Here is a 72,089-nt window from a genome sequence, read left to right as displayed (position 1 = left end):
TTTTAGTTTTTTTTTTTCTCCTTGAATAATGAATCTAGATTCAGTGTGAACAGTGTTTTCTTAATGCTGCTTTTGTGACAAGTATGGGTTTAAACTGAGGTTTTCTTCAGAGCTGCCTTGATTTTCATGAGTCTGTCTCTTTCGTTGTCTCGATCTGGTGATTAAACTTTCAGAATATAAGCTGATACTTCATGGCATTTTGACTCCATCTGACACAGCTGGCTTATGGCTGTATGAGATTCTGTGGTGTCATCCATTACAATGCACTCATTTTCCAACCTCTGTTTTTTCTGGAGAATCAACTGAGATTGACAAAGGCCCACACAAAACTCTCCATAACTATTTGGCAAGACATGAACATGTACTGTCTTTCCAGTAGACAGCTTCTGTTCCACCATCATAATTTACTATTAGATGTTCATTGTCAATTTCATAGTTTTGCTGCTCATAAATCAAAAACTGCTACACCCCTTCCATGGTGATTCATAACAAGCACAGCCGTACTGTGTTATCCCTTTATTTGTTGCTTCCAGATAAAGCATGTCAGAACAATACTTTTCGCATTGCTCTCTCTGCCAAGGTAAGTTGAAAACAATGATCAGGGGCTGGTGACAACAAATCCCAAGGGCTTTTATCCAAAGTGACTTGCAAATGAGGAACATCTCAGGCAATTTGTCATTTTCAAAACTTCTAAATTATATTTTATCTGAAATGTGTCTATCAGATGTAGATCTTGTTGAGGACCTGAAGGTGGAGACAGCAGCTCAACTTTGCAACGATTTGTCTTGTGATTTGCATTGCAGATTATTTCCCCACAGCAGCTTGCAATCATTTGTTACCAAAACAACTTACAAAAATTTTATATTAAAATGTATATGACATTCTGCGCCTTCTATAAAGTGAGTTGACACGAAGGTTTTTAAGATTCCATAGATGTTTTGGGATCAGTTGAAGAACAATTAACAATGAGTCTATCAAACAATTTTATAAAGGTTTTGTTTAGACAGACAGATAAATAGAATGATAGAATAGACAGACAGCTAGAGATAGACAGACAGACAGACAGACAGACAGACATATAGAATGATATACAGATGATATAACAGATAGAATGATAGAATAGATATAGACAGACAGACAGATGGAATAGATAGATAGAGAGACAGACAGACAGATAGATAGATAGATAGAGATAGACAGAGACAGATAGAATAGATAGAGACAGACAGACAGACATATAGAATGATATACAGATGATATAATAGATAGAATGATAGAACAGATAGAGACAGACAGACAGACAGATAGATAGATAGATAGAATAGATAGAGATAGACAGACAGACAGATAGATAGAGATAGACAGAGACAGATAGAATAGATAGAGACAGACAGACAGACATATAGAATGATATACAGATGATATAATAGATAGAATGATAGAATAGAGATAGACAGATAGATAGATAGACAGATAGAATGATATACAGATGATATAATAGATAGAATGATAGAACAGATAGAGACAGACAGACAGACAGATAGATAGATAGATAGAATAGATAGAGATAGACAGACAGACAGATAGATAGAGATAGACAGAGACAGATAGAATAGATAGAGACAGACAGACAGACATATAGAATGATATACAGATGATATAATAGATAGAATGATAGAATAGAGATAGACAGATAGATAGATAGACAGATAGAATGATATACAGATGATATAATAGATAGAATGATAGAACAGACAGACAGACAGATAGATAGATAGAATAGATAGACAGATAGAATGATATACAGATGATAGAATAAATAGAATGATAGAATAGATATAGACAGACAGATAGAATTGATAGATTGATAGATACAATGATAGAACAGATGATAGATAGATTGATAGATACAATGATAGAACAGATGATAGATAGATTGATAGATACAATGATAGAACAGATGATAGATTTTATTATTTTGATGAAAAGCTCTTAATTTCTTCTAAATCTGTTTGTTAGGTCGGTGAATTGAGCTTTTGTGACCTGTACAGACTGATTCAAAACCACAAGACCTGGTGTCACATTTCACAAGTCTGATTCAGTTGAAGTGGGAGGTTTCTGTTCACATGAAGCAGGTCTACAGCAGCTGCTGTGTACATGCATTCACACACACTGGAACAATACACACACACCATTCTCACACACATTTCAACACATATAATGGCTTTTGGATTATGGGGGAAATAAATCAGTTATTGTATTCCCAGTAAGCAGCATTACAAAACCTAGAAACGGAATAGCACAATATTCCAACAATGTGTCATAAATCATCACATTAGCGCTGTCTGCAATGGGCTGTTTGTTATTCCACAAACAATTTGTTCAGTTGGGTTTGGAGGGATGATAAACACTTGGCACTGATGATAAACTGGTTTCACCAGTTAGTTTATAGTATGGCAAACATTATTTTACTGGATAAATATTTATACACTGCCATTAAAAGTGTCTTCTTGAAAATAATATTTTAGAAATATGTGGTTAGTGACAATACCATTTATGCTAAAATGTATGTAATGTATTATTAGTATTTCTACCCCTGTGCTGGGCTCATTTTTCATCCCACTCCACCCCGACGGATCATTTTGCACTTTAATGAACCATTTTTTGTGAAGTTTTACAAGTGTACTCAAAAATAACTCTTTGTCCAAACTTGATTCAATCATGGACAGTGGGTCCACATGTTTAAAATTAGTTTTCTTAAATTAAAATAGCCATGTAATTTCAACTTATATACTTCAGGTAAAGGGAACCTAACTGAATCTAGTAAACCCAACAAAATGTACTGTGTCAAAATAACTCAAATTAAGCTCTTTTAGTTAAATGCTAGCTTGCTAAATACATCCTGATGTAGAGCATTACTGAGTGCAACTTGGTCACTATTCTACGGTTAGCAAAGCAATTGCTGAATGGGCAAGGCAATTTATAAAATATTCTAAATGTACTGCTCCTCAACCTAGGCTCAAACTCCACTCTTCACCATGATGGTAACCCACAAAACTACAACATAACAGACGTTATTCTAAATATCAACATAATAAAACATTTACCACAAACAAGTCTCCCCATTTATATTCATCTTGCTGACATACAAATAAAATAACTCTTGAGTCCCATGCAAAACATGCTGGGAAATAGAAATCCTCTGCCCAGTTTCAGCTAACCAGAATAATAATTATAATGTTGTCCCAATGCACAAGGATTAAGTTAAGCTCACAATACACTCTTATAGTTGAATCAGCTAAGTTAATTTAAGTTCCATTGGTTACATGAATATTTTGAGTAATATGAACATTGGAGGATTGAGTAAAACTGACAATAGTGAATATTTTTTTCCAAACTTAACTTTTCTCTTGATTATGGCTTTGCTTAATGTGTCAGATCGTGAATTCATTATCGTGAATCGAACCAAAATACATTATAATGAAATACGAGAAATAGAATTTATCTTTTTTTATCTGATTTATCTCTTAATGGAAGAAATAATTGAAGATTAATTGATTAAGAAATAATTCATTAGTTGCAACCCTGTATAATATAATATAATATAATATAATATAATATGGTTGGTCGTTTGCATATTTTTATTTTATATATATATATATATATATTTTTTTTTTTTTTTTTTTTTTTTTTTTTTAAATAAAAATAAACCTTGGGCTGTGTTTTGAAATTTTGTTATTTTCTAGCAACAAATATTAAATTAAAATGAAATATTTTAATACACATTTAAATTAAAGTTAATATAAAAAACACTGTAGAATGGGTAACCAGAGTTTAATTTAAATGAATCTATCCCTCAGTATGTGCTTGCTTTGGGACCAAATATTAGTTTGCAGTTATTGATTTTAAATTTCCCTTAAATTAAATAATTAATCATTTCTTTGCCCCTTTATTCTAAAATAACTTTGGTAACAGGGTTAAATGGTTGAGCTTGATGAATACAGTAAACATTACAATTTGAATACAAATTGAGAAAATGGAAAGAGATTATTAACAGACATAAATAATGGTGAAATTAGCTACTGTACATGCTATATTAATTTCATACTAGTTTATATTTCATAGTTCTATAGTTCTCTGCTTTTATTGCTTTAAAAAAAGGAATAGGACACAAGTTAGTTTTCTATTCGTGGAAAGGTTTTATTAAAGCACCAAACATTCTCCTGCAGGTCCAGTATCTGTGTGTTTGTGAAGTTTATCAGATGTTTCTGTGTTTGAGATCATAAACACACAACGGATGATAACGTCAGCTGCAAGTCGTGTGAAGTGGTGTATATGTTTGTAGAATCTGAGCTTTCCGGGCGATTGTAAGACACCTGGGATTGAATGCCTGAATGTATGTAGAAAAGATGTGTGGAGTGGGCCGGCGGTTCGAGTTTCCTTCTATCAGGCAGCTGTGTTTCCTGAAAGCCTCTCAGGAGAGTTCGAGCTGCAGCGTCTGTGGTGGTCAGAACTTCAATGGCAAATAATCAGCAGAACATTTCCTGCACCTGCGTTTTCTGGAAATGTTATTATATGTCATTTGTGTTTCTAAAACATCCTGTATTTGCAGCCCATGTCGCTCAGAGACTGGATTCCAGTTCTAAAATCTACTGACAGCAACCTACTGTTTTACAAAATTACGTTTATGTGGCTTGTTGTACGTATCGTGGCAGTTTCCTGGTGAAATGAACACTCGAGTTGCTTCAACAACAAAGGTCGATTCAAAGGCAGATTATCACTTCATAAACGCTTACTTTTCACCCTGTTCCTCACACAATGCTATCTTATGACATCTTAACATTTTTACTATAGCGCACGACTTCATTGAACTTTTGCGTTACATATACAACTACATTTACAAGCTTGTTTGAGTGTGATCAAATTGCACGGTAGCTCAACTGGTTGAGCATTGAACTTGTGATGCAACAGACCAGGGTACGAGTCCTGAAGAGCTCGTGAGTCGACAAATGAGCCGAAAATGTCATAGAAGCACCACAAAATGACTCTGTAGCGTTTTTCATCTCACATTTGCTTTTTCTGACAGTATCGGTTAGGTTTAGGTTTAAGGTTTAGGGTAGGGACTTTGGTTTTGTTAACTTGATAGAGCATTAACCTTAACGTAATCTGTTTGGGAGAACATTTAACTCTCTTTTAGCACCACACAGTGGACATTTCACCTCGGAATTGCTGCGATACGTATAATGAACCACGTAATGTCATTTTTTGCAAAAATGACGCCACAGTCTCGTTATTTTTATGAGATCAGGCTGCCCGACAACCTTTGAATGAATAATAATAAACAATTTCTGTTTTCAATTTTTTTGTGAAATTTCTGTAAATGTGTCAAATTTTACACAAATTTAATTTCAGATAAATTTGTTGTCATTAAATTGTATTATGAATAATATATATATATATATCGCCATTTTATCGGTCAATCTGCTCTAAATATCGGTCATCGAAAAAGCCATATTGGTCGACCTCGACATGAAACTTTATTGTGCTGAGCTCAGGATCCGTTCATGTACAGGTGTGTTTGTGTGTGTGTGTGTGTGTGAGAGACAACTCACTGAAGCATGGTAAATACACACATCTACAGAAAGAGTCAGTATGTGAAAGCATGAATCATTCATGGTTTAAACAGACTCCTCTGGTGTAGATCTCACCTCATGTCCTTCACCGGTGATTTGAGTACTGATTTAAAAACGTTACACACTGCTCTTAAATAACATAACACTTTCTCGTGTGTCCCATGTTAGTCAGTAACACAGATCAGGTACTGTGGTTTATGTGTATAATGATGTTTTCTGTGTGTGAGTCCAGTCCTGCATGAAGCTGGTGGATGGCTGTTGTGTATGAATGATTCAAAGGACTCAAAGCACTTACAGCGGAAAAATGGAGCAGTTTGCTCCATTTCATCAAATTCAGCTGCTCTTGAAAGCCCTGGACTCTTTTGAACAGTGTTCGGAGGGGGATACCTTTGTGTTTTCTCAAGAATCATGTGGGCAGTTCAAACGAGTCTCAAACTGTGTTGGGAATGGACCAGGCGAGTCCGGTCTGGAATGTCAGATCTCAGGGCCTCTCCCTCTGAACTACCTCTTTTGTGCGCTAAACTGTTGTCGTCTTGTATCAGATTTGACCATGCTCTTAAATATTTCAGAATGACCATTTGCTTTCTGAAAATATCCTCTTGGAAAGTGGACTGAGTTCTCTCCTAAACTCATGGTCTGTTCGTCAGAATATCGCAGAACTCAATGAAATCTCTCATAGTTGCATTATTTTTCTTTAACCGTTGCGTCGTTCTCATGTGGCTTTTCCTGCGTGCCATTAACATCTGGCTCACTGGAGATACAGAAAGAAAAACACAAGTGTCATATTACTCCAAAAAATGTAGTTTAAGTTGATTTATTTCAAGTGAAAACAGCAGACTTTTCAGCATTTTGCTCTGAGAGTTGTTACAGAGCGTTCCTGTACCCTAGGATTGGCCACATAAAGGTGACTCACCGACAAAGGACATCTCCTATCAGACGTTCTTGCATCGGCTGCAATATGTTTACCTTCATCTGTGGCACGACTGGAAGTGCGTTGCGTCAGCAGTGTGGGAGACCCAGGTTCAGATTCCGTGTTGAAACCAAGAAGTAGTCATGTTTGCATATTCAGTGATGAGCACGATTTGGAGGATGCATTTTTCCATCTATCATTACATTTTTACTCCACTGACGGTTACGTTTAGGTTTGGGGTTCAGTTTTTAAACATGCATTCCTCTTCACTGTATTACATCCTGTAAAGCTGAAAACAACTCACTTTTGGCACCCCTCTGTAGACATTTCACCCAGTAAATGGAGCTCAAACGTGCCCATATGCCCAACAACACTTGCCGCTTTGACCACTGGGGCAGTGTTTCGTATTTTGGTAAGCACAGACCGATTTCATCTTAAGAAAAGTCACAAACAAAAATGCTGCATCACCGTACAGTCTAGGGTTGTACATTGAACCGGTGAGATGTAGACGAAAGATAACTTGGCACAATTGATAAACTTAGTGTACACTAAAAGATTGCATTCTCCAGGTATTTTATAACTTTTTTACAAGTAGATATTGAGGTTTTATTACATGACTCAGTTTATGACGTATGCCAATTGGATCTACACAACTATTTGAACTTAAAGGAGAACAAATATATTAGTGCAGCATAAAAATAACTTTGTTACATGTAGATATTGCCTGTTCCCAAGTGGTAGACATAGCATCTGTTATTTTAACATTTATGGATTGGCTCCATTCAGTTCCATTGTAAGTTTCTCTGTAACCCAAATTTTGCTTTTCTTTTAAATAAATGAGGGATGATCATGATTAATTTTATATGAGAACTTAAATCATATGTCTCCCTTATTTCACAATTTTGTAACATCAGGAGATACAAATGCACTTCCTACATTGTAAATTCCAATATTCTTCTCAATGAGCCACCGGCATTTTGTAAATACGCATTTCATTTGTTTTAAGCATACAGAGAAAGATGTAAACTCACGGTTTGACACGGCTGAAGAACATCCGTCGCAGTAGCAGAGCGATGGTGGTCAGGACCATGATGGTGGTGCACATGACTGCCGTTATAGTGTGAAACAGGACACGACAACAATACCCAAGACATTATTTACAAGCAGACCAAGTCAACTGAACTGGGGTCACACACACTTTCTCTCCTGCACGTGAATGAGATTATCTGGATTAAAGATAATCTCAGTCAGCCTGTGCCTTGCTACTAATTTCTCAGATTCTAATAGTGAGTGTGAAGTTTTTATTATGTTACTGGAAAACAAGATCTTGACCTTAAAAAACTGCTCATTTATCAAACTGAGACACAAACATTGTACAAATTCTGTCACTTTATTCTCCAGTTTAATTCTCCAGAGTCACTCTGGCTGGCAGGATGCTGATAGATCATATGATCATGGCTAATTATCTGTCTGTATAAGAGGAATGTGATAAGCAATGCATGTTTCTGTTATTTGTTTATTTGTTGTGTTGCTAACAGTGAGGGGGAGACAATATAAACCCTGATATAAACCACAGACTAACCTTTAAATCCATGTTAAACATGAGATCCTGAAGTTTGCAGGGCAGAAAAATCACAATTGAGATGTTTTTAATTTCTTAATTGTTTCTCCTGATATTAAATAGAGAGCAAACATAGACTTTAGCTGAAGTCTCCTGCTTCTCGGTAGTTTCTCCTGAGAAAAAGGGTTCAGTAATCTCACGTGTCTCCTTGAGAGTTTGTCTCAGATTTGCAAAGAAGAGCAGATCTTACTCATTTTGTGTCTCGTTTTTCTCTCCCAATTATCTGAGATAAAGTGGATATGAAATGTTCTTCTGGGCAGATTCTGTACATATGTCATAATGTAAGAGTTTTTCTGACTGACAGCTGATGCATTCCAGGAGTTCTGGTGTTGTGGTTGCAGCTCTGTTTGTTTGAGAGAAGAATAATCCCTCAATCCTCTGTTTTGCTGAGTCAGACGAAGTAATCTGTGGTCTAATCTCTGCATGAAAACACGCAAGAATATTCTGGGACATATAGATAATTTCAAGTTTGAAAGAAGCTTTATTGGCATGATAAGCGATTTGCATTGTCTAAACAGTAATAAACCTTACACATATCTTCACATTTACACAAGGTATCAGGGTTAAGTTATTATGAATATCCGCCAGGTCAATACTATATACTGTACATCAATGCATAAGTCAAAAGTTTGAACACACTTTATAGACTGAATTGGTTTCATGCTCTTAAAGACCATTTGAACGAGTCTGTTTTACCAAATTTGTGACGGATACTCTTAGGGATGCACTGACGTGGAATTTTTTGGCTGATACGATAACTGATAATTCTCAGTTAATTGTAAATGATAATTAATAATTCACATCTTCATGTGACTGATATAATAATTGATAATTCACAGCTCATTGTGGTTGGTACAATAACCGATAATTCTCAGCTTATTGTGGCCGATACTGATAACCATTAATTCACAGTCATTGTGGCCGATACAATAACCGATAATTCTCAGCTTATTGTGGCCGATACGATAACCGATAATTCACAACTCTTTGTGGCTGATACAATAACCAGTAATTCACAGTCATTGTGACTGATACAATAACCAGTAATTCACAGCTCTTTGTGGCTGATATAATAACCAATAATGCACAGTCATTGTGGCTGATACAATAACCGATAATTCACAGCTCATTGTGGCTGATACGATAACAGATAATTCACAGATTATTGTGACTGAAACAATAACCGATAATTCACAGCTCATTGTGGCCGATACGATAACCAATAATTCACAGGTCATTGTGGCCGATACGATAACAGATAATTCACAGCTCTTTGTGGCCGATACAATAACTGATAATTCACAGCTTATTGTGGCTGATACAATAACCAATAATTCACAGCTTATTGTGTCTGATACGATAACCGATAATTCACAGCTTATTGTGGCGATACGATAACCGATAATTCACAGCGTATTGTGGCCGATACAATAACCGATAATTCACTTCTTATTTTTGCCGATACAATAACCGATAATTCACAGGTCATTGTGGTCGATACAATAACCGATAATTCACAGGTCATTGTGGCTGATACGATAACCAATAATTCACAGCTCTTTGTGGCTGATACAATAACCAGTAATTCACAGTCATTGTGACTGATACAATAACAAGTAATTCACAGTCATTGTGACTGATACAATAACCAGTAATTCACAGCTCTTTGTGGCTGATATAATAACCGATAATTCACAGCTCTTTGTGGCTGATATAATAACCGATAATTCACAGCTCTTTGTGGCTGATATAATAACCGATAATTCACAGCTCTTTGTGACTGATACAATAACCGATAATTCACAGCTCTTTGTGGCTAATACAATAACCAGTAATTCACAGTCATTGTGACTGATACAATAACAAGTAATTCACAGTCATTGTGACTGATACAATAACCAGTAATTCACAGCTCTTTGTGGCTGATATAATAACCGATAATTCACAGCTCTTTGTGGCTGATATAATAACCGATAATTCACAGCTCTTTGTGGCTGATATAATAACCGATAATTCACAGCTCTTTGTGACTGATACAATAACCGATAATTCACAGCTCTTTGTGGCTAATACAATAACCGATAATTCACAGCTCTTTGTGGCTGATATAATAACCGATAATTCACAGCTCTTTGTGGCTGATATAATAACCGATAATTCAGTCATTGTGGCTGATACAATAACCGATAATTCACAGCTCTTTGTGGCTAATACAATAACCGATAATTCACAGCTCTTTGTGGCTGATATAATAACCGATAATTCACAGCTCTTTGTGGCCGATACGATAACCGATAATTCACAGCTCTTTGTGGCTAATACAATAACCGATAATTCACAGCTCTTTGTGGCTGATATAATAACCGATAATTCACAGCTCTTTGTGGCTGATATAATAACCGATAATTCACAGTCATTGTGGCTGATACAATAACCGATAATTCACAGCTCTTTGTGGCTAATACAATAACTGATAATTCACAGCTCTTTGTGACTGAAACAATAACTGATAATACACAGCTCTTTGTGGCCGATACGATAACCGATAATTCACAGCTCTTTGTGGCCGATACAATAACTGATAATTCACAGGTTATTGTGGCTGATACAATAACCAATAATTCACAGTTTATTGTGTCTGATACGATAACCGATAATTCACAGCTTATTATGGCGATACGATAACCGATAATTCACAGCTTATTGTGGCCGATACAATAACCGATAATTCACTTCTTATTGTGGCCGATACAATAACCGATAATTCACAGGTCATTGTGGCCGATACAATAACCGATAATTCACAGCTCTTTGTGGCCGATACAATAACCGATAATTCACAGCTTATTGTGGCTGATACAATAACCGATAATTCACAGCTCTTTGTGGATGATACAATAACCGATAATTCACAGGTCTTTGTGGCTGATACAATAACCGATAATTCACAGTCATTGTGGCTGATACAATAACCGATATTTCTCAGCTTATTGTGGCGATACGATAACCGATAATTCACAGCTTATTGTGTCCGATACGATAACCGATAATTCACAGCTTATTGTGGCCAATACAATAACCGATAATTCACAGCTCTTTGTGGCTGATATAATAACCGATAATTCACAGTCATTGTGGCTGATACAATAACCGATAATTCACAGCTCTTTGTGGCTGATATAATAACCGATAATTCACAGTCATTGTGGCTGATACAATAACCGATAATTCACAGCTCTTTGTGACTGATACAATAACCGATAATTCACAGCTCTTTGTGGCTGATATAATAACCGATAATTCACAGCTCTTTGTGACTGATACAATAACCGATAATTCACAGCTCTTTGTGGCTGATATAATAACCGATAATTCACAGCTCTTTGTGACTGATACAATAACCGATAATTCACAGCTCTTTGTGGCTGATACAATAACTGATAATTCACAGCTCTTTGTGACTGATACAATAACCGATAATTCACAGCTCTTTGTGACTGATACAATAACCGATAATTCACAGCTCTTTGTGGCTGATATAATAACCGATAATTCACAGCTCTTTGTGGCTGATATGATAACCGATAATTCACAGCTCTTTGTGGCTGATATAATAACCGATAATTCACAGCTCTTTTTGGCTGATATAATAACCGATAATTCACAGTCATTGTGGCTGATACAATAACTGATAATACACAGCTCTTTGTGGATGATACAATAACCGATAATTCAAAGCTCTTTGTGGCTGATACAATAACCGATAATTCACAGCTCTTTGTGACTGATACAATAACCGATAATTCACAGCTCATTGTGACTGAAACAATAACCGATAATTCACAGCTCTTTGTGACTGATACAGTAACCAATAATTCATAGATTATTGTGACTGAAGCAATAACCGATAATTCACAGCTTATTGTGGCCGATACGATAACCGATAATTCACAGCTCTTTGTGGCCGATACAATAACTGATAATTCACAGGTTATTGTGGCTGATACAATAACTGATAATTCACAGGTTATTGTGGCTGATACAATAACCGATAATTCACAGGTCATTGTGGCCGATACAATAACTGATAATTCACAGGTTATTGTGGCTGATACAATAACTGATAATTCACAGTTTATTGTGTCTGATACGATAACCGATAATTCACAGCTTATTGTGGGGATACGATAACCGATAATTCACAGCTTATTGTGGCCGATACAATAACCGATAATTCACTTCTTATTGTGGCCGATACAATAACCGATAATTCACAGGTCATTGTGGCCGTTACAATAACCGATAATTCACAGCTTATTGTGGCTGATACAATAACCGATAATTCACAGCTCTTTGTGGATGATACAATAACCGATAATTCACAGCTCTTTGTGGCTGATACAATAACCGATAATTCACAGCTTATTGTGGCGATACGATAACCGATAATTCACAGCTTATTGTGGCCGATACAATAACCGATAATTCACAGGTTATTGTGGCTGATACAATAACCGATAATTCACAGGTCATTGTGGCCGATACAATAACCGATAATTCACAGGTCATTGTGGCCGATACAATAACCGATAATTCACAGGTCATTGTGGCCGATACAATAACCGATAATTCACAGGTCATTGTGGCTGATATAATAACCGATAATTCACAGGTCATTGTGACTGATACGATAACCGATAATTCACAGCTCATTGTGGCCGATACGATAACCGATAATTCACAGCTCACTGTAGCTGATACAGTTACAGTACAATAACCAATATTGTGGACGATACAGATAATTCACAGCTCATTGTGGCTGATACAATAACCAATAATTCACAGCTCATTGTGACCAATAAAATAATTAACAGGTCATTGTGACCAATACCATTAACTGATAATTTGCCTTTTAACCCTTTAAACTTGAACTCCTATTCATTCAGAACAAATCACTCAAAAGAAAATAGGTGTCATTTAAAAGTTTGGAATCAGAACTTTACAATCTGACCAACTCTTTACTGCAAAGGTTTAAGGAAAGTACTGTGAACCAAATGTGTGTCTTACAGCAGATGATCCCGAATAAAACAAGCCCAAACACAAATAACGACATGCCATATTTCACATTCTCTTTGTTTCACAAAGTAGCTAAAAAGTGAACAAACGGCAATGATCGCCCATACGTAGTATACATCTGTATATGTTAGCGATGCAACGATGTGTCAGCCACCGATATTTATTGGACAATTATTGACCAAATTAAAACCATCAGCATACCAGTCATAAGCAAAAAAACACTGATATGAAAAACAGATGTTTTTATTTTATTTTATTTTTTTATTTTTTATAATTTGCTATTGACACACTTTGTAAAAACTCTGAATCCAAATGAACAATACAGAAATAATAATAGCCACAGAATGTAGAAAAGTTGGCACTTCTAAGAATGTGTCATATTTAAATTTTAATTCTTTCTCATTATCACATTAATGCAGATAAAACGACATTACGGATGTGACAATAGTAAAAGCGCCACAGGATAACCATCCAAAACACATTGAAACCAGCAGACTTTGACTTCTGAGACATCAGTATTATATCTATTAAGGAAGTGCTGTTATGACAGAGTGAGTGTATTGTACATTATATAATTCTCAGACAATTTCTGGAAAAGGCAAATCGTTAACATAAGGTGCAAATAAAGTGTCCTTTGATCCTTACTTTGCAACCATGAAATATGGCTGGGGTGGAAATGTTTTAGAAATGGTGCACACCCCATGTGAGGAGGATAAATAACAATTCCTCAAAAATCCATTATATCGCTATAATACAGTTAAACAGAGATAAATGATCAATTTAAAAGTCTTTTTATTTTTCAGTGGAATGGTTGACATTTCCGTGGCATTACCCAACATATGCATTATATGAATTTGTAATGTTCAATCAAAATGTAAAATGTGTTCTTTCGTCTTGAACTGCAAAAAACAGGAAATGTAAAAATGTTTTAGAAGTACAAAACCTTTTTTCACATCAATCCTCAAGTCTAGTATATTTTTTATATTAAAATTGATATAGGACAAAATTTCATATCAGTGCATCCCTAATATCATGAAAACTAAACAGAATATGGGAGATGGCATATCATTACTTACAGCAGATGATCCCGATTAAAACAAGCCTCAAAACAATGTAAAGTTGTGCATAGATGTTAAATTAATCCTCACACACTAATGTGAAATGATAACTCGGCTCTAAAAAATGTATGTGCGAATCACACACACAAGAAATTATTGAGAAAATTCAGGAATTCTGGAAAATATATTGGGTATATATTTTAGTCTGTTCCACTTCATCTGCTGTAGCTGTAGGTGGTCTGACCTGTCTGTGTCTGTCTGACTGTATCTCTTAAGTCTTACTTTGGTCACAGTTCTCAAATTCTTCTCGAGCTGCAGGCCGTTTTTACATCTGCTTCGTGCGCATCTGTGTAAACACACTCCCAGCTCTGCTATCAGGTTGGATGATATTTCTCATGTTGAGTTCCCTTGATTTGATCCAGACTGACATTCCTGATCACTGCTTTATCTTGAAACACTGGCATGCATGGTATAATGCTGTTCTTGATAATGAAGTTTTCATAATTCTTAAGTTAATTTGTATGAGGTCAGTGGTTGAATACGTCACTGATAGCACCAGCAGACTGTTGTTCTTCTGGTATGCTTTAGATTATCACACACATACAGTACTACAGGTGAATACCCTGACAAATGTGGCAGAATTTAATATAGATTTATTCAAACACTGTACCTACATAGTTTCCATACCATGGTAACACAAGAACATGCTCTCCCATTCCCCTTCTATGCAACGCCTGACTTGTCATCCTTTAATCATGAGGAACGACATTTTCACAGATTTTTTTGAGGGTGATACCTCAAGAAGTTGGTTGAGAAAATGTCAAGAGTACATGTCTGCAAATTCTAGGCAAAGGGTGACTACTTTGAAGATGCTAAAATATAACACAGTTTTGATTTATTTTGGATTTTGTTTAGTCACAACATAATTCCCATATTTCCATTTCTATTATTCCATAGTTGTGATGACTATTATTATTCTGAAATGTGAAAAAAGAAAAAAAAATTAAGAATGAGTAAGTGACCTTAAACTTTTGAACGGTAGTGTGTGTATATATATATATGCCGATATCGGTGCCGATAGTTGCTTTTTGGAATTATTGGTTATCAGCAAAAATCGATTCCAGTAGTTGTGCTAGTTTTTTTTTTTCCTCATCAACAAACCTCATCATGTGAAATATACTGTATATATACATATACAGGTGCATCTCAATAAATTAGAATGTCGTGGAAAAGTTCATTTATTTCAGTAATTCAACTCAAATTGTGAAACTCGTGTATTAAATAAATTCAATGCACACAGACTGAAGTAGTTTAAGTCTTTGGTTCTTTTAATTGTGATGATTTTGGCTCACATTTAACAAAAACCCACCAATTCACTATCTCAAAAAATTAGAATACATCATAAGACCAATAAAAAAACATTTTTAGTGAATTGTTGGCCTTCTGGAAAGTATGTTAATTTACTGTATATGTACTCACTACTTGGTAGGGGCTCCTTTTGCTTTAATTACTGCCTCAATTCGGCGTGGCATGGAGGTGATCAGTTTGTGGCACTGCTGAGGTGGTATGGAAGCCCAGGTTTCTTTGACAGTGGCCTTCAGCTCATCTGCATTTTTTGGTCTCTTGTTTCTCATTTTCCTCTTGACAATACCCCATAGATTCTCTGTGGGGTTCAGGTCTGGTGAGTTTGCTGGCCAGTCAAGCACACCAACACCATGGTCATTTAACCAACTTTTGGTGCTTTTGGCAGTGTGGGCAGGTGCCAAATCCTGCTGGAAAATGAAATCAGCATCTTTAAAAAGCTGGTCAGCAGAAGGAAGCATGAAGTGCTCCAAAATGTCTTGGTAAATGGGTGCAGTGACTTTGGTTTTCAAAAAACACAATGGACCAACACCAGCAGATGACATTGCACCCCAAATCGTCACAGACTGTGGAAACTTAACACTGGACTTCAAGCAACTTGGGCTATGAGCTTCTCCACCCTTCCTCCAGACTCTAGGACCTTGGTTTCCAAATGAAATACAAAACTTGCTCTCATCTGAAAAGAGGACTTTGGACCACTGGGCAACAGTCCAGTTCTTCTTCTCCTTAGCCCAGGTAAGACGCCTCTGACGTTGTCTGTGGTTCAGGAGTGACTTAACAAGAGGAATACGACAACTGTAGCCAAATTCCTTGACACCTCTGTGTGTGGTGGCTCTTGATGCCTTGACCCCAGCCTCAGTCCATTCCTTGTGAAGTTCACCCAAATTCTTGAATCGATTTTGCTTGACAATCGTAAGGCTGCAGTTCTCTTGGTTGGTTGTGCATCTTTTTCTTCCACACTTTTTCCTTCCACTCAACTTTCTGTTAACATGCTTGGATACAGCACTCTGTGAACAGCCAGCTTCTTTGGCAATGAATGTTTGTGGCTTACCCTCCTTGTGAAGGGTGTCAGTGATTGTCTTCTGGACAACTGTCAGATCAGCAGTCTTCCCCATGATTGTGTAGCCTAGTGAACCAAACTGAGAGACCATTTTGAAGGCTCAGGAAACCTTTGCAGGTGTTTTGAGTTGATTAGCTGATTGGCATGTCACCATATTCTAATTTTTTGAGATAGTGAATTGGTGGGTTTTTGTTAAATGTGAGCCAAAATCATCACAATTAAAAGAACCAAAGACTTAAACTACTTCAGTCTGTGTGCATTGAATTTATTTAGTACACGAGTTTCACAATTTGAGTTGAATTACTGAAATAAATGAACTTTTCCACGACATTCTAATTTATTGAGATGCACCTGTATGTGTATATATATATATATATATATATATATATATATATATATATATACACACACACACACACACACAAAACTCTTAATTGGTTGAATATATATATGCTATAAAAAGCTTCATATCATCATTTTTTTTCTGGCTATTATTGGGATTTTGATTGCACAATAAACTGCTTTTGGTTTTATTCATTTTTGGACTCTTGTAGCTTCAATGTCTATGTTCTTCATAGTAAGAAAAGATGTATAAATTTGTATAATTCTATAAATAAATTTTAGAAAAACATTGGGCCGATTAATCGATAATCTATCTGCCTTTTCAGCCACCTTATTTATCATATCAGCAAAATCCACTATTGGTCGACCTCTGGTTAAATTACTCACTGTTTGAAAAGTATAGCGTAAACATTATGCGTTGTTATTATTATAGAGTGATAAAATCACTTACATATTCTGTGTAAAGTTATAGCCAATTTTACAACTATGTTGCCATGACAACATAACAAAAAAACCCCCCAAAACTATGATTTAAACAACTTTAAAGCTCAAACAATACAAAAGTTTTAACAGAAGAATTAATGTAGGTGCTTTTGTAAAAATGTTAAGCTTCACACTATTGGCCACATTCACTTCCACTGTAAGTGCCTCACTGATTTTTGCTTTCTTAAAGAAGAGGAGGGATGAGTCGAAATAGTTTTATGGGTATAATGAAGTACAATAAGGAGTGGAGAAGCGATGTTCACAGCAAATTGTTGCAGAAACATCTTTTACATGTACGATTCAACTGATTAAAATGATTGACAGAGGGAGAGAAAATTATACATAACTCCAGTCATGAGTCCTCAAACTTCATTTTCTTTTCAGATTTTATTTCTGAATAACTGATTATTTCACTGTTACAAAAGTTTTTATTAAGTACAAAAAGAAGTCTATCACAGATTAGTCCCTGTGATTTCATTTTGATTAGTTGTGCTCACAGGACGGACACACACAGCACAATTACAAAAACACCCAATCTCTTCCAAAATCATTCACATAAATTGCACTCAATATTTGTTACAGTTTTTACTCTATTCATAAAACTGAAGTGTTTGATCAAAAATGCACGTTCTTGTACGTGATAAGTGGTTGTGTACTGGCCGTCGATGTATCTGGAGTATGTGTAAATAATTAAAGGTATGTGTGTGGGCCAATGCCATTTCTGCAGCGATCAACACTGTTTATTTCTGAGCAGAAAACATACGGTAATGTGTTTGGCAGTAATAAAACACAGATATTTAATCATGTAATGTCAGTGTATGAATATGTGTAATTTTTCCTTTCATAGGTGCTCTTGTTGTCTTTTTAACCATTAAATATATAAATGAATCAGTGTATGACCTTTCTGCGACAATCTTTGGTGTCAGTTCCTGGGCGGGGTCTATTAAAGATGGGTGGGGTCTGAACGGGAATCAGACTGTCCATCTGTCTGTCACCCTGCTGATTGTTTATATCCAGTTAAACTAATCCATTTGCTGTCATTCTCCATCACTTTGTGTTGTTTTTGATGGACTCCCAGCCGACTTCGGCATACACTCTGTTCATCTGCCAGTACAGCACACCCAAGAGCTTAGACCATGACCCCTGCACTGACGGCGCACTGAAGAATTGTGGGAACGCTTCAACCAGTACCTCCACAATCACACCAGCCAGAATCTGTGAAAAAGGACAAAAGATTAGAACAGTCATTAAATCCTTGTACAGTGATTCTATGTTCAGCTAATGTACTGCATACTGCGCAGTATGTATAGAGTGCACACTATTTATAAAAATCCAAGTACTGAAAAATGTTGCTGTCATCCCCTTTTTAAAAATTAGTATGTGAAATAGTATGCAGTATGTAACAAACATTTCAAACCAAAAAATGCTACACTATCGTCACATGATTGCATTGCATGTTTAATTCAGAGAATGGCATCTCTGTTCGGTAAAAGTAGGTAGTGCTAGTGAAAAATTAGTATGGCATTCAAATGGTAAGCGTAGTATGCTAGTATACAGTATCTGAACATATAATATATCTAAAAGTAGCTTACTTTGCACAGTATACATACTACTACAGAAATACTAATAGTAGTATACTAGTGTTTATGAACATAATATACTGTAGAATATTCAAAAATTGCATACTGTGCATAGTATACATACAACTGCAGTAGTAGTAATAGTAGTATACTAGTGTATATCTAAAAATTGTATACTGTGCAAAGTGTACATACAACTGCAGAAGTAGTAATAGTAGTATACTAGTGTATATCTAAAAACTGTATACTGTGCATAGTGTACATACAACTGCAGAAGTAATAGTAGTATACTAGTGTATATCTATAGATTGTATACTGTGCATAGTGTACATACAACTGCAGAAGTAGTAACAGTAGTATACTAGTGTATATCTAAAGATTGTATACTGTGCATAGTGTACATACAACTGCAGAAGTAGTAATAGTAGTATACTAGTGTATATCTAAAAACTGTATACTGTGCATAGTGTACATACAACTGCAGAAGTAGTAATAGTAGTATACTAGTGTATATCTAAAAATTGTATACTGTGCATAGTGTACATACAACTGCAGAAGTAGTAATAGTAGTATACTAGTGTATACCTAAAAATTGTATACTGTGCAAAGTGTACATACAACTGCAGAAGTAGTAATAGTAGTATACTAGTGTATATCTAAAAACTGTATACTGTGCATAGTGTACATACAACTGCAGAAGTAATAGTAGTATACTAGTGTATATCTAAAGATTGTATACTGTGCATAGTGTACATACAACTGCAGAAGTAGTAACAGTAGTATACTAGTGTATATCTAAAGATTGTATACTGTGCATAGTGTACATACAACTGCAGAAGTAGTAATAGTAGTATACTAGTGTATATCTAAAAACTGTATACTGTGCATAGTGTACATACAACTGCAGAAGTAGTAATAATAGTATACTAGTGTATATCTAAAAATTGTATACTGTGCATAGTGTACATACAACTGCAGAAGTAGTAATAGTAGTATACTAGTGTATATCTAAAAACTGTATACTGTGCATAGTGTACATACAACTGCAGAAGTAGTAATAATAGTATACTAGTGTATATCTAAAAATTGTATACTGTGCATAGTGTACATACAACTGCAGAAGTAGTAATAGTAGTATACTAGTGTATATCTAAAAACTGTATACTGTGCATAGTGTACATACAACTGCAGAAGTAGTAATAATAGTATACTAGTGTATATCTAAAAATTGTATACTGTGCATAGTGTACATACAACTGCAGAAGTAGTAATAGTAGTATACTAGTGTATATCTAAAAACTGTATACTGTGCATAGTGTACATACAACTGCAGAAGTAGTAATAATAGTATACTAGTGTATATCTAAAAATTGTATACTGTGCATAGTGTACATACAACTGCAGAAGTAGTAATAGTAGTATACTAGTGTATACCTAAAAATTGTATACTATGCACAGTGTACATACAACTACAGTAGTAGTAAAAGAAGTATACTAGTATATATCTAAAAATTGTATACTGTGCATAGTGTACATACAACTGCAGAAGTAGTAATAGTAGTATACTAGTGTATATCTAAAAATTGTATACTGTGCACAGTGTACATACAACTGCAGTGGTAGTAATAGTAGTATATTAGAGTATATCTAAAAATTGTATACTGTGCATAGTGTACATACAGCTGCAGAATTAGTAATAGTAGTATACTAGTGTATATCTAAAAATTGTATACGGTGCATAGTGTACATACAACTGCAGTAGTAATAGTAGTATAATACTGTGCATAGTGTACATACAACTGCAGTAGTAATAGTAGTATACTACTGTATATCTAAAAATTGTATACTGTGAATAATGTACATACAGCTGCAAAAGTATTAGTAGTATAGTAGTATACTAGTGTATATCTAACAATTGTGTACTGTGCATAGTGTACAAACAGCTGCAGAAGAGGTAATAGTAGTATACTAGTGTATATCTAAAAATAAGAGGTAATTGTAGTATACTAGTGTATATCTAAAAATTGTATACTGCGCATAGTATACATACAGCTGCAGAAGAGATAATAGTACTATACTAGTGTATATCTAAAAATTGTATACTGTGCATAGTATACATACAGCTGCAGAAGTAGTAATAGTAGTATACTTGTACTCAGTAGTAGATTGGACTCAAGATGGCACCAAGTATGGCTGCTGCGTTGCAAGCTCCGACACAACATAGTAGTGTTTTGTTTGTTTTGTTCACAATTCTTATGTTTTTTGTCTTGGATGTTATCTGCCTTATTGTCTACGACAGACAAACACTTTTGGACATTGGTTCAGCAATTTCACACCGTAAACCGGACTTCACATTCCTCAATGCCGGCCCGCTGTTTACAAACACGCAAGCGGAGCCCTTTGTCTGGGCAGCACGGCCGCGGAAACGCAAAAGGAAAAGAGGAAACAGAGCCGGCGTTCTCATCAGAGTAAGACGCCGCGCAAATCGACCCCCGCTACCCACTATTCTACTGGCAAATGTTCAGTCTCTTGATAACAAGCTCTGCGAGCTGAAAGCACGGATCTCTTTCCAACGAGATACAAGGGACTGCTGCATTATCTGCCTTACGGAAACTTGGATGTCTGCGGAGATTCCAGACTCAGCCATTGAACCCGCGGGGTTCTCCGGGCACCGAGCGGACAGAGCGAAAGACCTCTCAGGTAAAAGCAGAGGAGGTGGTGTATGTTTTATGATCAAAAAATCTTGGTGTGATCAGAGGCACGTACATTCTATCAAGTCTTTCTGCTCTCCTGATCTGGAATTTCTTATGCTTCTGTGTCGACCATTCTGGCTACCAAGGGAATTCACAGCGGTCATTATCACAGCTGTGTACATTCCCCCACAAGCCGACACAGACCGGGCACTCAAGGAACTGTATGGGAGTATAAGTGAGCAGGAAACCGCACACCCTGAGGCCGCGTTCATTGTGACCGGGGACTTTAATAAAGCCAGTTTAAAATCAGTCGCACCAAAATACCACCAGCACATTAGTTTCAACACACGAGGGGACCGGGTTTTGGACCATTGCTACTCTCCCTTCCGGGATGGCTACAAATCCCTCCCCCACCCACCATTTGGCAAATCGGACCACTCTTCCATTCTGCTTCTGCCCGCTTACAGGCAGAAACTGAAACAGGAAGCACCCACCCTCAGAACGATCCAGTGCTAGTCGGACCAATCAGACTCTACGCTACAGGACTGTTTTGATCACACGGACTGGGAGATGTTCCGGTCCGCCTCTGATGACGACATCGAGCTTTACGCTGATAGCGTAATGTGTTTCATCAGAACGTGTGTAGAGGACGTGGTTCCGACCAGAACAATACGGATCTGTCCGAATCAGAAACCTTGGATTAATAGCGATGTTCGCGCGGCACTTAATGTGCGGACCTCCGCTTTTAATTCCGGGAACGCGGAGGAGCATAAACAAGCCAGTTATGAATACTGTGCATAGTGTACATACAGCTGCAGAAGTAGTAATAGTAGTATACTAGTGTATATCTAAAAATTGTATACTGTGCATAGTGTACATACAGCTGCAGAAGTAGTAATAGTAGTATACTAGTGTATATCTAAAAATTGTATTCTGTGCATAGTGTACATACAACTGCAGAAGTAGTAATAGTAGTATACTTGTGTACATCTATCTAGAAATTGTATACTGTGCATAGTATACATACAACTTCAGAAGTAATGATAGTAGTATACTGGTGTATATCTATCTAAAAATTGTATACTGTGTGTGCACAGCATACATAATACTGCAGAAAGAGTAATAGTAGTATGCTAGTGTATCTAACCATATATACTATAGTATTTCTAAAAATTGCATAAAGTGCACAGTATACATACTACTACAGAAATAATAATAGTAGTATACTAATGTATCTGAACATAATATACTATAGTATCTCAAAGTTATATACTGCTGCAGAAATACTAAATGTAGTATGCTAATATATCTCAACATATTTACTTTAGGAGATTTATATACATATTATTGCAGAAATAGTAAGAGTAGTATGTTTTTATATCCAAACATATAGTACCTCAATGTTTCATACTGTGCACAGTATGCATACTACTATAGAAATAGTAAGAGAAGTAAGCTGGTATATCTGAACATAATAAACTACAGAATATCAAAAAATAGCAATCTGTGTATAGTATACATCAGTGCTACTCAACATGTGGCTCGCAGGCCACATGCAGCCCTCGAATGACCTTTTGCGGCCCGTGTGATGATATCATCATCAGATATACTGTAAGCAGCCTATCAAATCTCTTTGAGTTATGAGGTGTTCAACTTCATGAAGATTTACACTAGTTCTGTACATTGCTGAATCATGTTAGAGAGGGAATTCTACTGCAAGAGGATGTTAAAAAAAAACAACAACAACAAATAATATCTGAGCATGTCAGATGTTATGAGAGCGGCGGTCGTTCTGCGCACATGTCCATACACAAAATATGCACGCTCACAATCTCACTTGAGTTACTCAACACTGCGCAAATCTGTCCAGTCTGTTGAATAGCTCATCAGAGATATGTACTTTCGTCGTGACAACAGTATAGGTACCAACAATCATCCATGCGATTATCTAATCAGCCAATCGTGTGGCTGCAGTGCATAAAATCAAGCAGATATGGGTCAGGAGCTTCATTTAATGTTCACATCAACCATCAGAATAGGGTAGAAATGTGATCTCAGTGATTTAGACCGTGGCATGATTGTTGGTGCCAGACGGGCTGGTTTGAGTATTTCTGTAACTGCTGATCTCCTGGGATTTTCACGCACAACAGTCTCTAGAATTCACTCAGAATGGTGCCAAAAACAAAAACATTCAGTGAGCGGCAGTTCTGTGGACAGAAACACCTTGTTGATGAGAGAGGTCAACAGAGAATGGCCAGACTGGTTCAAACTGACAAAGTCTACGGTAACTCAGATAACCACTCTGTACAATTGTGGTGAGAAGAATATCATCTCTGAATGCTATTCTGAGATGCGGGATGGCACTGTTTTGGCGGCACGAGTGGGATACTATTAGGCAGGTGGTTTTAATGTTGTGGCTGATCAGTGTATACATTATATATATATATATATATATATATATATATATATATATATATATATATATAATATACTGTATATAATCATAAAAATTAAGAGTGTTCCCTCGAGGGTAAAGGGATCCAACCTTGCGGCACCTGACCTTTCCGAAATTGAGTATCCCTGATATATATATATATATATATATATATATATATATATATATATATATATATATATATATATACTACTTCAGAAATATCAATAGTTGTATGCAAATATGTCTGAACATATTTACTTTAGTATAGATAAATACATGCGACTGCAGAAATAGTTAAAATAGTATGCTAGTATATCTATAGTCAGGGTTGGGAGGGTTACTTTTTAAATGTAATCCGTTACAATAATGATTACTTAGTGAAAATGTAATCAGTAATTTAATCCAGTTACCTCTTTAAGAAAATAATGTAATCAGATACTTTTAGTTACTTTTGATTGCCTCAAGATCGCATATGTGAATCAAGTCCAGAGAAAAGCAAAATGTTCTCGAAAGACTTTTAATCATGCCTTCTGAATGCAAACAAACCGTGTTTGAGTAAAGTAGCTATTATTATATATAAGAAAAAAAACATGAAAAACAGGGACATTGCCTCCTTATTAGGAAAACAGAATATGTTCAAATGTGGAACAACTCAGCATTTTTAACCAAATCATGTGTGTCCTGTATCTGTTACAGAACATTTTTTTATTTTCTCATCAAGCAAAAACAATGGTTTGACCTCGTTTGCCTCGAGAGCACAGTGTTGATTTGACAGTAAGTGGTGCCAGATTCACGTGAGTCATGAGATAGAACCAGAAGAGATCTTGAGCATGCATCTGATCATATCTGTATTCTGTACTAAAGCAAGCAGTGGTCTTTATAATTTTGTCAGGAGGATCTTTTTTCTTTTAAAAAAATTTAATCCTGCTTGTAATCCAAATTTTTACCAAATGTAACAGTAATCTGAATATGTTGTAACGGATTACAGTTACACAATTTTTGTATCCTGATTACATAACACTGTTACAAGTATTCCGTTACTCCCCAAGCCTGACTATAGTGTATTCAAAAACTGCACACTGTGTGTAGTATACATACTACTTCAGAAATACTAAGTAGTATGCTAATATGTCTGAATGTATTTACTTTAGTATAGATATACACAGTGCATACTATTGCAGAAATAGTAATAGTAGTAGCTGGTATATTTGAACAAATATAGTATATCTAAATTGGACATACCGTGCACAGTATGCATACTACTGCAAAAAGAGTGGTATGTAGTAGTATGCTAGTATATCGAAAAATACAGTTTATACAATATTACATTATACAAACTGCTGCAGAAATAGTTGTAATACGCAAATATGTCAAAACATATATACTAAAGTATAGCTGTAAACATACTACTTCAGAAATACTAATAGTAGTATGCTAATATGTCTGAACATATTTACTTTAGTATAGATATATACAGTGCATACTATTGCAGAAATAGTAATAGTAGCAGCTGGTATATTTGAACAAATATAGTATATCTAAACTGGGCATACTGTGCACAGTATGCATACTACTGCAAAAAGAGTGGTATGTAGTAGTATGCTAGTATATCGGAAAATACAGTTTATACAATATTACAGTATACAAACTGCTGCAGAAATAATTGTAATATGCAAATATGTCTAAACATATATACTAAAGTATAGTTGTAAACATACTACAGAAATACTAAGAACAGTATGCTATATATCTGAACATATATACTTAAGTATAGTAATAAAAATACTACTGAAGAATAGTAAGAGTAGTATGCTAGTATATCTGAACAAATATAGTATATTTAAAAATGTCATACCATGCACAGTATGCATACTACTGCATAAAGAATAATAGTAGTATGCTAGTATATCAGAACATACAGTTTATAGAATAGCATATCTGTAAATGTGCATACCGTGCACAGTATAAATACTACTGCAGAAATAGTAATAATATGCTATATATCCAAACATATAGAAATTTGCATAATGTGCACAGTATTCATACTGCATACTACTAGTAAGTCGTATTCAGAATATACCTGAAGAGTAACTTTGTAATCTTTGTTTTATACTTACTTTAAAGTAAACGGGATCCACCTTGTGTCTGATGGCATGAGATTTGCCCATCTGCTGGAAGATGCTGTTGAGTTTGTCTCCATCATGGAGGTTCTCCACCAGCATGTTGAGGGCATTCATCACCCGCAGGGCGTGTTTCTTCAGGTGAGCGTTTTGACGCATCTCCTCCGGATCCTGGATGTCACGGAACTGAGGAAAGTACTGCTTAGCCGACGGGAAGTTTCCGAAGAACCTGCAGGAACATATGGTACTTAGAGTTATGGGCCATAGCAAGAATAGTATGAATATGAACATAGATAGTTGTTTTGTGATATTATATTGTTTAAAAATACCCTATTAAAGACTCATGACTGACAATCAATTTTACTTATGAGATGTGACATATTTCCAAGTATTTTCAATGCAGGATAGAAAATAATGTCATACCAAGGGCGTAGCCAAATTTCTTTTCTCCAAATTTTCCTTAGCAACAGAAAGGCAGCACATTCAAACAGTTCTTTCACACTTTCAGAAATCAGAATTTATGCATTTTACAACTATTTTATAAATATATATTTGAAGTAAAAAAAAAAAAGAAAAAACTGTAATATTCTGGGTGGGCCCAGACCCACCCTGGCCCACCCTTGGCTACACCACTGTGTCATATCGTTTCATGGGGTCTTTAAAGACAAGCATGGCACAGTGCATGAAAATAAATGGGAAAATAAGTGTGCATGTGTGTGTGTGTTTGCATGTGCTAGAAAGTGTGTTTTGGCCTATCTGGAGAGGTACTCAAAGAAACTCATGGAAAGTCTGTTCCACTCAACTTCACACTAAAATGTATTGATCTAAGAAGCAGTTCGACTAGAATTTTGAGGTGTGTTTGTGGCGTCTAATACGTTTGACATGGTAAACCCTGAAGCCTGTGTCACAGCTGTGTAGTTCAAAGCTCAGCTGTGTTTCTTTGTGTTATTATTAACCTGAGCTTCATCCAGACGCTCACAGCCTGTTTAATGTTTGTGTCACCAATTCATCTCTCTGTCTCTCAGGTTCAGCTGGTGTTTGTTTGTTGGCAACAGAGCTTTGTTTTTGTCTGTTTTGAAGCATCGGTCACAGGTGCAAATCTCTTAAATGCACAATAAGGTTAATATTATTCTGAGTATTCCTAATGAATTCTTATGAAGAAAATGTGAGTGGTGTTTGTGTTGGCATGATACACAAAGTTGCTTGTTAGCATGAGGGTGTTGTTAATGCAGTTGCTATGCAGTTTCTAGGGTGTTCTGGATGGTTTTTAGTTTGTTCCTATGTGGTTGCTAGGGCATTCTGTAAGGTTGCTCTTAGGGATGCACCAATCCGATGCCTGGATCTTATCGGCTCCGATGCTGATGTTTTTAGATGGATCAAGTATCGGTACGACAAGTCCGATCCAAATCCGATACTGTGTGTTATTCATGGTCGTTACTGTCATGCTCCAAAAATGACATAAAAGTACCATAAAAAAAATAAATAAACATAGTCCAGATGACTCGTGCAGAGGTTTGTGTTTCATTACATATAAAAGAGTACCGTTCCCCCAATTAGTTCCACACAGGGAGATATATATTATAAACTGATTAAAAAAAAACAACAACACTGGTATCGGATCAGTATTGGTATCGGCCGATACCGAAAATTCAGGTATCGGAATCGGATCGGGAGAGAAAAAGTGGTATCGATGCATCCCTAGTTGCTATGGCATTGCTAGGTGGTTGGTAGGATGCTACCCCCTGTTGATCAAGCAAATAGATAGTCCCGCCCCAACACAAGCCAGACTGCATTTATCGGCTGATACCGATGTTTGGCTGAAACATTGGTGCATCTCGAATTTCTTCACTTGCTTTACTTAATAGTGACTTAAAGGAATATTCCAGGTTCAATGCAAGCTAAGCTCAATCAACAGCATTTGTGCCGTAATGTTAATTACAAATTGAAAAAACAAGGATTTAAACAACTTTACAGCTCAAATAATACACAAGCTTTAATAGAAGAATTACTGTGTGCTTTTATAAAATTGTAAGCTTCACATTTCTGCCTTTAAACCCTCCAAAAATTGGCCCCATTAACTCCCATTGTTAGTGACTTCAATTTTTGCTTTTTCAAAGAAAAGGACGGATGAGTCAAAATTATTTTATGTGGTAATCAACATTATGCCACAAATCTATTGAGTCAATTGAGCTTAAGTTACACTGAAACTGGAATATTCCTTTAATAGAGATGCTTGCTTTAGCGAGAGCAAATGTAGCTGTTGTTTATCTCATATGCTATTTGATCCACAGTTGAAATGACTCTTTAAATGCTCTTAACTGCTGCTGTTAGTCGCAGTGTGTTAATGTTTCAGTGTTAATGTAGGTGACCTCTGGTCTAGAATGCTACTGTATGCTGTTCTTCTAATATAACACATTCAGATGCTGTTCCTTTGAAAGCTAAAGGGCTAAAACTGTCTCTGTTAAACTCTGCTTAACAAAATATATGGGCTACTTTCCCAATAACCAGCTAATCATAAATCCTGTGATCCTGAATGTTAAAGCGTCCTCAGGGAGCGAATTTCAACACAGCTGTTTAAATGGGTGACTGCTCGAGGAGTGTTTGTTATGATTGTGTATTTTGGCACATCTCCTCTATTCAAACACACACTTGCTGTGTTATCTTGTCTCCGCAACCCTTCAGTTTCCTTTAAAGTGCTTAATGTTTCAAAAGATGCATTATCTTGCAGGCAGGCTTGCCTGATGCATGCTGTACTCAACATGTCTATTCTGAAATAGTCATTACATAAATGCACAGTGGTTGACATGGTTAAATATCTGTAAGATCAACCCGAAGGGATGTTGGTTTGTTTTACTGTATTAATTGAAAGATCGGATAGAGATGCAATTCGAAAAACCCTCTAGGAGGTCAGATGCCCCCCATTTGCCCTGTTCAACTATATTTCACCTCTTAATGCCAACAGAATGTACGAGTTAGTTAAACCACTGCATTAACTCCAGATGCCTCGACTGTAAGTCAAACAACAAAAGGAAAAGAGGCTCTTCTCCATCAAATAAAGAAGAGATTCAGTTTACCCCATTATACATATATCGGTAATTACCATAGTAAAAATAAAAAAATAATAGTATTACCATAGTAAATGTCCAAAGACAATGGTATTACCATGGTACATATAAAAAACTTTGGTATTACCAAAGAAAATATCCCAAAACAAATGTTATTACCATAGTAAATATCCTAAAACAATGGTATTACCATAGTAAATGTCCCAAAAAATTGGTATTACCATTGTTCATGTCCAAAATAGTGGCATTACCATAGTAAATTTCCAAAAACAATGGTATTACCATAGTAAATATCCTAAAACAATAGTATTACCATAGTAAATGTCCAAAAAAATTGCTATTGCCATTGTACATGTCCAAAATAATGGCATTACCATAGTAAATATAAAAAACAATGGTATTACCATTGTAAATGTCCAAAACAAATTGGTATTACTGTTGTACATGTCCAAAATAATGGCATTACCATAGTAAATATCCAAAAACAATGCTATTACCATGGAAAATTCCAAAAACTTTGGTATTACCATAGTACATGTCCAAAACAATGGGATTGCCATAGTAAATATCCAAAAACAATGAAATTACCATAATAAATATCCAAAAACAATGGTATTACCATGGTACAAATTAAACAATGTCCAAAAACAATGATGCCAAATAAAACAGGAGGTAAAACAGGATGATTTATTGATGTTGTTCTCTTAACGTGGCCCATAACTCGTGGTTGAGTAGGCTAGCTCTTAACCTCAGTCGCCGTGATTCTTTAGTCAATGATTAGAGGACGAAAAAAAGGCAGTAAAACTCGCAGACTAGAAATGTGAAACCAATCATGGTGATATTAATACATCGCTGAATGCACAACGAGATTTTTACTGTTTGCTTGTCCTTTTCTGAGCTGTTTGGTGTCATTCTAGAGTCAAGATTCTTCTAAACTTCCTTCCCATGGAAAAAACAACATGTGGGTTTAGAACAACCTATGGTAAAGTAAATAACTGTTGATAACAGCTATATTATTAGCTGAATAATTCAACAGACTTGCTTCATTTGAGAAGGAGAGTGAGATATAGCCGTCTTTTCCTCTGACTATATGATCTGAGTCGTCCACTTAAAAGCACACATCCCCTCTGAGAAATCAATCTCATTTCAGTAGCTGAAAGAGTCTAATTATAAATCTTTATCAGAGCTCTTCAGGTGTCGTCTTCAGAGAGCATGTGAGGTGTTACCTTTAGAGAAGCTACCGTGAGCTCTGAAATGATGATCAACTACAAAACATCCATCAAAATACAGCACTGATAGAAAACGGACCGTTAGAGATGTTTTTAAAGCGTTGAGGTAAAAAATGAAGAAATGTCTTCTGCAGGGAGGGGGTGAGGTGATGGGAGGATTTGATGTGGAAAAACTTCACACTGTTGCTGAACGATAAGCTCAAATTCACAAGATTCTAGAACATCAGAAGAACAACGAGAGCGAGAGAGATCTTACAATATAGCTAAAAAAAATCTCATAGACATTGAAAGAAAGACCTGAGTCATATCTAGAGACAAGAATATTATAGAAATCCCAGCAGTCACAGCTCTGAGGGTGTTCAAACCTCACTGCTACACACATTTCCTCCAGCAGCCCTCCTGCACCCAATTTACTGCCTTTTCTTTCCATCGAATACAATATTAATCATTATTTATCATCACATAAGCAGTTCCAGCGGGATTTATTTTCACAACTCTCATGTGTTGTCACCATAGAGCAGCACCCTGGATTTATCACACCATCAGTCCACCTGGAGTAAACTGACATTAAGTGTTTTGATCAAGAGCACACTTGTTCTTGCTTCTTGTGGGAATTGAACCAGCAACCTTCTATGTACCAGCCCCAAGCTTTAACCACTACACATACATAAAAATGCAAACACATGGTATTACCATGGTACATGTCCCAAAACTATGGTATTACTATAGTAAATGTCCAAAAACATGGTTTTACCATGGTTCATGTCACAAAAATCAATGCTGTTACCATAGTAAATGTCCAAAAACAATGGTATTACCATGGTACATGTCCAAAAACATAGTATACCATAGTAAATGTCCAAAAACACTGGTGTTACCAAGGTACATGTCCCACAAACTATGGTATTACCATAGTTAATGTCCAGAACAATGGTATTACCATAGTAAATGTCAAAACTATGGTATTACTATAATAAATGTCCAAAAACATGGTATTGCTATAGTAAATGTCCAAAATCAAAGGTATTATCATGGTACATGTCCAAAAACATGATTTTAACATGGTACGTGTCTAAAAAACAATGGTGTTACCAATGTACATCTCTCAAAAACTATGGTATTGCCATGGTACATGCCCAAAAACAATGGTATTACCATAGTAAATGTCCAAAGACATGGTATTACTATGGAACATGTCTCGAAAACAATGGCGTTACCCTAGTAAATGTCCAAAAACTAAGGTATTATCATGGTACATTTCCAAAAACAATGGTATTACCATAGTACATGTCCAAATCAATTGTATTACCATAGTAAATGAGCAAACACAATGGCATTACCATTGTTAATATCCTAAAACAGGGGCATTACCATAGTACATATTAAAAATACTATGGTATTAACATAGTCAATAACCAAAAACAGTGGTATTACCATTGTGCATTTAAAAAACTATGATATTACCATAGTAAATATCCAAAAACAATTGTATTACCATGGTTCATACTGTATATAAAAACAGTGCTATTGCCATGTTACATTTCCCAAAATGTATGGTTCTACTATAGAAAATGTCTAAAAATCTGGTATTATCATGGTACATGTCTGTGGTATTACTTTGGTATTACTTTGCCACTGTGTCTAAAACACCACAGTATTAAAATGGTAAACCATAGTAATAATATGGTACCATTTGTTAGTGGTCGCTGTGTTTATAAAGCCCCACATGTGTAAATAAGAGTAAAGCTGAAGTTAGACAGACATACAGTACCTGACGAGTACAGCGACTCCAGCGTCCTCTTTGTTGTCGTTGACGGGTCTCCATGTGTCCTGGATTACACACATGTCCTCCTCTGTGAGCGTCTCAGGAGCCTCTGTGTGCTCCACAACTCCAACTCGCTCCATTCAGAACAATAGCTGAGAAAACACTCCACACACACACAATCACCCTAGCCTAACCCTCACACACACTTCAGAGAGAGAGAGAGAGAGTGAGAGAGCTGTGTGTGTCCCTGCTGTCTCACTGCCTGAGTCTCTGTTCTGTCTGTCTCTCTGTGTGCCTTCAAGAGTCTCTCTCTCTTGTGTTGAAGAGTTGCTGCTGAATGAAGACGGTCCTCCCCCTTCCTCTCTTTTATCTGCTCTCTCTCTCTCTCTCTCTCTCTCTCTCTCTCTCACTCACTCACATACTTGCACATTTTCTCAAGCTTTTTTTTCTCAAAGTTCTTAGACACTTCTCTGACATCCATACATTCCTCATTGAGATTCTTTAAGACCTTAGTTGTTTTTCTCAGAACACAATGCAAGATTTTGTGCTTCTCAGATGTTTCTCCTGAGACAAAGACCCCTTTATTCTCAAATGTGTCTCCTAGAGTTTCAAAAGCGGTCTCGATGTCTCTAACTGTGCTCAGATTTGCAAAGACACCAAAGTCTGCATTCAAAAGTTTTTTTTGTCTTTTTTTGTGTGTGTATTGTGAAAAGCTCTATACAACTACATTTACCTCAAGCAAACATACAATACATCCCACCAAATAGTTTAACAGCAAATATACATCTCCACCTTACGTCAAGACATTAACACATGGGTGAAAAAATAAACACACAAATGAGTCAATTGTTGACACAGTAAACATATAGAGCTATAAAATTAAAGGAATGTTCTGGTTTCAGGTTGAGGGCAATTAACAGCATTTGTGGAATAATGTTGATTACTACTAAAAATAATTTTGACTCATCCCTCATTTACTTAAAAACTGCAAAAATTGCGGTTACAGTAAGACACTTACAATGGAAGTGAATGGGGGCCAGTCGATAAACGCTAAATTAAAGACAGTTTGAAAAGGATAGGCTCAAGATGTAAACATTATACATGTAAAGAGGATTTTAGTGAGATAAAATCACTCACTAACCTTTTCTGTGTAAAGTTATAGCCAATAGTGATTACAGTAAGACACTTATAATGGAAGTGAATGGGGGCCAGTCAATAAACATTCAAATACTCACTGTTTCAAAAGTATAGCCACAAGACGTAAACAGTATACATGTTAACATGATTTAAGTGTGATAAAATATCTGATCAACACAATTTTAGTATGATGAATCGCTTACAGGGCGTTGTGTTGCCTTGGTAACGAAGTTGTAAAATTGGCTTTTTTACACAGAAAAGTTTAGTAAGTGATTTAATCACATTAAAATCATGTTAACACGTGTATTGTTTATGTCTTGTGGCTATACTTTTGAAACAGTGAGTATTTTAATGTTTATGGACTGGCCCCCATTCACTTCCATTGTAAGTGCCTCATTGTAACCAATCTCTTTAATGAGAAATGTTTGAGTTCATACTGAGATCTCTGACTTTTGATTGCAGACTTCTGAGCACAGTTTGAGGCATCTCTTCTAAAACTCTGCAAGAGACTTCAGCAAATTTGCTCTTGTCACGCTCTCTAAGAGTAACAACTGACATATTAAAGAGATCTCATTCATGATTTTCTTTCCTGCCTGTAGATCATAGACAGATTAGTAATACTGTATATTGAGGTGTTTAAATCCATACTGCGGTTTGCAGCCTGATTTCATGAACATTACATGACCAAGGCGACATTTAAGTGCATTTACGAAATTACATGCTTCATTACACTTTTGGCTGCCGTTTCCCAGTCAAACGTCCAGCAGGGGGCACCAAAACCGGGTGAAATTATGGCGTAATCAGACAAGATTTTTAACGTTCATTCTATGAGATTAGATTGGCGGTTTGATGTGACCCGTTTAAACTCTCAGAGTAAACTGAAATGGGTTGCTCAATCGTTCCAGTACATGATAAAAACAAACAGTAACTTGATGCTAAAATTCTGTCTATTTCACCAAAAACACAGTGATATACAGTAAGTTACAAACGTTTGTTTTCTATAGTAGATAAAACTCCTGCAGCAGTTCTGTTACAGTGACCTTGAGTTTGTTTTACCACATACGTGAGAAACGTCCACGAAATATCTGCACAGTCATCATTCACACACACTCAGACTGCTTTTCACCTACTGACACTAAACACAACGCCACATGAAACTTTTCCCCCAGGGCGCTGAACACAATCAAACATAATCAAACTCATCAGAAATCATAGTTAGCATGATGCAGCTATGTCATGTTTGTGACTAATTAAATAAAAACATTTAGACAAGTCTGTTAGGCGTCAGTGGGTGAAATGTGTACGTGTGTGAGTGAGTGAGTGAGTGAGTGTGTGTGTGTGTGTGTGTGTGTGTGTGTGTGTGTGTGTCATGACCGAACCATAAAGACTCTTGACTTTACACTCTTTTATTGACATAATCGTTAAGAGGGAGAAGTCCACTGTGATGTGGTGAATAGATAGACTACGATTTTTCAAAAGGTTTTTAATATCTAAAAAATATCTGTATATATTAAATGAGGACATATCATACAGTACACTTCTTCTACTGTTAGAGTTTGTGTTGTGGTCATTATAATTAACTCTATTTAATAAAACAACAGAAAACTTTTGCACTTTTAGAATTAAATGTATATAGGTGTTTCTTCAACTTCAGGTTCTTTCATGTCCCAGGGGTTGATTTTTATTAAATCGAACCGATTTTTAAAACGTTTTTTCTTTTTGTTACATGAAGGTCTCATTAAAATTTGAATTGGAAAATTTTTGTGACATCATCATTTATTTTTGGTACTTTTCAAATGTCTTTTATGTATAGATTTTGTTGTTTTATTCTTGTCCCAGACACAGACTTTTAATATTAAACTATGAAAATACATTATAAAAATACAAGTGATTACATGTTTACAAATATGATCATTTAAACAAAGAGTGAAATAAACAAAAACACTTTCAAAGTTTATTGTGTGAAAATGATTTCTATTGATTTTTCAAAAATTACGATTGTCCCACAGTTGTGGCGTCATTTCCAGCACACCAAACTATTTAACCCCTAATAAAGTTTAAAAAAAATGTTGTATACTTGTTATCCAAATAGACAAGAAGAGCACGCTTGAGATAAAATGAGACATGTGATGTTTGAAGAAAACATCAATGGAAATATCACTTTACTATTGGCCGTCATTTCCGATTAAGCTGTAATTTTGCCTAATCATGCAATAAATAAATAATAAATAAAATCATATTTCAGTGTGTGCATTTAGGATACATAAAATGTTATCCATGAATATGGTTGCCATTGAGTGTGTGTGTGCCTGGCTCATTTTGGTACAAATATTTCAGTATACTGTATGTGTGTATATATAGAGTGAGTGCTGAGCGCATTATATTGACAGCGCTCTAGATTCGCTAATTATACATTTTCGTAGTTCTAAATATGCTTGGCTGCTAAAAGTTACTACAAAGTAACCCATAACACTGGGTTTTTGTTAACAGAAGAGTGGATAAGAGCATTTCACTGCAGTAAAAGGCCTTTGTCAACTCTACTACAAACAAAAGTCTTCCTTCCATGTTCAAAATAAAGGCTTAAGGGTTTAACTGGACCGCATAGCTATGCCACTTGCAGTGGCAGCGTCTGGATTTTTTTGTTGGAGGTGCAGAGGGCAGGGGCGGACTGGGAGGAGAAATCGGCCAGGGATTTTACATAGAAACTGGCCCAAAAGTCGCTGTCCTTTTCTGCATATCGCTGCCCCCTTCGGCATATCGTGGCGCCGTTTTGTGGCTCGTTCTGCATTACGCGGCAGCCTATTTCAGCTTATCATGGCCCCTTCTGGCCCCGTTTCGCGGCCGGCCCACCTGGAAAAGTCCCAGTTCTTCCGATGGCCAGTCCGCCCCTGGCAGAGGGGGTGCTAATAAAATAACTAAATTGTATCATGAATGCATAAAGTCACTTTTAGAGCCCATAAAGAAATACTCTGACTTAACTAGCGAGCTAGACTTTTCCTAGCAAACTTTCAAGTAATTAACAAAAATTTCGTTCACCTACCAGAGATACAATGTGTGCTACAAATCCTACACTTGTTAGAACTGCACATATCCAGTCATCTGGCTGGTCTTTGCTTCATATTGTTTCTATTGTTATTGATGTTGATGATCAACTTCAAATGATCGCTTACGCGTGCCTTTACCTGAGGACATAACCTACAGTAACTGTCTCCTCCCCCCAAACTAATATAATCAAGACCATAGAGTTTGTTTTATACTTACATAGGCGGCCAGAAGTTTGGAATAATGTACAGATTTTGGTCTTATGGAAAGAAATTGGTACTTTTATTCACCAAAGTGGCATTCAACTGATCACAGTGTATAGTCAGGACATTAATAACTTGAAAAATTACTATTACAATTTAAAAAAAAAAAAGAAATCAGAAATTATTGAACTACTTCAAAGAGTTCTCATCAAAAAATCCTCCACGTGCAGCAATGACAGCTTTGCAGATCCTTGTTATTCTAGCTGTCAGTTTGTCCAGATACTCAGGTGACATTTCACCCCACACTTCCTGTAGCACTTGCCATAGATGTGACTGTCTTGTCGGGCACTTCTCACGCACCTTACAGTCTAGCTGAACCCACAAACGCTCAATGGGGTTAAGATCCATAACACTCTTTTCCAATTATCTGTTGTCCAATGTCTGTGTTTCTTTTCTTTTTGTTTTTCTGTTTCAAAAGTGGCTTTTTCTTTGCAATTCTTCCCATAAGGCCTGCACCCCTGATTAAAAAAATTTACATCTTTAGAAAATTCTTGGGGGAGCTGTGCTATGCAAATTTCTGACAGGGCTATAGCACCGGCAAGACCTGCCCTAGAGCCGCTACTGGCCACATGCAAATGTACAGTAAATTAGTACATGAAATTAGTACATAAATATGCTACTGTTTTATAACAATAATAATAATAAAATATAAATCAACCACTGCATACACTTATTTATACAAAAATAATCTGAGCTATATTATCCAAATAGAAACATTTGAGACAAAGCATGTGGGTGTGGATGTGTGTGTGGTTATATAAGGACATGAGTGTGAATTAAAAGCAGATGTCTGTCTGTTGAAGACACATCCCAGCCCTGAGGCATGTGATCTATCATTAGAGATTCGTTACAGCATATATCCTAATACTTCTTTTCATCCTCAACTTCTGAAGAGCAATTTTGTCTGAACGTTTGTTAACTGCTGTTGAGGTTAAGTGTTCTTGGCAGTACAAACATACTTTGTTGAGTTATTTATTTATTAGTCAGTTTGTGTGTGATTACCTCTGTGTTTCAATGGATTCACACATACTCCAACTGTATTCACACATACTCCATTTACTTCAACTGTATTTGATTCATGTCTATAATTTACTGCATTTCTGCTGTCCTCTAGTGGAAGCAAGGTACAGTTACATACAAGAGTGGGACAGAGGTCGATTCCAGCCAAGTTTGTTCATTTGTCAGTTGCATAGCCTAGACCATGGGTTTTCAAAGTTTGTGATGCTAGGGACCCAGTGTGAGAAAAATAGTAAAAATTATATTATAAGTATTTATTATATGCAAAATTAAATCATTAGCTTTTCTGTAGTGATTTTACTAAAGCCAAAGGAAATTATTAAAATATTATATGTAAAAGATTTACTTTTGTTCATGTTTCTTCTATTGGAGTATTGAATTATAAACCTTTTCAGTTCCCTTCAAATTTATTTGTGTAATGCTTTTCACAATAAAGTTTTTAAAGCATGTTTTGCAGAGAATATTTCTTACAAATAAGAGTATATTATAATATATTAAATTAAATGCAGATTTATTTTTATTTTGAACTGTTTTTATTTGTTATTATGACTTTCAATAGAATAAAATAATTACGAATAATCTCATAATTCCAGAATGAAAAGGTAACGACATAAAACAATGTCAAAATATGTTACACTTTTTTTTCTTTCTCTGAAAATGTTCACGGACCCCCTAACACCCCAGTTTGAAAATTCTTGGCCTAGACAGTCCAGTCTAAATAGTGACTTTTGTTAGGCTTGCTATGAAAACACTGTAGGGGGAGTAGTTACAGAGGCAGGGGTATGGCAGACATGGACAAATTATTAATCATTCTATTCTGCAGAATCTGCAAATGATTAATGCATTTGTGGCCAGTGTGTGGTGCTGTCAACAAACTAGTCCTGCACATTGAAACAGCTGTTGAAAATACACTTATTAAGTTTCAGGTCAATAGTCAAAGCAAATGAAAATACGGTCTCACTTCTTGTTTGTTGTCCTCATTATCAAAGTAATTGATGTGTTACATGCTTTTCATAACTTTTGACCTGGATTATAGACAATCTTAAGATCTATAGACCCACATTTGGGAAAAATGTGCTGAAAGCTGTAGGATGAGAAAAAAAAAGTAATATAATTTTGAAATTACTGAAAAAAAATTATATGTATTAGTATTACATTTTGAACTGTTGATGGTGCTAGATGTTTTGTGGAAGAGGCTCCAAAATTGGCATCAGGAATGTTCAGACCCTCTCCAATCAGTGTGCCAAATTTCACAACTTTTTACCATACTGTATGCGCTGCCACTGTCAGGATTCTGTCACTTAGGTAATGTTTATTGTGTGGGGTAGTTTCTGTTTGTTTTGTTTTTTATTAATAAAGCCTGGCATCTTTAACCCCCACATGTGACAGAACTAACTGGCCAAAGCGAGGACTCGGCAAAGGCATGGGCATTTTATTGACTCCTACTCCAATTCGGCAGGAACCGTTCTCCCAGAACCTGACCATAGACTGCAGGTTGAAAAATTGTCGCCAGGGCAACCGCCCTTTTGGGATTTATGTTGAGGCACTCCTCAATGCGGTCCAGTGGTTTTTCTGGCTGGACTGGATGAGCCCTTAGACTGGGAGATTTAAGGAGTTGGACTTTCTGGGCGGAGGTGGACCAGGTGTGCGAGATCATGGAGAAAAGGTTCCTACATGGGCAGTTGGAACCCATCTTTGGTAGTCCCACCTCCCAGCCCATGTAAGTGTCCATCTCTTTCCCTGCATCTGGCTGCCAGGAGGAGGGTGAGCATGCTGCTGGCCGCCAGGAGGAGCCCGCTGCTGACCGCCAGGGGGTGGAAGGGCCCGCTGCTGACCGCCAGGAGGTAGAGGGGCCCGCTGCTGTCCGCCTGAAGGGAGGGGCCCACTACTGTCTGTCAAGAGGTGGCCAAACCTGCTGCCGACTGCCAGGAGGCAGAGAAGCTCATGGCTGACTGCCAGGAGGTGGCTGAGACTACAGCAGCTCTCCACACTGTCCGCAGGAGTGGGAGGAGTAGGAGATGGGTTTCTGTGTGAGTATCTGCTGCAGCTTGCCAGGAGGGGTCCAAACCTGCTGCAGCTTCCCTAGAGGCCATCAATGTCCCACCTAACTCATCAGCAGCTGCCATCCAGACTGACACCCTTCCTCGAACCTCCTCCCAGGCTGCCGGACCCCACCCCCTACCTGGACCCTCCTCCCGGGCCGCCGGACCCGGCCCCCTACCTGGACCCTCCTCCCAGGCCTCCAGACCCTGCTTTCTTACTGAAGCCTCCCCCCTGGTTCCACTTTCTGTCTTGCGGTGGTGGCAGTAAGGTTGTGTTATTAAAGAAGGCAGAGGACACCTTAGGGATGCTGAGTGTTCTCTGTGTAAACCAGTGTGATGGAGGAAATGAGGACAAACAACAACACGAGGAGAGATTTTACAAGGGAGGGAAGGTGTCTTGGTGGAACTTCTACTTCTCAGAACAGCCAGGGTCAATGCCATTCATCAAACGAGACAAGTTTGACTACATTATTAATACCATTATTCCAGACACACGCAAACTGAAGAGAGCTTGTGTGTGCCTCAACATCTCCCATCTTCCAGGATGTGGTGGCACTTCCCTAGCCATGCTTGTTCTCTGGACACTCAAGGATAAATTTTGTTGTGCAGTGCTGAAGGATAAATCTGACAATTTCACTGATGTGGCCCAACAGGTGGTGCAGCTGCTAACCTATGAGACAAATGAGCAACCAAAACTTCCTGTTTTGCTGATGATCGATGATTTTGAAGACCTTTGTGATGTAAAAAACTCCAACTGCAAATTGAGGAGGAATGTCAGAAACAAAACATTTTTTGTCCACAAGTCATTCTTGTCAACTGCATGAGAGTTGAATCCCGTGAACAGATGGAAGGAACTGACGATGTTGTTTTCTTTGGAAGCAATTTATCTGAGAAGGAACAGGAACTGTTTAGAGAAAAGCTAAAGGAGTTGAAGAAGACAAACACAAACACGAAAACATTTTATGGGTTTATGATTCCGATAACAAACTTTTCATCTAAGTATATTCAGCATGTTGTGGAAAATATCATGAAGGGGTTCAACTTTCAACACAAAAATGCTCAACTTTTTACTACTTATGGAGTGACAAAGGCAGAAATCACTAACCTCCTGCTCACAATAGACCTTTTTTATAAATACACTCTGGGGAAATGAAAATTAATGCAAGATGTTCACAGCATGTTGTTGAAGAGGCATGATTCAGCTGATGTTGAGGACTCCCTTTTTTTGCCTCTTATCCAAGATATAATGAAGGAGACCCCAGGTATGGAGGAGACTGTTTTAAAAAATGCAGCAAAGTGCAACAGAAAACATGCAATATTATTCCAGCTCCTTGCCAGTTACCATTACATAAAAAAGCAGGAGTTTACCATGGCCAATGCCTATGCAAAAAAGGCAAAAGCCCTTTCAGAGAACAACTTGTATATATGTGACACATAACAGATACATATGCGAGAGCTCGAGTGTGCCTTTCGCAGAGATAAAGATGATCCCATAAAGCCAGATGTATCTTAAATTCTCCAGATGTATCTTAAATTAGTCAAGTCTGCAACAAAAGCTTGCAAGGAAACACAACAAACTGCAGACTAAGAGGCTATGGCTCGATTGAAAAGAAAGAATGATTATAAAACCTATAACACTGCTGGTTTTCTCATTGAACTTCAAGTTGCAGTTAAAGTCATAGAAATCCTGAAAAAGACACCACTGTTTCATGCAGATGAGAACAATTGCCATGGTCAAGTCCTCTTGGGTAAAATTAACTTTCAAACTTTGGCTTTAAAGGCACCTGCACTCAAGCCATATTATGATGTATTTTGTGAAAATATGAGCTATCTACTTACACTAAAACACGCAATGAGGCAGCATTTTGATTTTCTTGACAATTTTTTTGTCAATTTAGAACACTTTTTCACCTCAAAAGACAAACCTAAAGAAACAATACAGCCTAAGGTTCAAACGTGCTTTCTACAGTATACTGAGCTCTTTTGCTAAATGAATTGGAGTGGTGATCTGGTCAGAAATCAGCACTTGAACACTGTGCTTAAACTTGAGAAGATGCGGCAATGTTTAGAGAGGAGCCAGGCTGATTCCTATACTAGGTTTCTAAAATATCTCTATGAGAAAGACTCTGCATCGACTCTTGATGAGATCATCCAGCAGTACAACTTCATTCTGTTTGATTCCAAAGATGCAAGACAAAACGAAACCCACACAACCTACGGCCACTTTGCACTTCAGCACCTGCTTCACTCTCTTTCTCAGTGGGACTCTGGAACTGCCAATCAGCTGTGAACAAAGCTGACTTCATTCCAGCCTTTGCCACACAGTCCACCATCAGCATCCTGGCACTGACAGAAACATGGATAGGTCCAGAGGATACAGCAACACCTGCTGCTCTCTCCAACAACTTCTCCTTCTCTCACACCCCTCAACACATCGGTAGGGGTGGGGGAACAAGTTTGCTCATTCATAACAACTGGACTTTTTCACCACACTCTTCTCTATATAACAATACAACTTTTGAATTCCATGCTATCACTAAAATGCAACCAACAAAAATACATATTGTTGGCATTTATCGCCCTCCAGGTCAAGTGGCAAACTTTCTTGAGGGGTTGGATGTCCTGCTGTCCTCCTTCCCAGAGGATGGTAAGCCACTTGTGGTGCTTGGTGATTTCAACATACACCAAGACAAGCCCCAGGCCACTGAACTGAATGTTCTTCTGGCCTCATTTGACTTGGAAAGACTAAGTACCACAGCAACTCACAGTCGGGCAACCAGCTGGACCTAAATTTTACACGTAACTGTACCAACTCAAATATTCTTGTTACTCCTTTACATGTCTCACTTTGTTCAATTCAAAATGACTCTCCTATCTACATTAAAACAGACTCCATGTTTGGTTTCCTTTTGCCGTAATCTACATTCTCTTTCACCCTCTCACCTTTCCACTGCTGTCTCTACCTCTCTTCCCACACAATATTTATTTTCCACCCTTGATGTAAACACTGCCACAGACACACTAAGCTCTACTTTAACAACCTGTCTAAACAACATCTGTCCTCTCTCCTCAAGGCCAGCACGTACTACACCACCCAGCCCCTGGCTCTCTGACATCCTTCGTGAACACTGGACTGACCTCAGGGCAGCTGAGAGGAGATGGTAGAAATCTAAAGATCCAGCAGATCTAGGTAAGTATCAGTCTCTGCTTGCAACTTTTTCAGATAACGTTAAATCTGCAAAAATGTCCTACTACCAGAACAAGATCAACAGCACCGCAGACACTCACAGCTTGTTTAGAACATTCAACACACTTCTCTGTCCTCCCCTCCACCGCTTGACATATCACTGACAGCAGATGTCCAAATTTTTTACTAATAAGGTTACAACCATCAGCAATACATTCTCAGCACCTCACCCTGTCAAACACCCGTCTCCTGTATGCAACTCCTCTGTCTCTATGTTCTCTTCTCTGACTGATACTGAGGTCTCTAAAATCCTCCTCTCCAACCACCCCACCACCTGTTCCCTTGACACCATTCCTTTTCACCTTCTCCAGGCCATCTCTCCGTCCATCTTATCTGCACTCACTCACATAATTAACACATCTCTACTTACAGGCACTTTTCCCACTACATTTAAGCAGGCTCGAGTAACCCCGCTGCTGAAGAAACCCGCACTTAACCCACACAAATTGAATACTACAGACCAGTCCCTCTCATCCCATTCATGGCAAAAACACTTGAAAGGGCAGTTTTCAATCAAATCTCTGCCTATCTCTCGCAGAACAAGCTGCTGGATGACAATCAGTCAGGCTTCAAAAGTGGACACTCCACCGAGACTGCCCTGCTGTCTGTCACTGTGTCGCTGAGACAGGCGAAAGCTGAATCCAGATCATCCGTCCTGATTTTACTGGACCTTTCTGCAGCCTTCGACACAGTCAACCATCAGATCTTTCTCACAACCCGCTCTTCGCTGGGCATCACAAGAAGTGTGCTTGACTGGTTTAATTCCTATCTCTCAGGTAGGTCCTTCAAGGTAGCCTGGAGAGGTTAGGTGTCCAAGTCACATCAGCTACTTACTGGGGTACCTCAGGGCTCAGTGCTTGGGCCACTTCTCTTCTCTATATACACAACATCACTGGGACCCATTATTCAGGCACATGGTTTCTCTTACCACTGCTACTCTGATGACACGCAACTCTACTTGTCTTTCCAGCCCAACGACACCACAGTGACTGCTCAAATCTCTGCCTGCCTGGCGGACATCTCGGCCTGGATGAAGGAACACCACCTGCAACTTAACCCAGCCAAGACCGAACTCCTTGTCTTTCCAGCTAACCCTGCTGCTGAACACAACATTACCGTGCAGCTGGGTGCAACTACAGTAACACCTTCCAAAATAGTCAGAAATCTAGGGGTAACCATCGATAACCAACTAAATTTCACAGACCACATCTCAAAGACCGCAAGATCATGTAGATTTACACTCTACAGTATCAGGAAGATAAGACCCTTCCTCTCTGAACATGCCACACAACTTCTTGTTCAGTCACTTGTCATAACTAGACTGGACTACTGTAATGCTCTCATTGCAGGCCTCCCTGCATGCGCAATTAGACCCCTGCAAATGATCCAGAATGCAGCAGCACATCTGGTCTTTAATCAGCCAAAGAGAGCACGTTACACTGCTCCTTGTCTCTCTTCACTGGCTGCCAGTTGATGCACGTATCAAGTTTAAGGCTCTGATGCTGGCATACAAAACAGTCACTGGGTCTGCTCCAGCATACCTAAAATCATTTCTGCAGAGCTACGCACCCACTAGAAGCCTGCGGTTGGCTAAGGAACGTTGCCTTGTTGTACCAACACAAAGAGGCACCAAAACACTTTCCCGGACTTTCGGCTTCATCATACTACTTTAGTGGAATGACCTTCCCAACTCCATCCGTGAAGCTGACTCACTTTCTTTCTTCAGAAAACAGCTAAAAACACATCTTTTCCATGAGCACTTAACCAATCACTAAAAAAAATATATATATATATTTCCTTGTTGCACTTTAATCTGTTTTGAATGCTATTCTGATACTAGTGAAACTTTGTAATATGGCACTTTTTGTACCACTGTCTCCTTAAGAAGATTTGCTTATGTGTTCCCCTTTTGTAAGTCACTTTGGATAAAAGCATCTGCCAAATTAATACATGTAAATGTAAAGAAGAGGACAGATGCCTTATGGACACTGTCTACTTTATCTACGGCAATGTAATTCTCGCCAACATCAACCCTGCATCTTGGTACATCATGCCCTACAATAACCTTTATGAATTACTCCGTAGTATAATCCAATGCACCGCATCCTTCAGTGACAACCTGCCATTGCACTACATTGCTGTTTTATTGTTATGGCAAGTGGCTGACCCTGAATTACCAAGTTTTGTGTCAAAAATGAGGGCGTCATACTCGCTAAAGCTAAAACATGTGTCTAGTGAAAAGAGGGAAGCTGTACGTTTTTACCTGGGGAATGGGACAGGATACAGTGGCTTGAATTCACAGAGGGGTATTAACAGTTGCTTGAATCCACAGCAGATGATCTCAGCTCAATAGGATGATGAAAAAACTTGGGAGCAAGAGAAAGGCAGAGATATGCTTTACAGAGGTTCTGGTGAAATACGCAACAATCTTGGCAGACACATTAGTTGCAAATGTGAAGGTTAAGGTTTATCCAATGTTCAAAAGCCAGTTACATAATGAACAGGGCACAAGAGTGACATTTTTTATTGGATTTTCAATGAATGGTCCAGTTGCACTTGCCATAGACTTTGAGTTGGAAGGTAATTCACATGTCTGATGTAACAAATCTGACTGCTATGACAAAATAAAGAAAACTCTATTCAACTATACAGTATTCTCTAATAAATGACACAAAAGTCAAAGGACCGAGATAAGAGGTCACATACAAATATTCTGTAGTTGCTCTTCATTTTTTTATGAATTATATTATTTTGGTGTGCCTCCATTATGAACATGTTATTATGTTATTATCTTGTCTTACATCAGTGTTTTTAATTGTTATCTTGTATCTTGATTTCAAGTCAAGTCAAGTCAAGTTTAGGGGCAGTGGTGGTTCAGTGGTTAAGGCTCTAGTTACTGATCAGAAGGTTGGGGGTTCAAGCCCCAGCATCACCAAGATGCCACCATTGGGCCCTTGACCCAGGCCCTTGACCCTATCTGCTCCAGGGGTGCTGTATCATGGCTGACCCTGCACTCTGAACCCAGCTTAGCTGGGATATGTGGGAAAAAAAGAATTTCACTGTATATGTGTGATAAATAAATATAATTATAAAAAAAGTAATTTTTATTTGTATAGCGCCTTTCACAACACACATCATTTTAAAGCAGCTTTACAGAAGATCAGGCATTAACAGAAAATAAAACTGTAATATCTATAATGTCTAAGGGGCCGTTTACACGACAACATTTTCAACTAAAAACGGAAAACTCCTTATGCGTTCTGGCTGTTCGTTTACACGACATCGGCATTTTGGGGCCTGAAAACGCAAACTTTTGAAAACGGGTTTCAAAGTGCAAGTTTAAAGCATCCCAAGAAGTATTCATTTGATTCAGGTGTTTAGAGTAGACATGCACCTGTGTTGTACTTCATTAATATTGGGTATTGTGATTTTTTTACTCATATGTTTATATATTCAAAACCTCATTTATCACATACTGTACTCTCTATATACATTTTTAATTATAATGCATCACTAATTTGTGCAAGGCAGAACTCTATGATGTAACTGCTAGAAAGTATAACTGTATCACATTTACAAGGTCTTTAAGGTCATAAAACACTTATAAGAGGCAGAAAATAAACATTCCTATTGTTTGTTATAATAGCACTTGTTTAATTTGATTCTGATCAGATGAAGTCAGAGCTCTGACAAAGAAGCAACTAAGATTATTCAATAAACTAATTTCTTATCATCACTTTGCCTCCTGCTCTTCCCTTTATATCTAGTCGACTTTATTTGTATAGCACTATTCACCATACACACTGTTTTAAAGCAGCTTTACAGAATAGAGCCTTAATGTATAGCCCTAATACCCCCAATAAGAGAGGGGGGAAAACAACTCCAGAAAATGTTTTGTTAGTGGAGAGATAAAAACCATGGGAGGAACCAGACTCAGCTGGGAAAGCCCGTCCTCTGCTGGTAAGTCACAAAGGCTATTTAAGGGCATTTTCACACCTAGTTCATTTGAGCACTCCAAGTGCTCTCAGAGCAGTATAACATGTATATGTGAACAACCCAAGTGGTCTCAGACCCCCCTAAAAGGACCCAAAAGCGAACCATACTCAGACCACATACAGTTCCTTTGTGGGTCCTTTTGTGGTTCGATTGATTTGTGCGGTGTGAAAGCGAAGAGGTACCTGTCCGCTTTGCATTTTATGACATAAGTACCTCGTTTCTTGCCATACATAGCTGTATTATATAATTTTCCAGTCACAATTTACTGTCCACATATGGGAATTTTAAGCAAATATAGATATACCATGATTACATGACGTGTTTTTGTGTCTCATATTCTGTTCTTGTTGTAATATTTGAGCACCTAAAATGAACGGACCAGCCTCATTCAGAGCAGAGCAGCACGTTAAGATAAACCGCTTTAAAGTGCTCTGGTGGGCGTATCGTCTATGGAGGTTCGTGCCAAACTCCCACAAAAATACAAGCAAGGATTTGTATAGTTTCACTTTAATTTTATTAATGCAATGGCAAATGTTCTTGGCTCATACACACAATGTAAATGACAAGCAGGAGGAGACACTTGCTTGCCTGCTCAATTACTCTATATTATAGATAAAAAAACATATTTCAAATGTTTTCCTTTATGCAAAATCAGGGCTTGTAGGTTTTATTGGAGAGCCTTAACATAATGTGAGATAGTGAAGAATTTAGGACAGAAATACAGTATACATTATTCCTATTGCATAATGCAATATTATTGGTGGTGTTGACTGGGTTTCATAAATTATATAACATAAAATATTACTTTAATGTAATTCTATCCCTTAGCCCTAAAAGTAATCATATAGCCTCATTTATTATATGATTTCAAGTTAACTATCAATAAATTACTACTTAAGGTGTAGGCCTGTCTGTAATAAGCATACGTACACTTTAAGAAGTATGACAATTTGTATGACAATTGCTTATCATAATAACCGCAATTATTTGTGAAATTATTGTCAGAAAAATGTCATAATCGTGACAGGCCTAGCTGCAATGGGGTCTGAGTTCTTAAGGAGCTGTGGTGTGAACAACAAGGGGTCTGAGACCACGTTAATGTGAAGAGGACCAAAAAAGAAACTGGGTCCTCTTTTAAGTCCACTTATATTGTGAACAACAAAAGCACTGAGGTCATTTGTGGCTGGTTCCTTTTCTTGTTCACTTTAATCGAACTGGGATTGGTTCACTTAAACGTACTATACACTGATAAGCCACAACAATAAAACCACTGACAGGTGAAGTGAATAACATTTATTATCACGTTACAACAGCACCTATCAAGGGGTGGGATATATTAATCAGCAAGTGAACAGTCAGTTCTTGAATTTCATGTGTTGGAAGCAGGAAAAATGGGCAAGTGTAATTTATCTGAGCGACTGAGTGACAAGGGCCAAATTGTGATGGCTAGACAACTGGGTCAGAGCATCTGCAAAACAGCAGGTCTTGTGCGGTGTTCCCAGTATACAGTGGTTATTACCTATCAAAAGTGGTCCATGTTAGAAAGGTGTCAAAACACACAGTGCATCGCAGCTTGCTGCATTTGGGGCTGCGTAGCCGCATACCGAGAGTACCCATGCTGACCCCTGTCCACCGCCGAAAGCGCCTACAATGGGCATGTGAGAATCAGAACTGGACAATGGAGCAATAGAAGAAGGCGGCCTGGTGTGATGAATCACAATTTCTTTTAGATCATGTGGACTGCCGGATGCGTGTTCGTTGGTAACCTGGGGATGAGATGGCAGCAGGATGCACCATGGGAAGCAGGCCGGCGGAGGCAGTGTGATGCTCTGGGCAATGTTCTGCTTGGGTCCTGGCATTCATGTGGATGTTACTTTGACACATACCACCTACCTAAAGATTGTTGCAAAGCACGTACACCCCTTCATGGCAGTAGGATTCCCTGATGGCAGTGGCCTCTTTCAGCAGGATAATGCACCCTGCCACACTGCAAAACATTTTCAGGAGTGGTTTGAGGAACATGACAAAGAGTTCAAGGTGCTGGACCAACAATTCTGATCCATGGGGGCCCCACCTCGCAACTTACAGGACTTAAAGGATCTGCTGCTAACGTCTTGGTGCCAGATACCACAGGACACCTTCAGAGGTCTTGTGAAGTCCATGCCTTGATGGGTCAGAGCTATTTTGGTGGCACAAGGGGGACCTACATGATATTAGGCAGGTGGTTTTAATTTTGAGGCTGATCAGTGTATGTGAAACCACTCTAAAATAGGACTGTCAGTCGAAAAAAAGCCAGTTTGTACATACACCATAGCCAATTTTGGGTCTCTACCCTAAACCCTCTAGAACCACCAAAAGTTCAAATTTGCACTTATTTTCACACTAATACATTTTTAACTGTAAGGGTTAGAAACAAAATTATTTTTCTCCTGATTTCTTGGCTCGAATGGACACCATTGTTAACAAATTCGACTGTGAGCATGCCAAAGAGAATGTGAAGCTATATCTTGGCAATAATTGGGCGAACTGAAATGAAACTTGTTACTATATGTAATAGCTATCATGCCCTGAGGTTATCTGAGAACTTTCAGGGACAGCATCACCTGCTGGTCAAGAAATATGATTTATTTATTTGTTTTCATAAAACTTCTGAATAGTTTGGCCTAAAATCATGAAACTGGTCTCTTTAGAACCATTGGGGCATACAGGTCCAAATGATACCCAGTGTCAGCCATATTGAGTGTTGGACATTTTGAATTTAATTGAAACCTACTTTTTCAAACTCCTCCTACAGCTTTCACTGGATCTTCCCCAAATTTGGGTCAGATCATCTTCAGACCATGCTGGAAAAATTTTACTAAAAGCTATTCGATAGACCAAACCGTTTTTGTGTTCTGCATCAATCGAGCGCAAGTGTTAGTTCAGTCAGGCCACGAGAGTCAAGCTCAGCATCGGCTGACACCCAGCTGACCTAATTCCTCCAATCACAGTTTATCTATCAAAGTGAGCCTGTACTGTATATATATATTCAACACAGCATTCTTGCCAGCCTAGCCAAGCACCTGACAACAACCCACCTCTTCCCCAGCTACCTTCCATATGCATTAGTCTCCATTGTTCATGGTTTATTGCTTTAGCTGGCCTAGTTTCTGTGCACTCTTCTGTTTTTTGCTTCATGACCAGATCTTCTAAGCAGCCCAGATGTATCACCTTCTGAGCTACCCCTCTTCAGATCAAGAGTCTGTTGGTACTGTCTGAATTAAATTTGATGTCATGATGCCAAAAGTATCTCAACAAAGCTTTAACATACTGACATAATATAATGTTTGATGACTGGAGAGGTGGGATCTAAGTGCAGCTTTAATAACAAGAACAAAATTAACACAAGAAGACCAAGAAACACTGGAAATAAGATAAACTGGAACACAAACACTACAGCTTAACCTAACATAGGACAAGAACCGACAAAGACAGAGAGCACATTAAGGCAATATATACACAGGAGCAAACAAGGCTAACAAAACACATGTGGGAAACAGTCAGGGAAGGAACCAGGGACAGAACTAAGAGACCAAACTACATTTCAAAATAAAAGTCCAAAGACACAGACACTACAGAACATGATACAGATCTCCCTCTTTAAGGGGGGCACCTGACGCCATAAACAAGAATCAGGGCGGAGAAATTCAGGAGTGGGAGGGGACCAAGGCAGAGCCAGCGGATGGCTGGGAGACCAGGGTGGACAAAGGTGGAGCCGGCAGAGGGCCCGGAGTCCAGGGTGGACCAAGAGACCAGGGTGGACTTGGTGGAGGGCCAGGAGACCAGGGTGGACCAGGAGACCAGGGCGGGTCTCAGAAAACAGAGCAGCTGAGAACACATAGGGAGGAGCCACAGGGGACTGGGAGGATGGAGTTGCTGGGGACTCGGAGGGCGGAGCCGCTCAGGACTCAGAGGTCAAGGTGGTCAGGGAATCAGAGGGCCCAAAGGTAAAAGGTAAAATTAGCTAACTTGCATTACTCTATGTGATTCTGCCTGCTTTTATTTCCAGGTGTGTATAAAATCTCATATCTCACCTCATCATCTCTCTCAGCCTCTTTTGCCAGTTTACTGAAGAAATTATCATCTAGCAATGACCTAAACACACAGAGAAGAGCTTTATATGACTGTCATCAGAAACGTGGAGAACTGTGTGTTTGAGAATGAGAAGTGCTTTATTTACTGCATTGTGTGTCAGTTTATCTTTCAAACTTCTTATTTCATAGGTTTGTGGGAGGACATTTGTTTTTCGCTCATGTATGAACTACTCCAGTATCTCTTGTACTGTGACTATTAATCTTGTGTATTGAGTAATACAACCCATAACAGCACCAATCAGCTTTCAGCAGCATGCGTTCACATTTATCACTCACCTCTTCGCACTGCGTGATGTGAGGACACCAGCGGATCTGCTCAAACCAACAGCAGGAGATCGGATCTTCACTGGACCTGTGAACCAAAGAAACCACCTTTACAAACATGCAGCGTATTTAATAAGGTAAGACAGATTTGTTTTCATGAAATCACAGTAGATCATCACATCACACCATCTTCATCATCATCACCCAGCAGATCTCCTAAAACATCATCTGTAGAGCCTGTGAGAGACACAGAAATATTATAAGTTCATTTAATAAAATACTGCAACATAAGAGACAAGCAAAGATAAAATACTGCATTATAACAAACAAAGAAATGAATGCTACAGAACTGACCTCTGAGCCCTTTCTTCTGTTTTGATGTCTGCAAAAGATGAAAATAAGACAATAAAACATCTGTTATGTTTATAACATTAGCAAATAAGTCACTTAACGTGGTGTTATTTACACCAAGATGTTGATTTTATGTTTTATTTTCACAAGACCTACACTGCAAAAAATTATTTTCTTACTGAGTATTTCATCTTGTTTTCCAGTAAAAATAAACATTCTTACAAAATATAATTGTGCTTGAGAGGCAAAATGATGTAAAATATTGCCTTGATTTCTTAAAATGTAGTAACTTATATGCATATAATAAGAAAAAAATGCCAATGGGATAAGTAACAAATTATTTTACTCCATTGGCAAAGTGTTTTCTTTGTTTTAAGCATAATCCTCAATACATTTAGCTAAATTTAACTGAAAACAAGCCTTAATATCTTACGTTGTTCTGCTTCTCATGTACTTTTTACTTGTTTTAAGGATGGTTAGATATTTTTACCTTAAAATAACACAAAAATACTCAGTAAGACAATGGTTTATTTGCAATGTAGGCTGGCGGAAATTGTGAACGCTGATGTAAAATAGAATACAAAGTTGCACAAAATCTTATGCTTATTTAATTAAACTGTTAAACTTTGTATTACATAGCACTGTATTATGTTATAATGTAATAAACGTGTGTTAATAATAAACAAATGTTTTTACCATATCTGAACACAAGCAGGCGAAATAGACCATTTTTGCATGTGAAATCTGTGCACATCCCCATTACCAATGGAAACCTGCAAAAGCTCTGGACATGCATGCGCATTGAGTGGTGGTGGTGTAGTGGGCTAAAGCACATAACTGGTAATCAGAAGGTTGTTGGTTCAATCCCCACAGCCACCACCATTGTGTCCTTGAGTGAGGCACTTAACTCCAGGTTGCTCTAGGGGTATTGTCCCTGTAATAAGTAAGTCTGCAAGTTGCTTTGGATAAAAGCATTTGCCAAATGCATAAATGTAAATGTGAGACTCAGATCAGCTGATTTTCATTAAAACCATGTTTTGAATTGACAGAAGATCTGATGCTGGTTCTGTCTGGATGTTCAGATCTGACTATTCTTCTGGAAAATTAAATCCTGATTGTGTTGTGGACAGGAAGAGCTTCTGCTTTGATTAAATAAGTTCTTCGGTGAGACAAACCTCAAAGATATTTGTACGCAGAGCTGACGATTAAACTAAAACATTTTGTCCAATGGCAAATAAATTAAAAATACTATTTAATTATTTTCATGATTTTGAAACGTGCTGTCCACGAATCAGTTTGTCCCACTGATATACAGCATACACCAATCAGCCACAACATTAAAATCAGCTGCCCAATACTGTGTAGGGGTACATCCCAGAATAGCATTCTGCAATGATATTCTTCTCACCACAATTGTACAGGGCGGTTATCTGAGTTACTGTAGACTTTGTCAGTTCAAACCAGTCTAGCCATTCTCTTTTGACCTCTCTCATCAACAAGGCGTTTCCATTCACAGAACTGCCGCTCACTGGATGTTTTTTGTTTTTGGCACTGTGACAGGTTCTTTAACTCTGTTGTGAAGGAGGAAGCGAGGGTCAGGTTAAAAGTCCACATGAGTCTTTTATTTGACACACTTTCAAATTTCCACACACAAATAATGCCTTTCAGCAGTCAATAATACACAAGAACACACGATGCTTTGTGTCTCTCTCTGTCTTATTCTGGCGGTCTGTATCGCCCTTTAAATCACTCTCCACTCTCACTGCAAACACAAAACAGCTGTTAGAGATGATTTCCCACAGGTGACAACCCTTACCGCACAGATGTCGCTCGGCTACGCCCCCAACACCACATACCCCCATTGCCCGACTCAGTCCAGGGAGCCATCCAGCCTGTCATTTAATCTCCCCCATTTCTGGAGAGGAAATCCGCAACAGCCATCTGTGCCCCCAGCCTGTGGACCATCTCAGCCTTAAAAGGCTGGAGAGCTAGACACCAATGGGTGATCCACGTGTTTGGCATCTTCCATGCGATGGAGCCACAGGAGGAGGGCATGATCAGAACAGAGGGTGAAAGCATGTCCCAACAGATAGTATCGGAGGCTGAGGAATGCTCACTTGATGGCCAAACTCTTTCTCATTTGTGCTGTACTTAGTCTCACTCATCGAGAGCTTGCGACTAATGTACAGTACAGAGCGCTGCTCCCCCTCCACCATCTGGGACAGTACCGCTCCCAATCCCTTGTCTGATGCATCCATCTGCAAGATAATAGGGAGAGAGAAGACAGGAAAGCACAATAACGGCCTGCCGCAAAGTGCAGTCTTTACCTGTATGAACGCCTTCTGACATGGTTCCGTCCACTGGACTGGATCTGGTGCCCTCTTTTTAGTAAGATCAGTCAGAGGGCTGGTGACGGTCAAATAATTAGGCACAAACCTACAATAACAGCCAGCCAGCCCCATGAACTGTCTCACCTCCTTTTTGGTTTAAGGTAAAATTTAGACACCGTGCTGACTTTTCTATAATCCACACAGAACCGGACCGAACCGTCACTCTTCAGAACCAGCACCACTGGGCTGGCCCAGTCACTGTGGGATTCTTCTATTAACCCCATATGTAGCATGGCCTTCAATTATTCTCAAACCACTTCTTTTTTGTGTTCAGGTAATTGGTAGGGATGACTGCGTATCACTAACTCTGGGGTTGTTTCGATATAGTGCTCTATGAGATTTGTACGACCAGGGAGAGGCGAGAACACGTCAGAGAATTCTCTCTGCAACCTGGCAACCTCCGTGGCTTGTGACGGTGAGAGGTGGTCTCCGCAAGTGACCGGGATGCCAAGGGTCCTTGCCACTTGGCCAGTAATTTAGAGCTTGAGTGGGAAGTAATACAAGGACTTTATCACCCAGTGTAAATTCCCATAGCTGAGCTCCCCTGCTATACAGCCGGGACTGACATTCTTGAGCCTATAGCAAATTCTCTTGTGATAGCTGCCCCAATGTGTGGAGTTTTGCTCTCAGGTCAAGAAGGTATTGTATTTTGTTTTTTCTGTTTGAAGGTCCCTCCTCCCAATTTTCCCTCATGACATCTAAGATTCCACGAGGCTTATGCCCATACAATAATTGAAATGTGGAGAACCCTGTGGAGATTTGCGGGACCTCTCTAACTGCAAATAACAGGGGTTTGAGTCACTTATCCCAATTCCGAGCATCTTCGTGCACGAACTTATGAATCAAGTTTTTCAAGGTTTGATTAAACCATTCGACCAAGTTGTCCGTTTTTGGGTGGTATATGCTTGTCCGAACTGATATAATACCAATTATTCATACAGCTCACATAGTGTACGTGACATGAATGTTGTGCCTTGATCATTGAGGATTTCCTTCAGAATCCCCACTCAGGAGATGATTCTGAAGAGTGCCTCCGCAAAACTGCGAGCTGAGATATTGCGCAGAGACAATGCTTCCGGATATCACATTGCGTAGTCCACCAGAAACAACACAAAGTGATGTCCGTGTGCAGTCCGTTCTAATGGCCCGACGAGGTCCATGCCAATTCTTTAGAAGGGGACCCTGATCAAGGAAGCGGGCACAAAGGCACTTTTGGGGTAGCCGGCAGATTCACCGGCTGACATTCACAGCATGCCGCACACCACCTGTGAACATCTCCATGAATGCCCGGTCAATAGAAACAGGCCATTAGACAGTTTAGTTTTTTTCTCGCCCTAAGTGACCCGCCATCGGATTATGATGAGCCGTTTGGAATAACATTTCCCAACGGCTGTTCGGTATCAACAACTGGGTTGTATCTTCCTTTGTCTGAGCATCCTGCGTCACTTGATACAACCCATCATTTATAATTAAAAAATACGGATATGCGAGCGTGATGGCTGGCTGGAGGCATTGACCATCAATCACTTTCACTTGATCAAAGGTGTGCCTAAGGGTCTCACATGTGCTCCAGAGGGAAATACCCTACAGACGCTTCCCCTAAATCATTCTGACGTGGAGCTAACGTAGACGGCCCTGGCTCCGCCTCCCCAGCCAGTGAATCACAAACAACACACCGAGACACTTTGTTACAGGACTCACCCCCACATATTTCCCTCAATAAAGCAGTAAATGCCAGTCTATTTATACCCAAGATTAGTGGATGGGTGAGGCGAGGACTAACTGCCACCTTGACACTATGCTTTTGTCCCTGGAATTGAATAGTCAGAGTCACTATGGGATAATCATGGATATCACCATGCACACACCTCACCTTCACCCTGTGACTATCACCCAAATCCTCGTCTTGAACCAGGCATTGATGGATGGAAGTTTGGTTGCAAGCCGAATCCAACAAGGCCTGATATGTACCCTCTTTGATACTCACAGGTATCAGGTACGCTCCTGCTCGATCAGGGGCAGCCCGTGCCACGTTGGAAACTTGGACCAATGTCTCCACCTTCATCGTGGGGCATCGGTCCTGGAAATGCCCAGTACCCCTGTGTCTCCAGCAGATCGGCCCAGACTTCATGCCCACATCCGGGGCAATGGATTTACCAGCCTGTGGGGGAGAGCAGAGAGGTTAAGGGAAGTCAATGGGATGAATGGCCACAGGACTGGGAAACAGTTTTGGGGAAGGAATTCCCAGTTTCTGGGGAACAGGAACAGAATGAGAGGAAGGGGAGGGAGGTATAGGGAGAGAGAGAAAGAGAAAAGTGCTCGCCGGCCCCTGGATACACCACTACATGGTCCTCAGCCAACTGGATCGCCTCCTCCAACTACGCCAGACGGTGGCACTTGACCAACTCTGCCGTCCCCTTCGGCAGCCGGGACACGAACTGCTCCTGCACCACGATATTTATGATGTCGTTGGCATCACCCTCCTCCTCAGCCAGCAACCACAGCCAGCAGGCATCGCAGAGCTGTTGAGCGAAGGCAAACAGGTGGATGACCTCGCTCAGCATCAGTGTGCGAAAACACAAATAATGCCTTTCAGCAGTCAGTAATACACAGGAATGCACAATGCTTCATGTTTCTCTCTCATTCCGGCGGTCTGGATCACCCTTTAAATCACTTTCCGCTTTCACTGCAAACACAAAACAGCTGTTAGAGATGACTTTCCACAGGTGACAACCCTTACCAAACTCACTCTCTCAACCTTGCTCTCCAGAGACGTCACTCGGCCACACTCCCATCACCACAGGCATCATTCAGAGAAAATTTTAGAGACTGTTGTGTGTGAAAATCCCAGGAGATCATCAGTTACAGAAATACTCAAACTAACACATCTGGCTCAAACAATCATGCCACGCTCCAAATAACTGAGATCAAAATTTTTCCCCATTCTGATGGTTGATGTGAACATTAACTGAAGCTCATGTCCTGACCCGTATCTGCATGATTTTATGCACTGCACTGCTGCCACACGATTCACTGATTAGATAGTTGAATGATTGCTGGTGCCAGACGGGCTGGTTTGAGTATTTCTGTAACTGCTGATCTCCTGGGATTTCCACACACGACAATCTCTAGAATTTACTCCAAATGGTGTCAAAAAAAAAAAAAAAAATATCCAGTGTGGGGCAGTTCTGCGGACAGAAATGCCTTGTTGATTAGAGTTCTACAGAGAATGGCCAGACTGGTTTGAACTGACAAAGTCTACGGTAACTCAGATAACTGCTCTGTACAATTGTGGTGAGAGGAATAGCATCTTAGAATGCTATTCTGAGATGCGGGTTTACGCTCTTTTGGCGGCACGAGGGGGACCTACACAATATTAGGCAGGTGGTTTTAATTTTGTGGCTGATCGGTGTATATAGAACTGGATCGCTGATGCAACATTAAACTGCCAGCAGGAGGTGAAGCCACCGGAAGTGTTTGAGCAGCCATCTTGGTATGCCCAAACTGTCAAAGAGCATCAATGACTGACAGGCGAAAATGCCACCATTTCACAGTCTCCTACCTGTGGATATAACAGTTGCATTTCGCCATCTAGTGACAATCATGTTTAATGTTAATTTGCTCGTTATGGATCATATTCGTTACGAGGGAGAAGATATACACGGTTCGCTATATCAGAGCATTCACCTGCCTGGGTGTTCAGTCTATCAGTGCAGCACAACGATCACCAAAAGAAGCGGCAAAATTGTCCACAACTTTTAATGTAAGTAGAAGAAGCTGTAATATCTGCTTTTTTATGGTGACAATACATTCTTACCCCCAAAAGGGGACTTTATAAAAGTCAGACTGGGATTTCTAAATCACTTTAAATGCCCATGATTTGCCATTTATAGTGATGTGCTCTCTATAGCCATACATGGATACATGTCATAAATATGTGTTTGTTTGCCATTTAAACCTAGCGTATCAGTTTAATTTTGACCAGCTTTGCTTTGTGTCTCCCTTTCTGCACGACCACTGCGCGTGATAGAGGGAGAGAGAGCACATGCTCTTATTCAAGTTACCATGAGAAAAGGGCACTTTTTGATGAATATATAAAAAAAGCTACTCTGAACAAACACTTCGACGTTCACAATAAATAAGTCTGATAATGTCTGTTTGTATCTTACCTCAGTTTCAGTTAACTTGTTTACATTCAGCTGATGTGCTCCCTGACGAAGTTTGATAGAGGTGGATACTGTATAGTATTAATTCACATAACTTGCTCGGGCTTTCAAGAAACAGGAAAAATTCCAGACTTTAAATAAATAATTACATGTGTAGGAAGTTTTGCATTTTAGGGATGTACATGCAGATTTCAGATATAAAATCAGTGATTGAATGATTAATATTTACTTGCTGAAATGAGATGATTTCCTATTAAGTCAATGGGGATATTGGAATAGGCTCATTTGAGATGCCAAACACCTCGCCTTGAAAGTAGATGAGAGTAGACATCTGCAGTCAAGGGAGTGAAAAGAGCTGTCAATTCAGACAGTTCTCATTTCTCGTACTGGATCAGCTGCTACGAGATCAGAGGCAGATATTGCGGGATTCACGTTCATGCGCTGTTGCTGATAAAGTGGATATAATTTAAATTCTGTTACTTAAAAATGAAAATAAATATTATGAAAAAGACACTCAGTGTACCTGTAATTTAATTTAGCCAATAAGACTTTCCATCCATTTATAATTAAAAAAAGACATGTATTTCAGAAATTTGATAAAAACTACATATCCCATACAGAGATTGCACTGTCAGAGTGTTGGGAATATTCACATATAATTTATACACATAACACATAATATTAGAGATAAAAAAAAAAATCAAACATTTTAGAAGAGAACGAAACATCACATCACTTCTTTTTATTCGTTGAATGCCATACGAACAAGAGGTATTTATAATAATAGTTTTCGTTGCTAGACGCAATATTTTACATACTGTACATTTTATTTCTTTTAAAACTCTGCATATTTCAGTGCTTTTTTGTCATTTGTTTTTCATCACGGTTGTTTAAGCAAATGAGCATTAAGCTGTGTCGTCAGCAAGTCGTTTCCCATCATGCTGCCTCGCTCTCACAAGATTTTTTTGGCATACGTCACCATGACATCACAGCAAGTCGGGCAGATTTCTAACCGGCATGCACCTGCCACCGAACACCGGTGATCGGTTCTACACAGAACTTGCTCATCTCAAACGAGCCTTATGTTTGGGCATAGCACTATGGCGGCGCAGTGGCTTCACTGTTATGTCATGAGCAATCCAGTTATATATATATCAGTAGGCTCGTGAAGGGCACTGAGTAACATCCTCTTGCCGATGCTCTGCAATCGAATGCATCATAAGTGACATTTTTGTTACTTTATGTGTATGAGGGCTTAAAGTAATTACAGAGGATATGCACAAAAAAACAAAAAAAAAACACTGGACACTGCGTTCAAAAGCGAAGATGCATCTAAAACAACAGGACTGAAGGTTCCGTTACCAGAAACTCCTAAACCGCCTGCAACAAAATTAAAAAAAATTGTCAACAGATCAGCGTCTGACAATCAGGCTGTATCCAATTCACACCTGCTGGAAATGTTGGAAAGAGTTGAAAAAATTCAAGTGGAATTACTGAACCACATGCAATCTCTAGAGACAACAGTGAAAGACAATATATGTTCGTTGAAAAATGTGACCGAGATGCTCGAATTCATAGGTAAGCAAATTGAAGATGTGACAAACAAGTTGAGCTCGCTGCAAGACAGGATGGAGTCACTCGAAAAGGAAAACTGTGTGCTATGTGACAAGTGTGAGGAGATGGATGCTTATAAAAGGAGATGGAATTTACAAGTGGCTGAGTTCCGGAACAGCGAGGAGATGTCAGAAGAATTCTCATCGATGTGTTCTGTAAAATCTCACCTGACATTGCTGACCAGCTCATCTATTCGGTAGACATTGCTCATAGATTGGGCCCACGTTCCGGAGATACACGCTCAAACCATCACATCATTGTGCAGTTTCTTTCACGTAGTGTCCGGGATAAAATCTGGAGAGATGCGAGAACTTCAGACTTCCTCAGGGAAAGGAAAATAAGAATTCTCGAGGACTTGACGCAAAGCACCAAGGACACCAGAATAAACTGTGGCCACTTGCTGAATGAGTGAGAAAGGAGGGGAAGAAAGCGGGCTTCACAGGCCCCATTGCATACATTGACAGTAAAAGGGTTTCGGCAAACAATCTAAGTTAGACTGAAGGATGCTGTGGTACACCCATTTAACTTTTACTGCATAGTTGGACTTGTGCTAAACTCACGGGCATGCACGAATAGATTTACCGCTCCCATATTTATGTTTCCTTTAGCTATTTTTATTTATTTTTTTCTATGTATCTGAAATTTAGATAAACTGGTTCAGTTGAGTGAATATGCTATCAAAATAAGGAGCCAAAAAATTTTAAAGTAAGGTCATCCATTTATTTACATTTTACAAGATAAATACATAAAGTAGTCCCCTAATGAAGAAAGATATTGGAAAAAGAAGATTTAAAAGGAAAGGAAAGCGAGAAGAATAGATCGATAAAAAACAATAAAGACTTCCACACCAACCCTCATATTCATTATTCTGCTTGATGTTCTGTTGCAGAGTTAGGCAAGACATAAATTTAACCTTTGAGCTGTTTAAGAGAAGTTTTATTTTCTCAGGTTAGTATTTTGCTCTATATTTAGTTCTCAAGGTATTCTATTAATGTTATCTATTAATGCCAGAGATCTGAAAAATAATGTGAAACGGAAGGCTTTATCTTTGTTTGATAAGAGTCACTCTACATCTAAGGACACTAACTTCTGGAGGTCACAACGGGGCAACGATATATGGTTGGCACATGGGTCAGAACATTCTGCTGGGGTAGGTGTTTTGAAACACATTTTTAATGGGAGCATTTTGGAAACCAATATAAATTCTTCAGGACATTTTGTGTTAATGGTAGTTGTAATAGACAAATTTATTGTGATCATTGTTAACATCTATGACTACAATTCTGTTGCAGAAAACTGCATTTTTTAAAATATTCTGGATCAAAAAATTTCATACACATTAAGCAAACACCCTACTGCCTTACTGGTTCTAGGTGGTGACTTTAATATAGCAATAAATAATATGTTAGATAGCTACCCACCAAGAAAAACAATATCTTTGAACTCAAACCTGAAAACGTTTATGGACAAATTTGATTTTATTGATATTTGGAGAAAAATTGATCCAGATGAAACTCAGTACACCTGGTGTAACAAGGACTGTTCAAAACAATCTAGAATTGATTATTGGTTGATCTCTAAAACATTAAGAAGCAACAATATTTCTGTTACTATTAGCAACAGTCCTTTGACTGACCATAAAGCTATTTATATTTCAGTACATTTATCCCAAAATAATATAGTCAAAATCTCAAAAGCATCACTCTGGAAGCTAAATAGTTCCCTCCTTAACTATGAAAAGGTGAAGCAGCAAATTAATGAACTAATCAAAATGTACTGGAACAGGGCAGAGACACAAAAGGCTTATGGGCGAAATTGGGAGCTTTTAAAATACGAATTGGGGAAATTTCTATAATAATATAATATAGGATAGTAGAAGAAGAAGTTCTTTCACAACTAACCTCTTTATCTTTCAAGGAGCCATTATCTGACAGTCAAAAATATGAATACTCCAGACTACAAAATAAATTACATGAACTGTATAGATAAGAAGCTAAGGGAGCCTATGTTAGATCTAGAAAAATATGGCTAGAAGAAGGGGAACAAAATCCTGCCTACTTTTTTAGGTTGGAAAAAGCTAATGCTTTGAATGCTTCAATTGACTGTCTTTGAACTAATGATAGAGTTAGAGTATGACACAAGGGACCATTACCTTAATACCAAAACCCAATAAAGACAAAGAATGTTTAGATAATAGGCACCCGATTACCCTTTTAAATAACGATTATAAAATTGTAGCTTTGATTTTTGCGAAAAGAATTAAAGATGTATTCAACACTATAGTTGACGAATCAAAATCAGTGATTGTGAAAAACATCATATTGCAAACAATATAAGGTTAGTTTTAGATCTACTGGATTATAATGAACTCATCACTAATGACAGTTACTTGCTTTTCTTAGATTTCTATAAACCTTTGATTCACTTGAACACAACTTCATATTTAAAACTCTTACAAAATTTGGGTTTTAAGATTTTTATGTTAAATTATGTTATACAATTTTGTTTGGGAAAATAAAAACCACTTTATTAAAAAGTCTGTGATGATGAACCCAATTAATCGGGGGGACTTAATTTGTTGGACTTCACTACTTTAAACAATACTTTTAAAATTAACTGGCTTAAGCATTTTTTTAATAACTCCTCATCACTTTGGAACATTATCCCTAATTATATTTTTTATAATGTTTGTGGCTTGAGTTTTCTTTTACTTTGTAATTATGATGTCACAATGATCCCAATCAAATTGTCCAATTTTCATAAGCAGATGCTTTTGGCATGGTCCCTGATATACAAACACAACTTCTCTCCACACAGATATTACATTTGGAATAATAAGAACATTTGAACATTTTAAGATTAACTTTTTTACTGATTCAAAGAAGACAAAGAAAAACAAAACATATATACAATGAATCAACATTTAACTCGAACAACTATCCCTCCCCCTCCCCAATCAACAACCCCACCCCGACCCCCAACGAACAACCCCATGGTCTCACATAAGTACACACACACAGAGAGAGAGAGAGAGAGAAAAAGTATATATATATTATTATTATTATAATACAAAAAAAAAAAAAAAAATATATATATATATATATATATATATATATATATATATATATATATATATATATATATAAAATCATACACATCTAAAACTATGCCTCTCTCTCCACAGTCTATCTCCAAGAGTCCCCAAAAAACGTCAAATAACTACCCCATTTCCTATTAAATGAATCCCATATCCCCAGCCTTCTACACGACACCTACTCGAAAGCTGCCACCCTCCCCATCTCCTCGCACCACTCCCGAATTGAGGGCACTCCAGCCAACTTCCATCCCCTTAAAACAATCTGCCTACCTATAATAGCACTTGTCAGGACCCAATATTTTATGTATTTATCTCCTATGAGATGACCGTCCCATCACCCAAAACACAGAGTCTAGGGCAAAATGAAACCCAAGTGCCCAACACGTCACACACAAAACTCTGAACCTCCAACCAAAATTCCTGGATCTCAGCACACCACCAAAAAACATGGGCTGTGTCTCCATCCTCCGATTGGCAATTCCAGCAGGTGGGTGTGTCTTTAAGACCAAGCCTATACAATCTAGAGGGGATACAATAGAATCTATGTAAAATCTTGAATTGCATAAGGTGCACCCTTGCATCTCTAGATACCGACTTGACGTTCTTTAGAATCCTAGCCCACACTTGCTCCTCCAATACCAAATTTAAATATTTCTCCCATAATCTTTTGATAGAAGTTATAGCTCCGTCTCCCCACACTCTGAACTAGCAGGGAGTAATACACTGATGCCTCATGACCTTTTCCAAAAGCTGTAATCACCACTCCCAGAGTGTCTGCCACTTTAGGGGGGTGTATGCTACTCCCAAAAATAGTACACAGCAGGTGGCGCAACTGTAAATACCTAAAAAACTGAGATCTGGGAATCCCAAATTGTTGACCTAAATTATCAAAGGATCTCAACACTCCACTCTCATATAGATCACCGAGTGTAGAAACCCCCCCACAATCCACTCTGACCAGCAGAAGGGGGACTTATTAATACGTAATTTTGGGTTCAGCCATATGTTCGAGGCAACATTTAAATAAATGTCCGCATTAAACACTCTGGACACTTTTGTCCATACCGAGTGCAAATGCGAGATAATGGGGTATAACTTAACTTCTCCGGTTAGTTTGATAGAGAGGATTTGCAATGGCGAAATAGGGGCAAGAACTTCCTAATGCATAATAATAAAACAAAATCTTGTGTAGGCCTAGCCCATCTTTGGCCTGTGTAATTTGTTTAAATGTAATCTGGGACTGTCACAGTCTGTCTCCCTCATGTTTTCCAAGGACTCTTATTTTGAAGTTTTCCCCCAGACTACATTTCCCAGAATTCACTGCCCTTATCACTTCCATCTGTTCCCTATCATCTTCACCTGTCCTCCATTCCATCATCTGCCCTTGTCTGTATAAATACCCTCCTGTTTTGTTCATCCATGGTCAGTCCTTGAAGTGTTATGTTGTGTCGTTATGTTTATCATGTTAAGCTTTATAGTTTGTTCCACTCCAGCGTCTCCTCTCTTCCACTCCAAGTATCCAACGTTACAGAAGGACTGACCTAAAAAGATGGAAATACCAGCTGGCATCAGGCTCCTCCTCCTCGAGCAAGGGGGAATGTCCAATTGAGGATCACGTCCATGAGTTTTTACAACTGGTGAATTTAGTGCACTTTAATGACCACTCTCTGGTGGTCTTAATAGTGCACTGAAGAAGCTAATGCCTCCACCAGATCTTCACTGGACGCTGCTCGAGTTCGTGGAGGTGGCTCTACAAGTTAGCAGCTCAACTTTCTCTGTGGGTGTGGAGGATGAGGACTTTGAATCTCCTCCCACAGTGGACTCCTCCAAGCCTTCCACAGCTCCTCCCTCCAAGCCTTCCACGGCTCCTCCCTCCAAGCCTGCCACAGCTCCTCCCTCCAAGCCTGCCATGGTTAGCCAGTGCCCACGCCTGCCACGGTTAACGAGCCAGTCCCCACGCCTGCCACATTTAATGACCCAGCACCTACGCCTGCAGCCTTGACCATCCCAGAGCCAGTGCCTGTAGCCTCCAGAGTCAGTGCCTGTAGCCTCGACCGTCCCAGTGCCAATGCCTGTTACCTCTAGCACCCCTGAGCCAGCTCTCACCAAGTTAATAGACCTGGACTTACTCCCCGCCCTGGTTCCCACCCTGACTACCCTTGATCCTCCGCTGGTTCCAGCCAGCATAATGGACACCCTGGTTCTGTCCAGTGCCCTGTCCCTTCCTCCTCCACTGGCTCCACTCAAGACATTTCCTCCTCTTCCTCCTGGTCAGCCGGCTCCCCCCACGTCACCGGCTCGACCATTGCCACCTACAATTTCTGGGACAGGAGGAACCTCATACTCTCCAACTCTGCCTAGACCATCTGAGCCCTGGACTCCACCTTGGTCCTTCGTTCCCTCAGTCCCACCTCGGCTCTATGTCCCTTTGGCTCCACCGTGGTCCTTAAGCCTATCGGCGTCACTGGGGTCCCTCGTCCCTCCAGCTCCGCCTTGGTCCGTCGGTCACCTGGCTCCGTCTTCGGCTCTACCAGGGACCTCCTTCCCTCTGGCTCTGCCTTGGTCCTCAGTCCCATCAGCTCCGCCTTGGTCCTCTGAGCCTTCTGCGCTACCTCGGTCCTCTGAACCTTTGGCCCCACCCTGGCCCTTCGAGCCATCGGCTACTATCTGGGCACCAAGTTTCCTGGCTCCATCCCTCAAGTCTCTCACGGCTCCACCTTCCACAGCTCTGCCCCTCGAGCCTCTCACGGCTCCACCTTCCATGACTCTGCCCCTCGAGCCCCTCACGGCTCCACATTCCAAGACTCCATCCCTCGACCCTGTCATGGCTCCACCTCCCATGGCTCCACCTCCCTTTGCTCCACCTCCCTTGGCTCCACCCCTCGAGCCTCTCATGGCTCCACCTTCCATGACTCCACCTTCCATGACTCCGCCTTCCCTGAAGCCACCCACCAGGCCCCCGGATCCATTCCCAGCCCTGAAGCCACCCCCCCAAGCCTCCTGATCATCCTCCCTGGATCCTTCTTCACCTTCTGCATCAGCCTACCCTCCTAATCCACACTTTGAAGGGGGGGGGGGGGCGGAATGTCACAGTCTGTCTCCCTCATGTTTTCCAAAGACTCTTATTTTGAAGTCTTCTCCCAGACTACATTTCCCAGAATTCACTGCCCTCATCACTTCCATCTGTTCCCTATCATCTTCACCTGTCCTCCACTCCATCATCTGCCCTTGTTTGTATAAATGCCCTCCTTTTTGTTCATCCATTGTCAGTCCTTGAAGTGTTACACTGTGTAGTTATTTTGTGATGTTAAGCTTTATAGTTTGTTCCTCTCCAGCGTTTGTTATTAAAAGATTTAAAAGTATCTATACCTGTATCTCCTCTCTTTATTTTTAACTCTAACTAAATCACACAAATTTCCTGGGAATAAAATGGCCAAATACTTAATGCCCTGTTTGGGCCACTGGAAGGTGCCTGGTTGAAAAGCCGTTACTGGGCAGTACACTGTCAGAGCCAAAGCTTCGGATTTAGACCAACTGACTCTGTATCCTGAGAAAGTGGAGAAGGAATTAATCATTTTGTGGAGGCAAGGCATAGATCTAGTGGGGTTAGAGACAAATAACAAACTATCATCTGCATAAAGCAAAAGCTTATGTGCCACACCTCCTGCCATCACCCCTGGAAAATCATCTTCCCTTCTTATCATGGCTGCTAATGGTTCCAGGGCAAGACAAAACAATAATGGGGAAAGAAGGCAACCCTGCAGAGTGCCTCTATCCAGAGTAAAATAATCTGAAATGAATCCATTTGTTTGTACCGCCGCAACCGGGTGTCTATAAAGTAATTTAATTCATTCAATAAAAGTATTTCCAAACCTGTATATTTCCTAAAGCTTAAAAAGCTAATCCCATTCTACTATATCAAACGCCTTTTCGGCGTCAAGTGAGATGGCAGCGACCGGAGTCTGATCTTTCGCCACTGACCACGATATTGATGAAACGCCAAATGTTATCAGAAGAACTACAACCCCGAATAAACCTCACCTGATCTATAAGAGATGTCATAACTTAATTGGTTAGCCAAAATTTTAACGTCTAGCAGAATCAGGGAAATTGGACGATAACTCTTACACTTGCTTGGACCTTTGTCCTTTTTAAGAATCAGACTGATCCGGGCTTGTGTCATGGTTGGCAGAAGCTTTCCATTCTTTAATGATTCCGTATAAACTTCTAACTAAAGTGAAGCCAGTTCTGTAGCATAAGTTCTAAAATATTCTGCGGCAAAGCCATCTGGCCCCGGAGCCTTGCCTGTAGGTAAGACCTTAATTACCTCATCAAGCTCCTCCAAGGTTTTCTCAGAATCAAGACAATGTTTTGCTCAGTCGTCAGTTTAGGGAGATCTAATGGTTCCACAAAGTTTCTAATATCTTCATCAGACGAAGACGTGGAACTATAAAGAACAAGATAGAATTCTTTAAAAGCATTATTAATATCAATGGCCAAGGTAAATATTTCACCACTAGCAATTTTCACTGAGGGAATGGTAGAAAAAAACTTTCTCTGCTTTATATATCAAGCCAAAAGCTTCCCTGCTTTATCCCCTGACTCAAAGTATGACTGTCTTGCCCTGAACAGCCAAAACTCCACCTTCCGCAACAAAATAGCACTATATCTGTATTTCAATTGGGCCAATTCTCTGAGGCCATCAGGTGACATTTGGCACTTCAGCTCTGCCTCAGCATTTTTAATATTCCTTTCCATCTCCACTAGTTCTTGTGCTTTGGATTTTTTGATGAATGAGGCATACTGTATGATCTGGCCCCTAAGAACCACCTTAAATGCCTTCCAAGCCACGTCCACAGAGGATACTGTGGACTAGTGCCGGACCGATAAATCAGTTGGCCAATATTATCGGCCGATATTAGCCTTTCACTGATATATCGGTATCGGCGTATATGTTTACCGATATGCGCAGATATGAAAAAATATAATGCAGAAAAGAATGCTTAAATTGGTGTCATAACGTAGTTTGTCCAGCAGAGCATGCTCCAACTCCACTGTTTACAGAGCTGAGCTTACAGTGGCTCTGCAGACAGGGCGGAGTTAAGCGGTGTCTTCTCTGTAAGTTTCTAACTAGTTTGTGAAATACATACTGGAAAGTTAATAAACAATGTCCCCATCATTTTCCCTTTTCAATATAACTAATATAACGTTAACCCTGTCCCTGACAACCATGTCACTCATGTTTATCACATCTGTTCGCTATGTTAGCCAGCTATAGTTTATCAGTGCAGTCAGAAACATAGCAAATTGAAAGGTAAACATCAGAGCAGCTTTTTGCAGCTCAGCAGACAACGGTGCGGTGGTGGATTGTGTCTGTTGAGTGTTGATTTCACGATATGTTGTTACCTAGTTGGTGAGATGCAATGCTGGGAAGTAAAATAAACAACATCCATCTTTTACTCTCCGTGACAACGAGCTTATAGCTAACTAGCTAACCACGTGGCTATTTTCATTGCTTGTCAGCTGAGTGGAAGCTAATGTGTAAACATGTGTTCACCAAACTGTTTTATTCAGGATTCACGGATTGGTACCCCCTTCCAGTACCGAACAATTCCAGTCGCTGCATTTATAAAATGTAATATTTAAAAGTCTGGTTTTCCACCGTTGAAAGTTTCCCCTGAACTTGTATAGCAGAATACGGTGTAACACCACTGCCGCTGTTTATTTCTTGACTCGGCAGGTGTGAATGCTTCTTGTTTACAACCTGCCCCTTATTGACTGGCAGTATTAAAATAGTCAGCATGTGGCTGATACTAAACAGTACTACTGATATTTATTTAGCTATTTGTTTTATTTTTATTTATTCTTTATTTTAATGGTCAGCATTTGATACTAAACATATAGTACTGATGTTTATTTTGCAGTTTATTTTATTTTTATTTATTCTTTATTTAAATGGTCAGCAATTGACAGATACTAAACAGTACTGATGTTTATTTTGCAATTTATTTTATTTTAATTTATTCTTTATTTTAATGGTCAGCATTTGATTGATACTGAACATACAGTACTGGTGTTTATTTAGCTATTTATTTTATTTTAATTTATTCTTTATTTTAATGGTCAGCCATAGACTGACACTAAACATACAGTACTGATGTTTATGTAGGGCTTTACTGGTTGTTTAGATCAGTGTTACTATCAGAAATAATTAATAATTATTTATTTAGTTATTAATTAATATTTAAATTAAATAATAGAATCTAACTCATTAAAACCTCATATGGGGTACCAGTAAATGTAGTGCGCTATGTTTAGGAGCGGGTTTGGTTATTAGCAATAATTAATAATTATCAAAGATAATTATTAATTATTAAAATCAATAGAACATTGATTTGATTCAATGTTAGCTTTTTTTAATCCTTTAAATCAACAATTATCAAAGATAATCATTAATTGTTAACATCGATGAAACATTGATTAAAATTAACACTAGCTTACTGATCCTTCAAATTCAACAATCATCAAAGATAATTAGCAATTATCAAAAATCAACAGAATATTAATAAGGATTAATATCGCCAGGGCACCACCCTGGAATCAGGGACTAATAACCAGATAGTATAACAGTCTCAATATTAGATTGTTCTCTTAGGAAAACCGACATCCGAAGAATATCGATTTTCAGAAGAAAAAAAAACAATGAAGGCTTGAATCTGAGCACTGACATCCCATCAGCATTTGACACAGGTGTATGCAAAACAAACCAAAACACTTCTCTTTGAAATATAACAAAGTTTATTTATGCAGTAATATCAATTAATAATCAATACAATGCAGTCAATAAACTTCCGACTTACAACTACAAACTTAACAGTGACATGATTAGATATGGTAACCAAAATAATCCTATAACACATGAGGAAGGTGTGTGTGTGAGAGAGAGTGTGTGTGTGTGTGTGTGTGTAAGGAGGGACGCACACAGAATGGTGGACATGACTCTTGTGGAGAGTATGTCACGCGAGATTTCCGGCCAGAGAATATGGCCGCGAATGTGGGTGGAGAGAAACCAGTCAATGGCGTCTACCAGTTTACCGCGTGTCTCCCCTTGTACAATAACTCAGGGACAAAGCTGAACTTTATCACAAAGTTATCTACTAGCCAAAAGTGTGTGCGAGAATGTTTGTGAGGGGTCGCGTGTGTGTATGTGTGTGTGGTTAGTATTAGAGATAGAGAGAATAAAGTGATGGCCCCAAAGCCGGTTTTGTGATCGTGGGAGAGAAAGCAGCTGTTAGTTTATCATTCAGAGATGCGGTGGACGGCTCGTAAACCGTCCCGCGGTCTTTGATTGTTTAATGGATAAACTCAGTGAGGTAGACCTGACCTGCTAAAAGAGACAGACTCCATCCCTCCAAGGAAGGTAGCGCTCTCCTCTCTTGTAATTTGGCTCATAGTCTTAATAATGATAGTATTTGACTAACTGGGGCCCAGGTCAGGAAGCAGACAAAATGGTTAATCCGAACATCTGCTAGCTGCCTTGAGACATCACACAGGTCACATAAACTACAACACATAGAGACTGTATCACTTAGATATCATATAGAGAACGTGTCTGTTCCCCAAACTACCAAACACATACCCCCCACTAAATCATCTAGAAAAAATTTGATTAAGGTCAAACTTGAAAAAAAAAAAAATTAAGATAAACATCATATAAAGGTAGGGCTACAAAACATTAGATTTCTTTCAACCAAAGCACTAATTGTAAATGAAACTATTACAGAACATAGTTTGGATGTGCTCTGTTTGACTGAAACCTGGCTTAAACCAGATGAATATATTAGTTTAAATGAATCTACTCCCCCAGGTTATTGTTATAAACATGGGCCTCACCTGAAGGGTCGAGGAGGAGTTGCTTTTGGTGTTACTCAGGGGACAGGATACAAGTTTAAGTCTTTTGAACTAATAATGCTTAATGTGACACCGTCAGATATAAATAAATAAACTCTGTTGTCTTTTGCCCTTGCTACAGTATATAGATCACCCAGGCCTTATTCTGATTTCCTTGGTGAATTTGCACATTTTCTATCATATCTAGTAGTTACTGCAGATAGAGTTTTAATTGTTGATGACTTCAACATTTCATATAGATAATGAAAATGACACATTGTGATTAGCATTTATCGATATTCTCCGCTCTCTTGGAGTCAGACAAAATATGACAGGACCAACTCATCGCCACAATCATACGCTAGATTTAATACTGTCATATGGAGTTGATGTTGATACTATAGAAATTCTACTGCAGAGCAATGACATCTCAAATCATTACCTTGTCTTCTGCATGCTGCGATCAGCTAATGTTACTCAATCTACACCACGCAATCGTTCAGGTAGAACTATTCTTTCTACCACTAAAGATAGCTTTACTAATTATCTTCCAGATCTATCTCATAAGCCCCAAAGTCTAGAAGAACTTGATGAAATAACAGAAAATATAAATACAGTCTTCTCTAGCAGTCTTGATTGTGTCACTTCCTTCGATTAAAGACAGTTAAAGAAAAACAGCCATGATACACCATGATACAATAATCACACTCATGTCTCAAGAGAGCAGCTCGGAAAATGGAGCGCAAGTAGAAGAATACTAAATTAGAGGTATTTCACCGTACATGGAAGGACAGTATCTGTAGTTACAGAAAGGCACTAAAAGCTGCCAGGTCAACATATTTTAGCAAGCTCATGGAAAATAATCACAACAATACTAGGTGTTTATTCAGTACTGTGGCTCAATTGTTTAGGACTAAAGCCTCAACTGAACCATATATTTCATTGCAGCACAATAGTAATGACTTCATGAATTTCTTTACTGATAAAATTGAAATAATCAGAAATA

At 38.6% G+C, this 72,089-nt stretch overlaps 1 protein-coding gene and 1 pseudogene across 1 annotated transcript; one reads left to right on the top strand and one right to left on the bottom strand.

The window, feature by feature from the left end:
• Positions 1-17,635: 17,635 nt before the first annotated feature.
• Positions 17,636-32,779, bottom strand: LOC127449911 (cytoglobin-1-like). The gene is made up of 3 exons (XM_051713540.1): positions 32,441-32,779; positions 26,373-26,604; positions 17,636-18,760 (listed from the first exon to the last, which is right to left on the bottom strand). The coding sequence occupies exons 1-3, from the start codon at positions 32,572-32,574 to the stop codon at positions 18,593-18,595; spliced, it is 534 nt and encodes a 177-aa protein (XP_051569500.1). The 5' UTR covers positions 32,575-32,779; the 3' UTR covers positions 17,636-18,592.
• A 12,345-nt stretch (positions 32,780-45,124) lies between these two features.
• Positions 45,125-46,040, top strand: LOC127451009 (sterile alpha motif domain-containing protein 9-like; annotated as a pseudogene).
• Positions 46,041-72,089: the final 26,049 nt, after the last annotated feature.

The sequence above is a fragment of the Myxocyprinus asiaticus genome, chromosome 13, assembly GCF_019703515.2.
Source record: "Myxocyprinus asiaticus isolate MX2 ecotype Aquarium Trade chromosome 13, UBuf_Myxa_2, whole genome shotgun sequence".
NCBI lineage: Eukaryota > Metazoa > Chordata > Actinopteri > Cypriniformes > Catostomidae > Myxocyprinus > Myxocyprinus asiaticus.
Note: the sequence above shows the minus strand (reverse complement) of the source record. Positions and strands in the feature narration are given on the sequence as shown.

What these genes read in the sequence shown, in the direction of transcription:
- LOC127449911 (XM_051713540.1), bottom strand. Translation starts at nt 32,574, where the DNA reads ATGGAGCGAGTTGGAGTTGTGGAGCACACAGAGGCTCCTGAGACGCTC. An exon ending in GGAGTCGCTGTACTCGTCAG is followed by an intron (nt 26,605 to 32,440) that starts GTACTGTATGTC and finishes ATGTTCCTGCAG; the next exon opens with GTTCTTCGGAAACTTCCCGT. An exon ending in TGGATCCCGTTTACTTTAAA is followed by an intron (nt 18,761 to 26,372) that starts GTAAGTATAAAA and finishes CCTTTTTCACAG; the next exon opens with ATTCTGGCTGGTGTGATTGT.